This window comes from Diprion similis, chromosome 14 (genome assembly GCF_021155765.1).
Source record: "Diprion similis isolate iyDipSimi1 chromosome 14, iyDipSimi1.1, whole genome shotgun sequence".
NCBI classification, from domain to species: Eukaryota; Metazoa; Arthropoda; class Insecta; order Hymenoptera; family Diprionidae; genus Diprion; species Diprion similis.
In genome coordinates, this window is record NC_060118.1 from 10,267,390 (window position 1) to 10,339,478 (window position 72,089).

The 72,089-nt window shown below is 38.3% G+C and overlaps 4 protein-coding genes across 5 annotated transcripts; all 4 read left to right on the forward strand.

Moving 5' to 3' along the window:
- Positions 1 to 2,022: 2,022 nt before the first annotated feature.
- On the forward strand, positions 2,023 to 5,467 carry LOC124414555 (pro-resilin-like). Its single transcript, XM_046895519.1, has 4 exons — positions 2,023 to 2,062; positions 2,756 to 3,088; positions 4,167 to 4,458; positions 5,109 to 5,467. Exons 1-4 carry the CDS (start codon positions 2,048 to 2,050, stop codon positions 5,198 to 5,200), a joined length of 732 nt encoding a protein of 243 aa, XP_046751475.1. The 5' UTR covers positions 2,023 to 2,047; the 3' UTR covers positions 5,201 to 5,467.
- Positions 5,468 to 11,852: 6,385 nt separating this feature from the next.
- Positions 11,853 to 14,756, forward strand: LOC124414554 (esterase E4-like). Its single transcript, XM_046895518.1, has 7 exons — positions 11,853 to 12,067; positions 12,318 to 12,456; positions 12,568 to 12,913; positions 13,071 to 13,433; positions 13,878 to 14,038; positions 14,111 to 14,421; positions 14,506 to 14,756. The coding sequence occupies exons 1-7, from the start codon at positions 11,853 to 11,855 to the stop codon at positions 14,678 to 14,680; spliced, it is 1,710 nt and encodes a 569-aa protein (XP_046751474.1). The 3' UTR covers positions 14,681 to 14,756.
- A 1,380-nt stretch (positions 14,757 to 16,136) lies between these two features.
- Positions 16,137 to 18,975, forward strand: LOC124414620 (juvenile hormone esterase-like). The gene is made up of 7 exons (XM_046895619.1): positions 16,137 to 16,351; positions 16,593 to 16,731; positions 16,843 to 17,188; positions 17,345 to 17,707; positions 18,153 to 18,313; positions 18,386 to 18,696; positions 18,781 to 18,975. The coding sequence occupies exons 1-7, from the start codon at positions 16,137 to 16,139 to the stop codon at positions 18,953 to 18,955; spliced, it is 1,710 nt and encodes a 569-aa protein (XP_046751575.1). The 3' UTR covers positions 18,956 to 18,975.
- A 7,283-nt stretch (positions 18,976 to 26,258) lies between these two features.
- LOC124414827 lies at positions 26,259 to 59,321 on the forward strand. 2 transcript variants are annotated; one of them, XM_046895912.1, is made up of 4 exons: positions 26,259 to 26,276; positions 54,258 to 54,302; positions 56,785 to 57,120; positions 58,566 to 59,321. In XM_046895912.1, the coding sequence occupies exons 2-4, from the start codon at positions 54,285 to 54,287 to the stop codon at positions 58,854 to 58,856; spliced, it is 645 nt and encodes a 214-aa protein (XP_046751868.1). In that variant the 5' UTR covers positions 26,259 to 26,276; positions 54,258 to 54,284; the 3' UTR covers positions 58,857 to 59,321. The 2 variants fall into 2 exon arrangements, with proteins under 2 accessions (XP_046751868.1, XP_046751867.1); XM_046895911.1 differs by lacking the exon at positions 26,259 to 26,276 and having other exon boundaries at positions 54,113 to 54,302.
- The last annotated feature ends 12,768 nt before the right edge of the window (positions 59,322 to 72,089 follow it).

Sequence of the window (72,089 nt, forward strand, 5' to 3'; positions counted from 1 at the left end):
AATTTTGAGTCTGGGTTCTAGATGATAGATGTTGATTTCTTCAGTGTAGCTAATAAAATAAAAAACAATTTTATCAGACAAAGTTTGATTTTGTAGAAGCCAAAACTATATTTCAAATTTCAAAAAAAATTATCAATCTTCTCAGACATTTATTGTAAATAAGAATTAAACAAATTTCGGTTTTTGCATTCAAATAACTCTTGTTCAAAAACTTGAATGTGAAACTAAAGTTCTCTTCTTAAAATCCAAAATATCGTGCTAGTTTCTACAAAAGCAAACTACATATAATAAAACTGTTTTTTCTTCCATAATTTACCTGAAGGAAATCGAAAACTCGAGATCTAGAGTCGAGGCTAAAAATTCTCGTTGACCTGTGTGATGCAAATGACGTAATTGTCAATATTAAAAACTGAAATTGGAGGTATCCTATGTCGCAAAATTCGCTCTCCAAATCAGGTGTCCAATCCCGAGATACCCGGCTCGATCCATAAGGCGCATAATTTTTTGCAGCAGCGTTTGCATCCATATTCGGTATTTCGAGTGGGCGAATTATTTCGGTGCATATAATAAAGTTTAACATGCGGAGCGTGACGATGTTATTCCCATCCCAAGACAACTCGTTGAAGTTGAAACAAACGTTTTGCGCTCAGAAGCGCTGCCCACTTTCGCAATGCGCTACATATTCCGCCGGACCCATACACACGCGCGCACTTTTCCACATACGAGTGGAAAGTACCTACGACTGACCTACGTGATCAGAGAGTTCTCTGAAAAGGAACGAGTGCAGGAGTAACGTAATAATCATTTCAAATCGCGCACGATGCGCTCGATTATGCACGTTTCATCTCGTCGGAGAAGATGATCGATCGATCGATCGATCGATCCCGCCGGTGGATCAACGCGGAGTTCATCTTCCAGGTAACGAACCTCGAGCACCGCAGAATCGATTTTGGTCGTCACTTTTCCGGGTTAATTGAGAGCGACGTAATTGACACCGTCAGGACCTTCCGGTCGTGTACCTCGAGGATGAGGATCCACCAACCAGCGGGGTGAATTTCGGTTTATAAGTCGTTCCGAGAGGAGGTGAAACTTTCTCAAGTTCTATACTCAGCGAACCTCCGCAACGACCGTAAATTGATTTGTAATCCCTCCTCAAACATTCGGCTAAGAGGATATTCTGCTTTTCCGGATGGCAGATGTCTCGAGGACTTCCTTTCGCCTGGGAAGCAAAAACAAAAAAAAACGAAAAAAAAAAATCGACCAAGCCAAGTAGAAGTCGCTGTTTTGTGAGGGAAGAATAAACAAACACGTTCGATTCGATGCTTGCTGTTGAAAAAGAAAAGGAATTGAATGAAAATCCTGCTACTCTTGTCTGCAAATTGAAGTTTCATGTTTACAGGAATTTTTCACTGCCGTTAAACGGACCATAGATCAGAAATTGTTTCGTTTTTTCAAATAATGTACCGATATCGTGATAAGACAGCCTCTTTTCAAAGTTCTGACTGTTGAATCATAACAGCTAGCATCCTTTTCGGGACAACTAAGTATCAAAATCTTGAATGACATCGAACGCATTGGGCATAATGGTTTGATTTTGAATCGATCCTTTAAACATCCTCGAGAGCGTTTCCTTCCTTCGGCAGATACGTAACGCGCCGTTTTGCAAAGGCACGCGTCACGTGATGAAGGTAACCATTTTGCGGATATGCATTAAGAGGATGATGGTGGCGGTTAAAATCGGAGTATGATGAATAGGCAATCGAGCAATAATGTAGCTAAACGAGTAAATTGGTTAATCGCAGTGTCGAGCATGAGAGAGATGAACTAAGACATGAACTCGGTGCATGATGGAGCTGCAGAGCAAACCTGCAGTTTTCTACAGTCGTATAGTGAAGGGGCAAAAGAACCGCTGAAGCTCCCCGGTCCCTCCACCTGAAGCCACGTGCATCATCGCTAAACTGTAACAAAGAATCAGGCAGGTATATAAGCTCGTCGGCAGATCATCTTTCCAGTTCGCCTGGACTCTTCGTTCACAAAGCATAATATCATGAAACGTCTTCAGGTGAGTATAGTAATCCTAACGTTGGAGTGATTTTATCTGGTCAAGTCAGCGAAATGGAATACCTTTTCACCCTCGAACAGTGAAAGCGGAATAAGAAACTGCATTAGCTTTGAGGAATAGTGGAAGAAGTCTTTGTTCTTCGGTACCTTTTCTACCTTCTTCTTCTACTTATTCGTCCTTCATCAACACACGATCATCCTGTGGATTATAGCTTGTGAACAATACCTCGAGACGAATCGCTAAGTAGCGTATAAATCACGTGACTGATTGGTACTTTCTGCACTCGATGTATTCTTTCATGAAATGGATACCAATTTCAACTTCAGTCGTGTAAACGTTGTTGGAAATGGATATTGAGTTCACTTTTGGATTGAAAAGTTTCTTCCAGCATGAAATGACACAGGTCCATTGTTTTTCTCTTTGGACTCTAAACATCAGGCTTAGAACCAAGACAAAGACTCTCTTCTCATGCCTCCGTAAGAACCACAATTTCTTTATCCTCTCTTATCTCTCTTTCTTCATGAAAAGACCAGCGACAAAGATCAACTTGATCAGTTTATTTTTCTCTTCTTCGAGCGCGAAAAAACCGATCCATGGATGTTCCTTTCAAAGTGCGAGAAGTCCGCTGAAACCAAGCCCACCTATTTCGCTTCTCTTATCGTCCTTACCCTCTTCTCTTCTCTTCTTCTTCAGAACACAGGGTTTCTCATGGTGCTGGTGTGTATGGGAGGGACGGCATTCGGCGGTCTTTTGCCAGGTGGTGGAGGTGGTTACCAATACAACAGGCCTGGAGGACCCGGAGGACCAGGTACCAATGGACCGTTTGGAGGCGGAGGCCCCAGGCCATCGGGATCCTACGGAGCTCCTGGGTTTCCCAGAGGATTCGGGAATCCAGGAACTGTATTCGGCGGGGGACCAACCATAACCGGAACTGGATTCGGTCCCGAATTTCAGGGCGTTCCATTCGGAGGCCAGAGACCTTTGAACGATGGTGGCGGGTACAATTACAACGATAACAACGGCAGGGTGAGTAAATTGAAAGGTTTAATCAAGATGCTGTAATTGACTAATCGGTAGAGAATCGATACCTAATCCTAAAATCGAAATTGATGTCCTGAAAATTTCGAGAAGAATAGAAAGTCCGAATTTGTGAGGCTGTGGCTGAAATGCAGGCAATTGTTGTTTGATTGTTGGTTTAATTTTCTCCCGTGAAAGAGATGAAGATTATTTGAGTATGTATATATGTTGCTCGGTATTCTACTGTGGTAAGCCGTGAAAAAATTCTTTCCACTTGACTCGAGGAATTTTGCCTCATTTCGAGTGATGAACAAGTCGCGTTTCGTCTCGACCTGGGTGATAAGCGTCGAGGTGAAGAGTCGCGAGCTGTTCTCACCCCTCGAGTATCTCGCGAAAAAGGGTAATTCACGTCGAGCTTTCGGCGGGCGCGTGATGCAAATTTCAAAATTACCATTTTTCAAACCTTCATCCTCCCCACACACACTCGACCTGCACGCGGCCACACGAATGGTGCTCGAATTTAATTATCCAACAATCAAGTTCGCCATGGCTCACCATGCTAATCGAACAAAAATCAGCCCCGGAAAATCTGGAATTCTTTACGCAGAGTGAAAAGAGCAAAACGATTTTCCAGTTCACTAAAAAAACTATTTTCTTTCAATTGCTTCTCGTCGAGAGAGATGGAGCACGTTTTTCGCTCATAAGTCAGTCGGAGTTAGCTGCCGGAGGCACCGTCGAACCCGGAAGTTAATATCGGGAATAATTCATTCCCCCATAGCTATAAGTGATCGTTTGAGCAGGTAGTCTGCAAACGATACCAATAAATCACCAGTGGCCGCAGAGAAATCGGATCGGTTTTTAGACACCGCCTTCGCAATTAGCCAAGCTCCGGCATTTCTCATCTGCAGACTGCAGTCAACTAGAACTTGTCTGTAATGCCAATACATATATCTGCAAGTATAGGCGTGTGTTTGACGTTAAATAAATCCCCGATTAATTTAAATTTAAATAAATTGCGTAAGTATGGAGGTTAAGGCAACGAAAAAAAAAAACAAACAATAAATAAATCAAAAATTCGTGCTTTCAGCCGAAGCCCTACAGCTTTCAATACGAAGTGAGAGATCCACCGACCGGAAATGACTTCGGCCAACAGGAGAGCAGCGACGGAAACACGGTTCGTGGTGAGTACAGAGTCCTGCTGCCGGACTCCAGGACCCAAATAGTCAGATACACAGCCGACGATGCGAGTGGTTACAACGCAGACGTCCAGTACGAGGGTCAAGCTCAGTTTCCTCAGTTTGTTGGAGTCCCCGGATTTGCGGGGGGCCCCAATTACCAGGGAGGATTTGGCGCCGGTGGTGGTGGTGGCCATCGTGGAGGTAAGGGAAAAAAAAAAGAACAAAAAACAAAGACAGAAAGGAAGAGGAGAAGCGATTCACCCTTAGCTCAAAATCCCTCATCCAAACGAAACCTCCGCGTGGAAAAGAAAAAGATGAAATTCGATAATTTCTCAGGATTTCCGTTCATATGAAACAGAGTAGATTTGAAACTGTTTTTGCTGTTTTTAAAAACTCCGGTTAAAAAGAAAAAAAAAAATTTACGCTACTTTTACATTACGAGAAAAATTTTTAGTTTAATGATTGGTTCCCACTCTCAGACAAAAATAAAAAACGAACGAAGAAACGGATACGCTGATACAGAATTAATCTCTTAATCGAAATACTGTGTAGAAAGAAGAAAGAAATAATTGTCCTTTTCGGAGAGCTTTTGCAAGGTCCTTTTTTAATGAAATCTTTTAGAAAGGCTTGAATGTATCGTTCGGAAAATAAGTTTTTTTTTTTTTTCTTTTTTGGTTCTTTTACCCTGCCGATAAGAGATAAGTTGCGTTTAATAAACGAACGAAGTAATTTCCGTGATTGAATACGTGTTTATGGGATAAAGTTGGCCGTAATTACGGTTACAATGGATATCCTAGAGAGTATATTAGGTGTGTTTTATCGAGGTTGTAAAATACTTGGTTTGGTCGCAGGTGGTTTCGGGGGTGGAAACGGAAGCGGATTCGGCAACGGCGGGACTCCGAACAACCAATATTTGCCACCGGGTGCTGATTATGGCAAATAATTATCGCTGAGAATATACCTCTTGATATCCTAGACCGAAAACATTATACGCCGTGAGACCCCAATCGCAACATTATTATTGCGAACTATAATTATCCACACTCTCTTAATTTTTTTTGTATCCTTATGTCTTTCCTCGATGTTCTTACGTGCATAACCCGTTCGTATATGTCCCAAGTACTTGATCTTTCTGATCCTCTTTAAATCCAATTCAATTCCTAATCGAGACTTGGCCAGTTCATACGCAGTTTTATGAATACTCTTATACTTATGCACCATAACGTATTCACAACGTCATTAATTCGTTTTATTATTTTATTCTTTACTTAATACGTGATTATCGTAACTTTGTGTCAAATACATAAACGAAGAAATATTTTACTATACAAGCATGTATGATTTGTAATGAAATGTAAAATGAAAATATTCGCAATAACTTAATAATGTATATCGTCTACTATTTTTTATAACCTTTACAATAATGAGTGGATAAAAATATACGTGATTGTTTATAAATACTATATAAATATATCAAGAAAGTATATTTAAAACATCGTTTTATAAGGTATTAATAAAGGAATCAACCGGCTTGCAATAAATTTCTTGAAACGAGTTTATTGTGTGAACGTGCAGTTCGGAAGGCGCTAAAGGATTATTCGACGCTTTTCTTGTAGCTCGATTCCTCGCTGCTTCTGCACCCTTCACTTCGACCCTTGAGTCGGGTGCTTCCGGTTCCCCTCAACGCATATCCGCATCCGTGAACAAGCAATTGTTTTCATATCGGGGTATTTCCCTGGAGCCGGAAATTGCCACGAGCTATTTCATTTCCTTCGTTTCAACTCGGTTTTCTCCAGATCATCACTTTTGTCTTCCATCGCGTTGATACTGGAGATCCATAATAAATATCAGGATTACGATAAAGATGAAACGTGAATAATAATTCGACTCTTGGAAGGTCTCACCTTCAACCGGAAGTGACACCGTTGATACACACATGTGGCGACCCCGTCCGCCGGCATTACTACCGGATTAGGGTAGTGCGATAAGGGTATAAAGAGGGAGTTTCGGAAAGCTTATATCCGCTAATGAAATACTTTCTGGCGTTTTAAGTACACTTTTAGCTCGGCGGATGCCTCGCGTTTACGGTGTCCAATCGGCTTCCCAAACACGTTACACTAATTCCAATTTATCGATGACAGCTATGAGATTCGGAAATCTGATTTTACGCTTCAGACGCAATTAGAATCCACCGAGTTTAATTAGAAAAGCGTCAACTGTACAGTTGGGACTAAAAAAAAAGCGCGCGGAGAAGGAAGAATTAAATTCCAGCTGATTTTCGTCTTCAACTAATGATCGTAAATAAGAATCCCGCTACTTGTAAATTTTTCTCACAAATATCCAGAGGAAATGACGTAAGTTGACTGAAATTGAAACCGTACCTATTATTAATAGACCAAATTATTATAGAGTCTTTTATTTTCGTCTAATTTTGCTTAGCACGAAATTGCAAAAAAAAAAAAAAAAAAAAGCGAGATAAAGAATGCTGTAGAAAAATTCTCTCCCAAATTTTCTAACTACAAGTTGTTCTTCAGGGTCGAATAATTCCTGCACGAAGCTGCAGATGGGTGTGAGTGTTCACCCAACAGGATCGCATGGATCACGTCCATTACGTACCTACAAAGCCAGCCGTAATCATTCTGCAGACTCGAGGGATTTTCGTTCGAGATCAACCGCAGTACTGCAGATCGGCGTAGTTTGAGAATAGAAAAAAACTTTGAAACAAGGTAACAAATGAAGTCGGTGAGCGTAACGTTACGAAGTCGAGGGGAAGACATCCCTCGGGAATAAATAACGAGCTAGCTGCGATACAAAGGTGCAGCGATGCATCGGAGTCTCAAAAAAGCGAGCGGGATAATCGATCGAGTAAATTTAAAAAATGCATTCTCGCTGTTTTTCCGCACTAGTGAAAAATTTCTTCCCGTTATGACCGATCGAGTATATTTAAAAAACGCATTCTCGCTGTTTTTTCGCACTAGTGAAAAATTTCTTGCCGTTATGACCGATCGAGTAACACGGAGCAAACGAAGGGCAGCAATCTACTCGCCATGAGACACGTATAACGACACGGTGTATCAAATGTTCCTAATTTGTCAGAAACGTGAGAGATAAGGGAAGAACTTCTTGCCGAGTGGCTGTACAGCAGGGCGTAACACTCGGTGTCCCGTTCCTCGTGAATTTATGTGTACGTGATGGAGCGAGGGACCACGAAATACACGCAGATATTGCTAGAGCATGCCGGTGCAAAATAGAGACCCCGAATGTGTGCGCAGGCCGCTGTTATACCGGGAGAGCTTTTGCCTTGTATCAGCTTCCGGCGGACGCCCGGGAACGAAACGGTTTTGTCCATTACCGAATTACCTCGTAGAGAGAGAGAGAGAGGGAGATGAAGAGAGATAAATAGAGATAGAGAGGGAGAGAGAGAGAGTGAATAGATTGAGCTGGCTTCAGGTCGAAGTTGGAAGCCCGGCTAGATTCACATCGCCCAGCCAGCTCCATGATTCAACCGAGCTCAATTATGATCGGCAGAGATTGAGCTGTGCATCTAGCCGCAATTAAATTTGCTCAGGTTGGATCAGAGTCCGGAAGTGAAGTCTTTCCAAAGCAGCCAACAAGGGGAATTCTGCATCCGTTACTTAACCCTTTGAAGCATAAGTTTTTCCTGGTAGTCAAATTCCTTGAAACTGGTTATATGAGGGCTCTCGAGATCGCTGATTTAGAAATTGGACTCATATCTGTGAAATTTTCAAAATTCGATATGAGGAATCCAATATAAGAGATGAGGATCAATTTTTATATTTTTAGTTCACCATATTAGATCTGCTATCTTGAAATTTGAAATTCTGACGTCAGATTCATGTCCGCCATATTGGATCTGTTATTTTTAATCTTGGAATTTCGACGATAGATTCGGTTTTTGCGATCCCAAGAGCCCAAGTTTACCGAGTTCCACTTTGCTGGTCGCTATAACCTTTCCAAAATTACATTTATTCTGCAGAAACCGGCACTTTCAACACTTTGTTTATTTATAGCGCTGACTATACTCGCAAAATCATCATAATCTCTCTCAAAACATCAGCATCAACATCTCAGAAGTCCAATTATGAAAAAAAAAAAATGACAGCAATATTAAAGTTAAATATAAATCTTGAACAACCGATTCAAAAAAGGTGTCTCATGTATGATATTTGCAGTGCCGCAAAGGATTAAGAGAATGCTGTAGTCCATCTTTACCGACCGCGGTAAATGTCACGGCAGTACGTATAGGCTTCTATAGTAGTACAAAAGCGTGACATTTTACTCTGTCGGTAAACACTGACTGTAGTGACCTCTTAATCTTGCTTCCAACGGCGTGGTCAAATGGTGATTTCTGTCTTTGGCAGTCGAACACCGAAACTCGAGGAAACCAGACGTGTGTAGGATGTGAACACGAAGGAACCACTAATCGGTGGAAGAGTGAAGAGAACAGCCGGCCGGATTCTCGTACAAATAGATGCCGATCAAATGGCGTCGATCCGTCACTCTTTCAGTACGAGTCACGGATGCTCGGATCAGCTTCGAAAGTGACGATGTGCGTCGTCGATAATTGCTGTTAGTGTGATCGGCGCACGTATAAGAGACGCCAATGTCTTGCACGCCCGGTTTCCCTCGACTTCGGCCCACATTGAACCGACCCGGAGGACAAAACACACCCCCGAGGAAGTTCGCCACCACCCCCCCCGTAAATTTGTCAATGACATTAGATCGTCGGGGGTGATGCAGGTATTATATTCCCGACGCCCTCGGGCCGATTTTGCCATTGTTATAGCCACCCTATCGCGGAAACACCTCGGGTGAGCTATGCCCTGCAAATTAGCCACCCCTTTTACCTCCCTTCATCCTTCTCGTCTGCCCTTCGATCTTCAACCCCCGATAGAGACACCCGTGACTAAGGACACCGAGTCGTGACTCCGGGCGACTTCCGACAGCTGCTTCAACTCCAAGGACGATGTCTCTGGAAAGGATATGGTGAGTTACTACATCTTAGTAGCTCTCTTGTACTAGTTAACTGTTTTCTAAGTAAGCTCTAACAGTAAGCGTCAGAATTGCAATTTCTTTCCGAAAAACGTAAGCCAATAATGAACTAATGCGAACCAAACACTTGAGATGTTCCTTACCGATTTTATTCAAACTGCGATGTGTTATCGTACATCAAGGATTACTATTGGAGATGGATTTTTCACGTGCCACTTCGGCCATTTTAGGAGTAAAAATGACCTTTAAAGTTAGCCCCTGTAATAGATTCCGTAAGATTCTTCGTCAATGATGCGAAATTTTTCTCGGAAAAATCGAACATCGTTCACAATCAACGGATGGTAATATCGTGAACGTTTTTTCACCCTCAGATTACGCATCCTTCACTTTTCAGGGGTAAACTTCAGGGTTGGTTTTTAACATATTACAATAAATTTGGGTGGAAATTCAGGATAAATTTTGTGATCCAACTACTGTTGTTCAGTCGGACCCCTAGTGCATGGTGTTCCGTAACTGGTTGAAAAGTGACCGTATATGCAGAGGGGTTGTATCGGGGGGGGGGTGGTGACTTCGAATTGGGGCTGCGCGTTTTGGGGTCTGAATCGATAGACGTTAGGGAAACCGTTCAGTGTTTCCCATGGTAATTGGTTGCTGTCTGGCTGTTTGCTGACAGGTAAATTGGGTATGAATAGGCCGGTTTCGTCGACGAGCAATTATTGAAAACTAACCAAACTCTAATTACGTTGTGGCACGCAAATATTACCGGGTTCCACGTCGGCTTGGCGAGGAGGGGAGCAGGATCGAGAAAAACTCTTTCTCTATGCCAAAGTTTCTGACGTTGATAATTTAGCCGACTGGCTAACCGACCATCACGCACACCACTCGACTTCCAGGCATGCTCGTGTACGTAATTATGCACCCCTAAACCGAGCAGCTTTGGGATGTATGAACAAACACAAACACGAACATACAATCGAGATCGTAAATCGCTTCGCAAACTTCCTCGTCAATTTTCTGACGTCCACTGTCGGCTGACGATGGCGAGGAAAAACAGGTACAAAGAAATAACGATGTCCTTTCATTATTCATGTCTCGAGAGTGAAGCCTCCAATCATCCACCGATTACTTTTCGTTACTGTTATATACCATCGGTTAAGCATCCATTGAGAAGAGGACAAGTTGACGTAACGAAAATATCGTGTCAAATCAATGTTTGGACAGTTGAACTGTGGCTTACTTGAGGCGGATTTTAGCTCTACTTGACGTTGGTTAAAGGTGAAGTTGATTAAAAAGAGAATCGTGTGGTTGAAACGTGGAGAAATTTCATTTGTATTCGAGTTTTTTGATGTCACCTTAACGTCCCTTTTTTAATGTTCTATTTTTCTGCTTTCAAAGAAATAACGAGATTATTGTAACAGATTCTGAATTAAAATGTCAAATTTTCACTAGATCTCGACCTTTTCATGTTTGGGGAACCACCTACAATCATTTTCTGGTGGACATCTGTGTGCCTGTGTGTGCGTACGTACGTATGTGATCAATTTTTTTTATCTGACGATATCTCAAAACGAGTTATCGGATTTCAGTGATTTCGGTTTTTACCGACGCGGCTTTTTCATACTTAGAACTGATTCGATTTCGGCTTGAATCGGTTGAGCACTTTTCCAATTATTGAAATAACAGGATTTCGAAAAATCAAATAATGTTGATGATATTTTTGGGTTGCATGAATGGATGTGAATGAATATCACAAGCGTGAGGTTTTTTGGTTTGTTATACATAAATCTAGGGTCAAATTTGAAGAATTTTAATTCAACGTATTCAATAAGCTTAAAAGAAAATAGAAACTGTTGGATTTTCATGGAAACTGTTACTCGACGGTTTCTTGGGTGGCTAATCACGATTCTGAAGTCAGATTGCAAAATACAAAGCAGAGATAAAATATAGTGTGAAAAAATCTGAAAATATTTCGATTTTGATGGGAATTGACGATTAAAGGTTTTTTGGGTCTCCGATAACGAATCAGGGGTCAATTTTCGAAAATTTTAAACAGTGGGTCTATTATAGCGATTCTAAATTTGGAAAAAAACTGGCATACTTTCATACAATATGGTATCCAAGGGCTTTAGAATCGGTCATGACACTTTGATTTTATAGTTCAAAATTCGAATTGAATATTATTCTTTGTTTTTCTCTAAAAACTTAGGACCCGCAGTGTGAGAACGGGAAGTCGAAGGCCTGGCTCATGGCCAGTTTGAAGCGACTCGTTGATACTAAGACATAGTAGTGTTATGTAAAAAGTATTCTGTGATTAATTGCATAATATGATGATTGCAATTACCATCTGTAAAGTTGATTCGATTATACTGTATCAACAGATCAGGCTACGTCAGACAATCTAACAAGGCATCTACGACAAATCAAACGCTGCTGGACACACACGGATGTAAGGAACAGGTTTTCGTACGAAAATGTAAATTTCACCAAGCTGAAACGATTTAGGAGGCTGAGACTTCAGTCGATAACCGTGAACCATACACCAAACACGTTACAAGTGCCTTTCCATTCCGGGACGAAACGCTATGGTTTCGTGCTTCTCAATCAAATGCCTTTTCTTGGCATTGGTGCTGAAAAATCACGTATACGTAGGTTGCACCGAAGAAATAGATACCGATGAACCCCAGGTGGACATCCCCCAAGGAAAACTGCAGGGTACGACACGGAGGACACGCAATAATCGGAGTATATCAGCTTTCTTGGGAATTCCTTATGCTCAGCCACCGATTGGGAATCTTCGGTTTGTAGAATATGTGAAATAAAAAACGACACATCTCTGAATTCGACCAGACAATATGATATTACAAGTTGAGATTTTGTTTATTGGATTTTGTACTCCTACGAGGCTGATGGCCAAATGTTATTAGCAGAGAAATACTACAGTGGTGGTTAACTCACTGAGCGTGGTTAAGATTCATCTGTATTCCGTAAAATGCAATTTATTTGGAGCAGGTTACATCGAATTCTTGATGCGTCCTCTTACATTGTAGATTCGCAAATCCAGTGGCAGCTGATGGTTGGAACGGAACTCGAAACGCTACTGTCGATTCAAATAAATGCCCTCAGATTTTTCACGGCGAAATAGTGGGGGATGAGGATTGCCTGTATCTTGACGTGTACACGCCGGAGGTAAATATTGATTGAAAATGATGTAACGGAGTCCTTCGGGCGATTTAAATATCGTATGAATAAACTCGCTGCATGAGTTGGGTTAGTATAATTAGATGATTGTGCGTTTAGCTTTCCGAAGAGACAACGTCACGCCTACTTCCGGTGATGGTGTTCATTTACGGCGGAGGATTCAAGGTCGGAAGTGATTTTTCATTGGCTTACGGCCCGGAATACCTCCTCGATAAAGATGTGATCCTCGTTACCTTCAATTATCGTCTGGGACCATTAGGATATTTGAGCACCGGTGACAAGGTGGCATCGGGAAATTGGGGCGTAAAAGACCAAGTCCTAGCCCTGAAGTGGGTACAGAGTAACGTCAAGTACTTTGGAGGCGATCCTGATCAAGTGACGCTGTTTGGACAAAGTGCAGGCGCAGCTTTGGTTCATCTTCTGACAATGTCGAATGCCACGATTGGTAAGATCAAGTTCAGTCGACATTCGAATACTAGAAGTGCTTCTGATAAGGTTTCGTTTTTGTGTAACCAGTCTTCAGGCAACAATTCCGGCTTACGTATTTTGAAGTGTCTCACATTGTGACTGATGTTGAACGACTTTTTTTTCTGTTTCTGCAGGGCTCTTCCACAGGTACATAACGCAAAGTGGATCGGCCCTTGCAACATGGGCTTACAGACCGAGTGGCCCCTATGCTGACCGAGCATTTGACCTTGGCGAATATGTTGGCTGTTCCAATACATCAACGGATTCTCTAATCAAATGTTTGCGGACAGTCGATATTTCGGACATTGTGAATTCATATCCGAAATTCAGTGTGTCGCGATCAGTCCCAGGAGTTGCGTGGGGCCCAACTGATGAGCCAAATATTGATGGTGCCGTTCTCACTGATAGCCCCCAGAATTTAATTCTCGCTGGGCTGGCTCACGATTTGCCTGGGATTTCAGGTGTTTGTCAAGATGACGGAATAGTCGACACTGTATGTAAGTACACTTACAATTAGCTACCAAGTAATCGTTGGGATTCCATAGCTGTGAGTGGAAACTTTCAATATCTGAATTTGACCACCAACGGATGAAATATTGGATCTTGTTTAACTTTATCCAAACGAATTGTTTCAATTCACCAAAAACATTTCAAACTGTATTTGCAACGATTTGTTACCTGCTGCTGAAAACCCCTGTCGATTGTCAAGTCTCATACAACGTTCATCTGAGAATCGAACTTGATTTCTCGTACCGTGTGTATAGAAGCTTGAGGTTTTTTTTTCTGCGTTTCGTTTGGTGATAAAGCAACAAATTGCATCAGGTATTCATGACACGCTTCCAGCTATTCTAACTTTTATATGCAATAAGGAGTGAGTATGTAGTCTGCTTAGTGCTTCGTTTTTGAACCTGTCATCAAACTTGTTTTCACATTACCATCAGATATGTATCAAAATGAGACATGGCTTGCTGAGATTTTGGCAAACTTTGACGACATCATACCTTCTATGTTGAATTGGAACTATTTACCGGGTTCGGGAGCTGCTTGGATTGAACCAATCAAGTCATACTACTTTAAAGATTTCAAAGCCGATAAGAACGTGGTAGGTTGCATGAATGTCTTAATTGCAGCATAGTTTTAAACAGCAGCAAATTGTAATCCAGTTATTCGGCAGATACTTGCAAACCTGACAGCCCTTCTGAGTGACGCTGCCTTTTTTTACCCGCTTTACAACGCAATCAGACAGCAGTCCGTGAAGACGGTGAACCCACAATATCTTTACAACTTCGATTACCGTGGTACATTACACTGGTCGTTCGAGTATGGTGGCACTACGGTGGACTATGGAGTGACGCACGGTGATGATCTAGTATACCTGTTTCCAAGTTCGGCAACGTTCGATATGTATAACAAAACTCGAAGCGAGAAAGATTTCAAAATGGTGGACATCATGATAGAATTGTGGACGTCTTTCGCTATCAAGGGGTAAGCTGATTTGGCCATAAAACATTAGAGTGGGCTCGTTGGTAGCGATCATTTCGACATCTCTAGTTGAAAACAAAATTCCAGGAAACCCAGGACTGAAGCCTTTAGCAACAACATGGAGTGGGAACCGTTCTCAATCACGAAGAACAACAGCCTTCGGATCGGAAATCAATCCGATCTCGCACTCACCGCTGAATATTCCTATTTCAAAGAACGTCTGCAGTTTTGGGATGACTTGATAGCGAATGTGCCGTTATGATCAATGAGCTGCTTTTCTCCGGTCCAGCAATTTTTCGCAGAATTTTCGGAATGCACATCCAGTATTTTGCCCCACGTTGGCAAATTTTTTGTAGTTTGTTTGATTTTCAAGGGATGTGAATCACTTTGATGCAATTCATGCTGAGGATACATGTTATGATCTTTGTAATGATTCGATACAAAACGCTTGCACAATATTGTTTGGTAATCAAGCAGAAAAACGGGTTCATTTATGCCTTCCCCCTCCTGAGCCCGACAATTTTTTCAGTCATTCCAATCATCAATCGTCAATACATAGGTATGAAGAATCTTAAACGAAACAACAAGGACACGCTGCATAATGTACTGCTTACCTCGACCACACCTATTTTAGACTCGCGCGAGCGGCTCGCCCTTTGGTAATTGTGCATCTTGAACAAAAAACTGTTGATTTTTACAACAGCATACCTTTCACTATCATTTAACAATGCCGTGTTATTCAACACATTCAAGGGCGTATACGGACCCTTAGGAGCCACGCTACACTTACCCGATTGTTTTTCAATGGATCTTTGCATCACGAAATATGCCATACATTATGCTGTACTGCTCATTAAATTGAATCAAAATGATGTCTCAAGAATGGATGAATGGATTTGGATAAAAATTGGCACCGTGAGTTTTTTTGGGTGGCTGATCACTAACAATACGGTTAGAGTAGCAGAATTTTGATTTGACCTACTCAATAAGCTCAAGAAACTGCAAACATATGAATTGTCATTAAAATTGGGACTGGGCGATTTATTGGATAGCTGATGATGAATCTGGAGTCAGATTTCGAAATTTAATTGCAATTCGGTATCGTGAAAAGAATCTGAAAATATAACGTTTTGGTGGAAATTGGGAGGCCCACGTTTTTTTTTGTGTTACCGATAACGAATTCAAGGTCAGTTTTCCAAGATTTATAATGGTGGATTCGTTATAGCGATTCGAAATGAAAAAATCAGTATTCTTTCACGCAATACGGTATCCGAGCTTCAGAACTGCTTATCATAAATTTACATTTGAAGTTGAAAATTCAAATTGGATATTATTCATCATTCTTTTCTACAAATTTGGAACCTGATGTGTAAAAACACGAAGTTCGAGGGCTGGATCATGGCAAGTCTCAGTGTTATGCAAAAAATATAATGTGGTTGAACGCATAGTAAACTGCATGCCTTTTTTGAATTGACGGCCTTGGAGTTGATTTGCGTATACTGTATCAACAGTTCAGGCTACGCCAGACAATCTAACAAGGCATCTACGGTGAATTCACCGGCAGCTGGACACACACGGAAGTAAGAAACAGGTTTTCGTACAAATATGTAAATTTCATCAAGCTGAAACGATTTGAAAGGCTAAGACTGTAGTCGATAAGCGTGAACTGTACAACAAAAATACGTTACAAGAGCGTTTCTACTCCGGGACGAAACGCTATGGTTTCGTGCTTCTCAATCAAATGCCTTTTCGTGGCATTGGTGCTGAAAAATCACGTATGCGTAGGTTGGGCCGAAGAAATAGATACTGATGAACTCCAGGTTGACATCCCTCAAGGAAAACTGCAGGGTACGACACGGACGACACGCAATAATCGGAGCATATCAGCTTTCTTGGGAATTCCTTATGCTCAGCCACCGATTGGAAATCTCCGGTATGTGAAATGAAAAACGACACATCTCTCAATTTGACCGGTCAATATCATATCTCAAGTTGGGATTTTGTTTATTGGAATTTGTACTCCTGCGAGGCTGATGGCCAAATGTTATTAGCGGAGAAATACTACAGTGGTGGTTAACTCACTGAGCGTGGTTAAGATTCATCTGTATTCCGTAAAATGCAAGTTATTTGGAGCAGATTACATTGAATTCTTGATGCGTCCTCTTACATCGTAGGTTCGCAAATCCAGTGGCAGCTGATGGTTGGAACAGGACTCGAAACGCTACTGTAGATTCAAATAAATGCCCTCAGATCTCTAACGGCGAAGTAGTGGGGGATGAGGATTGCCTGTATCTTAACGTGTACACGCCGGAGGTGAATATTGATTGAAAATGATGTAACGGAGTCCTTCGGGCGATTTAAATATCGTATGAATAAACTCGCTGCATGAGTTGGGTTAGTATAATTAGATGATTGTGCGTTTAGCTTTCCGAAGAGACAACGTCACGCCTACTTCCGGTGATGGTGTTCATTTACGGCGGAGGATTCAAGGTCGGAAGTGATTTTTCATTGGTTTACGGCCCGGAATACCTCCTCGATAAAGATGTGATTCTCGTTACCTTCAACTATCGTCTGGGACCATTAGGATATTTGAGCACCGGTGACAAGGTGGCGTCGGGAAATTGGGGCGTAAAGGACCAAGTCCTCGCCCTGAAGTGGGTACAGAGTAACGTCAAGTACTTTGGAGGCGATCCTGATCAGGTGACGCTATTTGGACAAAGTGCAGGCGCAGCTTTGATTCATCTTCTGACAATGTCGAATGCCACGATTGGTAAGATCAAGTTCAGTCGACATTCGAATACTAGAAGTGCTTCTGATAAGGTTTCGTTTTTGTGTAACCAGTCTTCAGGCAACAATTCCGGCTTACGTATTTTGAAGTGTCTCACATTGTGACTGATGTTGAACGACTTTTTTTCTGTTTCTGCAGGGCTGTTCCACAGGTACATAACGCAAAGTGGATCGGCCCTTACGAAATGGGCTTACAGACCGAGTGGCCCCTATGCTGACCAAGCATTTGACCTTGGAGAATATGTTGGCTGTTCCAATACATCAACGGATTCTCTGATTGAATGTTTGCGGACAGTCGATGTTTTGGACATTGTGAGTTCATATCCGAAATTCAGTGTGTCGCGATCAGTCCCAGGAGTTGCGTGGGGCCCAACTGATGAGCCAAATATTGATGGTGCCGTTCTCACTGATAGCCCCCAGAATTTAATTCTCGCTGGGCTGGCTCACGATTTGCCTGGGATTTCAGGTGTTTGTCAAGATGACGGAATAGTCGACACTGTATGTAAGTACACTTACAATTAGCTACCAAGTAATCGTTGGGATTCCATAGCTGTGAGTGGAAACTTTCAATATCTGAATTTGACCACCAACGGATGAAATATTGGATCTTGTTTAACTTTATCCAAACGAATTGTTTCAATTCACCAAAAACATTTCAAACTGTATTTGCAACGATTTGTTACCTGCTGCTGAAAACCCCTGTCGATTGTCAAGTCTCATGCAACGTTCATCTGAGAATTGAACTCGATTTCTCGTACCGTGTGTATAGAAGCTTGACGGTTTTTTTTTCTGCGTTTCGTTTGGTAATAAAGCAACAAATTGCATCAGGTATTCACGACACGCTTCCAGCTATTCTAACTTTTATATTCAATAAGGAGTGAGTATGTAGTCTGCTTAGTGCTTCGTTTTTGAACCTGTCATCAAACTTGTTTTCACATTGCCGTCAGATATGTATCAAAATGAGACATGGCTTGCTGAGATTTTGGCAAACTTTGACGACATCATACCTTCTATGTTGAATTGGAACTATTTACCGGGTTCGGGAGCTGCTTGGATTGAACCAATCAAATCATACTACTTTAAAGATTTCAAAGCCGATAAGAACGTGGTAGGTTGCATGAATGTTTTAATTGCAGCATAGTTTTGAACAGCAGCAAATTGTAATCCAGTTATTCGGCAGATACTTGCAAACCTGACAGCCCTTCTGAGTGACGCTGCCTTTTTTTACCCGCTTTACAACGCAATCAGACAGCAGTCCGTGAAGACGGTGAACCCACAATATCTTTACAACTTCGATTACCGTGGTACATTACACTGGTCGTTTGAGTATGGTGGCACTACGGTGGACTATGGAGTGACGCACGGTGATGATCTAGTATACCTGTTTCCAAGTTCGGCAACGTTCGATATGTATAACAGAACTCGAAGCGAGAAAGATTTCAAAATGGTGGACATCATGATAGAATTGTGGACGTCTTTCGCTATCAAGGGGTAAGCTGATTTGGCCATAAAACATTAGAGTGGGCTCGTTGGTAGCGATCATTTCGACATCTCTAGTTGAAAACAAAATTCCAGGAAACCTACGACTGAAACCTTCGGCAACAACATGGAGTGGGAACCGTTCTCAATCACGAAGAACAACAGCCTTCGGATCGGAAATCAATCCGATCTCGCACTCACCGCTGAATATTCCTATTTCCAAGAACGTCTGCAGTTTTGGGATGACTTGATAGCCAATGTGCCGTTATAATCAATCAGCTGCTTTTCTCCGGTCCAGCACTTTGTTACAGAATTCACGGAATGCACATCCAGTACTTTGCCCCACGTTGGCAAATTTGCTGTAGTATGGTTGATTTTTAAGGGATGTAAATCACTTTATTGCAATTCATGCTAAGGATACATGTTACGATCTTAGCAATATCTCGATAAAAACCGCTCGCACAATATTGTTTGGTAATCAAGCAGAGAAATGAGTTCATTTATCCTTTTTTCCTTCTGAGCCCGACAATTTTTTCAGTCATTGCAATCAATAATCGTCAATATATAAGTATGAAGAATCTTAAATGTGTTGTAATCGGGATCCTGAGATCCTTCTGACAACTAACAATTTATTTAGGTAGTTCGTTTGCCGATTGAATGGTTAAAACTTAGTCGTATAAAAAGTTAACTTTATTATGTTACAATGAAATGAATTTGGTTATAACGAGCTCACAGAAGCTTTTACTTATAATCAGGCTAAATCTTTAAATAACGCGTCTAGCTTTGGTCTCGATGTTCTGACGCTGGTCTCATCGTCTGCCTGCTTTTTATGAACTATTTAGGAAGTCAGTGCTGCGTCTGTGCATTCATATGTATTTCGCCACATGAGAGAGGTGTTTCTCTGCTTTGTCGCGTTAGCGCATTTCTGGATATTGCCACATCTCGATATTCAATATGGTGAAAATTGGAGTTGCAATATGGTGAAAATAATCTCAAAACATTTCCATTTTGAGAGAAATTGATAATTGCAGATTTTTTGGTTCACCACTAACAAATCCAAGGTTAGATTTAAAAAATTTGTGCTTATGGCTCCATCACAGTGGTTCAAAATCAACTAAATCGTCATCATTTCATGTAAATTATTATCCGGGGGCTGCAATATGGTTAATCAAAAATCTGAATTTGTAGTCCGAAATTCGAATTGGATATTATTCTTTTCTCTTCTCTGTAAACTGGAAGCTGTAGTGTGAGAACGGGAAGTTAAAAGTCTGGCTCACGGCCAGTCTAGAGCCGCTTCTTCACCATGGCAAAACCTAAATCCACCCCCGATTGGCGAAGGATCTTAAATGGGGATGAAATCGATACGTAATAAGAGGGTGACGTGTGTGCAGACGCACGTGTGCACAGGGTATCTCATAAACATCGTCGTGACGTTTGAGAATTATACCCATTTTCGAGAGAGAGAAGAAAGGACCAATTATCCGTCTCTATTTGCAACGATCCATTACCAAAGGACATTACAGGAATTTGGCGAGTCCGTATATCCGAGTCGCTGCAGCATCGTCATCGTCGTCGTCGTGCCTGTCATGTCACGTCGCGTGTTCTGCCTTCCACCAACGCCGGTTGTTATTTACCTCACGAAACTACGAACTGACGAATAAATCAATACACGACCCACCCCATCGGGGAGTTATTGCCCAAACGTTATGTATGGATATTCCTCCCAGAGAAAACGAATACGTGTCGCTATTTTCTCACTTTCTGAACACCGACTGAAACTTTTCTCTTGTCAATAAGCATACGTGCTGGTTTTCCTGCGCTCGAAACACTTTTCTGAAACGTGTTTTTCGTCAGAAAACTCTATACGTGTACCATTTTCTGTTGAAAGAAAAAGAAGGATGATAAAAATAAGGAAAAAGAAAAAAAAAAAAAAAAAACCGGCCATCTTTGTCGATACATTCCAAGAACCTTGGTACTAAATGAAATTCTTATTTTCAACGAATTCCAAAACGACGGAATTTTTTTTTCATTTCTCTACGTTGATTTGGAGACAATTGATGAAGTTCTCAGAAATTGCTCTGAAATTTTCAAAAAGTATAGCAATTTCTTTATAAACTTTGAAATAAAACGGCAGAGATTTTCTCACGTTTTTTGCAGATGAATTCTTGCGCCTACAGGGTGACGTTTTTTTTTTTTTTTTTTTTTCAATAGAGGCTCGACGATTTTTATTTTAAGGTTTATCCCGATCGGAACGTTCACTTTCTAACGCCTGCTAGTCGCGACTAGACAGACGCAAATGCAACTCGCGTTGCCTGCTTGCTAGGATTGAATGTTGTTAACAATAATAATGATGTGTCGAAAGTGAATATTTCGGTTTCCTAAAAAATTTGCCGAAATTGTATCAATTAATTAGTTGAAAAATATTATAGGATGTGGAAAAGTTCGGTATCAAAATATTTCAAAGCAATTTAACGAAGACGAAGAATTTTAACGATAATACATAGGCATAAAATAACGCGTTTCTGAATAATTCCGGAAAACATACAAAATTTTGAATCTCGTATTCATAACCGTAACTTGATCGTTCATTTTTCCAGATTTACTTTATTCGTTGGGGCAAAAAAAAATCAGTAAAACTTGCAAAGTAGGTTTTGCTTTTCTTCTCTAAATCGAGAAGAGAATATATCGTAAGAGATAATAAAAAAGCGTTCAATTATTCGTCTGTTCCCATTAAAAAAAAAAAAAAAACGGGAATCTCTCTGTGCCATTATCCGAATCGAACAAGTGCCAGCGGTTTCCGTTGCAGGTATTAAGTACATGATAATGCGGAAGAGGGAATTTGATACCCAACGCGATATTGGTAATGGGAGAAAATATCGGTCGCATAGATCTAAGTGTTGATTTTCGGGTATTATCTTTTTCACAGACACGCGATATCTCGCGGTGTTTGATACCGATATTGACGAAGGCGAACGTAGTTATCGATGGGATCTATCAGAGATGAAATTTAGTGCAGAGATCGTGCAGAATGGATGCGGAATGAATAGAAACGAAGTGAAATACTTGAATGGGAATCAAAACGACGTCTGTAATGTAAGTACATTATACCGATTCTTCGGGAGTAAGATTATGAAAAAATGACGACTCGAAGGCAGATGTTGAGATCGAGTCGACGATACAAATGTAAATTTACAAACTGGCATCGTTTACGCATGGCAGAATGCGGATTTGGCAATAGAGCTGCGACGGCCATGAATATTAAATATCAATTGTTAGCGAGAGTATTTTTTTATTGCACACGACGGAAGGTAAATGATCGTTGATAGACCCGCTGTGTATTATTATATTCGTATTTGTAAGAAACACAATCTTCACTCACACATCTATAGCGAGATTGAGGGATTATGTTATGCCCATATTCGACTCTGGATGTGTAAATGGGACGCGGTCCTAATACCCCGTAACCTTCGAGCATTCCACCGTAACGCAATCAACATCCGCCCACGGCGATCACGATATCGATTCGTATTTTATTCGATCGATATTTTCCGATCCTCGTCGAAAGAGTCTCGAATTATTTGAAGGAACACTTTTCAGTTCAGAGGGTATTCTGGTATGGAAATTCGAAAAAATCGATTTTTTTTTCCACATTTTCAAAGTTTAGATCTTTAAGAATAAGTCACTAAAAGGATTTTTTGAAATTCGAATCATTCAAGAAGTTACAGTTATTTTTCTGAAGCGTTAACTAAACCGGTCCAGCCAGACAGGAAATGATCTTGAACGATAAAAAAATCATTGAAAACCGGTGTGAGTCACTTGGTGAACCAGAAACGAACGAAAAAATAAAAATGAGTCAAATATTATTGAATCGAAATCATTCGTTTTTCAGTTTTGATGACTTCTTAGCAACCATCTTCTGATAGTATCAAGTGATCCGCAATGATTTCGTTTATCAGGGTCGATTCCGTGTCAAATTGAGAGAAAAAAATCACTTCGCTTGCTTCTCGATTCTATTTCCACCTGCAAAATTTACTTTTAATAATTTGATAAATAAAAATTACAAAACACGTCTAAAGGAGGTTATTAAACGATCTTCTTCTCAAATAAGGAGAACACTTCGAAGTTACTGGAGGACCGGGAGTTGCGTAATCAACTGCAAATTCGGCGTCCTAATTCACCTCGCGTGCGAAGCGTTTCGGCCCTGCAGGTTCAGAAAAGGGGTCACTGGATCACCCCGTTCGAAAGATGAGAAGGGTCAGGGAGTCCGGGCTGCCCGATTCTCCGAAGGGATTCGAAAGTTTCAAGTTTCGGAGGTCACAATGCTCCGCAACGCGATTCGCCTCTGCAGCTCGGTCTTGCCGGGATTCTCCCAAATTCGTGCCCCAATTAATAAATTTACTTCCGTCCATCCGGATAGGGTAGGTACAAAATTTCAAAAGAGCAAAAATTAGACCGGACGAAGTCTCGAAAGTCAAATTATCGATGGTTGAAGACGTGGGAAATACGCTTTCGCATGGCATCAAAGGGTTTTCGGTTGAATGAACTTTCGGGAAAACAAAATCCAAATTTCGATACACTCGTCATTTGTATCTCGAAAATTTCGGCTCTTCGACTTTTTTATCTTTCGAGATTTTGATTCCAACACTTAAGAAACAAAAATATTGTCTTCAATCTGTGTATTGACGAAAAAAATTACACCGCAAAGTTTTTTCCGAAACTATAATCCATTTAGCTGATGCAAAAACTTTTAAAAAAATCTTGATTTTTTTAGTATTCGGATAATTGTCGTTTGAATTTTTGTTTTCTAATTTATTTATTTATTTATATTTTTTTTCTCGTTTTTCCGCCATCTTTTAGATTTTTTTCCTCCGTGAAAAAGCACAGCAAAGTTGGCCGAGCACACAGAGTTTACGGGAGATCGTCTGATCATAGCTGCACGTCTTTCATGTTTTTCAAACGCCACATTTTTCTATTTATCTATCTTAATTTAAGTTTTTGTACAATTTTTTTCCCCGTTTCTGCCTCGCTTCCTCAAGCCATGACGTAGTCGGAATACCTACGTGTAATATAAAGCTGCTTGGAATACTTTCTCTTTAATTTTGCGTGAAGCTTTATATGCACCTAATTAGCGAGTGCAGTGCAACGTGCAAAACACGTCAAAGGAAGCAAATTCAAATATCGTAGTTTCATCCAAGCGAAGAAACAGATGATAACAAATAGAGCTAAAACGGAGATGAAGTGAGTAGGATTTGCAACCAATCGTTTGACGATCGCTCTGGGAATTTCGTGTCAGATTCGAATTCCTCACGCATCCTTCATACCTTCAGCTCTTTTCAGACCTTCGATTTCTGCAGAGTGAAATCATTTCTACACACATATATATACAGAGTCCTTGATTGAGAATAATTACTTTTTGCGTAGGACATTAAATCGGTGTAATATGGGTGGAAAGAATGAAGTAAAAAGAAACGAGGATAATAAATAAATAAACAGACAAGTAAATAAATAAAGAGCGTTTGAGCGGTAATTGATAGTCAATAAAAAATTTATCGTCGAACGTTCCCGTGACTTTTACGACCATGCTGTACACCCTGAACCTTTGAATCACCTTAATTTTGCAAGATCCTATTCCTGTAACGACGCAATGCTATTCAGTTCATGCATGCATCATAATCTTCCGTGAAAAAAAAATTCAAGGCGTACAGCCTCCGTTAGATATGATCAAATAAATAACTCAGCTGTGACTAATCGCCAAATTACAAGACGGAAATAAATGTCGAATCAAAAAATATATCCGTTCTCTGGATCATATTTCGGATTAAAATGTTTAAAAAAAAAAAGTGGTCAAGACTTTCGGAGAAACTAAATATTCATGGAATATTGACCTTCGATAGAAGGAGAAAAAATATGAAAAAACTGTTTCCGGTATGAGAAAAACATAAAAAATTTAGCCAATTCGCAAAATACTTAAAAGAGAAAAAATGGCGCGAAAAAGTTTGAAATCTGATTATATATATATACACGAATGATACAAAAATGTAATTTTACCGCGGAAAAATTATAATTGTGCAAAACGGAACGTGATATTTTTGGCAAAAAAAAATTAGTCTTCAAAAATAGATAAATAAAACTCCAAATAAAATAGATTTAACCGTAGCACCAATGATTTTTCCAAAATAACTGTATCGCCTTAGTTGTGCGAATGAAAAATAAAAGAAAAAAAAATATCGAAGAAATTTGCGAAAATCAGAAGATCTTTTTACCCCAAAGAAAAAAATTGTGTGTATATATGTGAAGATATTGGCTATAATCGCAGATTATACAGACTAACAGAAGTAGGTTTGAGAAACGTAGTTCGAGATTCTGACTCTATTATGAGAAGCTTAATTAGTGCTTTCACATCCGTCCATCGAGGCTGGAAATTGTGTGCCACTCGGGAAGCTCGCGTCTCCTGGTCCCCGTCACAAGGAATTTTGCAATGCAATAGTTTCAGTTTCAGGTAAATCTGGGCGAGCTGAGATCCCCTTTGTAATAACGAGAAATTTAACCCCCGCGTTTACGTCAGAGGTATTGCACATCCCTGAGCGACGGCTGCAAAATTCCATTCGTGCAGACCTGCAGCTACCTCTGATCCACTGTCAAGATATGCTTTCATATCCAGTTCCGTAACGGATCTTCCCAAATCCTAGTTTCCATCGTCGGGTCACTTAGGATAATTAATTTAGCTCCACTGCAACGGGAGAATGCAGAATTCCGGCGAAATTCGCGTTTTGCATATATATTACTCAGCGATGTTGTGCGATATTGATACACTTGTTTGCGAATTTTTAACATCGAATAACGGAAACTTCAATTCTGTTACAAAATTTTTTTCATTTATAGAGGAATGAAATATTTATCTTGCAAGAATTTGCAATATTTTATTTTTTCTTCGTTCGGACTCTTCGATTCTTGTATACGAAGAACTGCAGCGGGGTGCAAAATTGCGAAAAACATTTGCTACATTAAAAATTATTCAAGCGAGTCAACGTCATAATAACAATTGAAATGAACAGGTGGTGAATTGCCATTGAAAATTCGTTACCCACGTACTTTACATTATTTTTTTTTTTTTTTTTTTTTTTTTTTGTTTGTTTGTTTTTCTTATAAATTTTCACGAAAAGAATGTAGCAGAATATAAAATATCTGGCTGGCAGTTGTGTAACAAAAATGACGATATTGCTGAATTTTGAAATTGAAATTTGTTTTTTCACTCTGAAATGAGATTTTTCAAAAATATTTCAAAGTTAATTTGAATTAGTTTGGATTCGTGCCGAAATTATCTGTTTACAGAGAAAAAATAAATAGAGCAAATGAGGAAAAAAGTTATGTTAAATTTAAGAACGATTATTTTGAATTAACAGGAAATATAAAAGAATGAAATGAAATTTTTTGGAACTCACTTGAATTAGAATAAATTATTGAGAGTTATGTAGAATAAAATTGAAAATATTGTATTCAAACAAACGAAGTTGAATGGAAGAAATTAATTAAAAAAAAAAAACAAAAAAAATAAAAAAATAAAAAAAAAAAAAAAAAAAACGTTAATTTCCGTAAATTAATTTAACTCAATAAGGAATTTAAAAAAGTTTATTTCTTTCTCGTTTCTCGTAAATATGAAGGAATTAGAAAATAGTTTAGGTCGTAGATCGAAAACGAACGAATGAAAAAATTTTTTCAAATATTTTGGCGATTCCGATTTCTTGCAGCCTGATATTCTCAGAGATCAAAGATGGCGGGGTGGTATGTATTTGAATTCCGAAACTACGAAGGCAGCGAGGAAATTCGTCGACGTTGGTTAATCGCTAAAATTATTGACTGCGGGGGCGATGCGGGGTTTTAAGGGGTTGACATTTTGGAGTGAGGCGAGGGACGCGCCTACGGCTTAACGGTAATGGCAGCGGCCGATATCAACGTGAATTATAATAATTGAGCTTAATTCGGTTAATTTTGGAGGAGATGAAAGCCCGGACGGGACGGGCCTCCAGTTTCTCGACGCCGCCGCCACGCCGCCGTGGAAGCAGCGAGACTCCTTAACGTTCTTTGGCCGTGCCGTGGCTATAAGGCCTCTTAAACTCTCGATTTATGAGGATGCTTACGCCGGCTAATGACGTACCTCCGTTTCGGCTACTACCGATATACCGATGCAGTGTGTACCTTATACCGCGGGAACAGTAATAAATAATTTACGAGTATATACGCTTCGCGTGATAGAACCGATATCACCAATTACACGGAAACTCTACTTGCCTGCATAATGATATCGATATGATCGCATTTACTCTGCCGCCGTCGCTATATCATGGAAATCAAGATTTCGATTTCAAGACTGGTCAACAGAGGTTTTGGTACCTTTGAAAGATTTCATGTCAACGATCTTAAAAGTATTTGCAGTTTTTTGAAATTGGTTTTAGTTTTTTATTTCATTCACATTTTCAGATGTGACTAAGAAGAGTTATTCTTGAATTAATAATTCGATTTCTTCTTTTAATATCTAAAGTTTAGCAGAAAAATAGTATCGATTGCTTTAATATACTTAGAAACTTAATTTGTTTAGTTAAAAAAGTAACGTACATATAATACTTTGTTGTTTGCGATATGAAAAAGAGTCATCATGGATTTTGTGAAAAAGGGGTATTAGGGTGTTCCAAATTTTTTTTTTTTTTTCAAACGCAGATAGAAATTCTGGTGAAGCTTCTCAAATAGGAACGTCTCAGCCAAATTTGAGTTTTTAATATTGATTTTTTCCATTTTCCATTCAAATAACAGGTAAAATAAATTTTTGGATTCTTTTTCTCCTTAACGGTTTGATTTATTTATAAACTGTCTAAATATAGAATTGAGTCAAATGTTTGGAAGCAAAAGAAGAGTTGTCAGTTTAATAAAAATATTCTGACACTCCTTCCTCGGATTGGACTTAGATTACGAAAATTTATTACATTCGTTGACTCATCATCAAAATTCGTATTCGTTTTGTAGAAATCTTCAAAATTTAGAGTTTATTTATTCACCGAATTCTGATTTGTTTTTTTTTTTTTACCGATTTTGAAATTATTGAGAAACAGTTTATTAAAAATTTGTTAACGTGATGAAAAAAGTGAAAATTTTGCAACACGAATATCAAATATTTTTATTTTATTCTCTAGTTCAATTTTATTCGTTAATTAATGCTACTCGCTCGATGAAAAGTTTCTTTTACTTCAATTGAACGAAGCCACCGCGTTTGAATTAGTTTCCAATATGGATGTTCACTTGATACACATTTAACATACAGTGACTCGACATGGAGAGCAGATATCGGTCTATATGAACTATATTTATTGAATTGGAATAAAAAATTTTCTCCCTTCTGTGTGCTGTTTCGATTTATTCTTTCCATTTTCTGTTGTTCCTCTTTCGTGAAATTCGTTGGAATATCTAACGATCAACCGATTTTTGCTATTGAAACGACGCGGTAAATAACTTGTTTGGAAATTTGATTCGTATTAAAAAAAATTACGCGATCGTACCGCAAGCGTTTCTAATTGTTTTGAATTAAGAGGAAGGATTCAAATATACATGCATAAGGATGTAATTAAAATATTGCGGTATAGTATAATGGATATTAAACAGGAAGGAAAGTTGCACGAATTATTTAATGGGAGGAAAGAACGCAATTAACTTTACGTTCAATTATTTCATCTCGTCTTATTACACCCACTCGGAATTTCTTTCATTCTCATTATAATATACGACTTGAGTAATTTGCGACAAATCAGGAATCAACCGTGCATATTTTCACTTCGTTGAGATCTTGAATATTGTGAAAAAAAAAAAATCTTTTTTTTTCAAATATCTAGTACAGAATTAGGTAAAAATAAGCGAAAATATTATATTAAATATATTCTGAGTAGCACAATTTTTGCTATTTTCAACGATTTTTTATGGAAATTGTTGCATCCCTTACGACTAAATAAAACACTTTGAACACAAATTCGTTTTTGGACAATTGATAGTGGACTCGGTGTATAATCAAGTCCCAAGTCGGCAGATTGATGCTGTTGTATCTAAGCTGTTATGTAAAACAGTTACAAGATTTGATCTTCGTAGAGTTCCGAGTTCGAGTTCCAGGCGACTACGAATCGCTCTTGACTTTGAGTCTGCATGTTTTGCCTTAGAAATTGCGATTGGGATTGTATTCACATCGCGTTTCCATTTTTCCTTATTTCCTCAATTTCACTCGATTTATATCTGCTTGAGAAAACCAAAATATCAAATGTCGCCGTCTCATATTTGTTTGTTTATTTATTTATTTATTCATTATTTATTTATTAATAACGGGTTTCATCTTCAATATGCATTATTATAACTTAAGCGAAAGTTATTCAGCGGATCATAGATCCCGACTCTTTAACATCACTGACGTTACGAAATCCTAAAAGTTATTCAACTAAGTCCAAATCACCTATAATTAAACAAATTACGTGTACAGGAAAATAAAACTTTAATTCTTACATCTTGGGACTCGCGTAATTCTCGTCCCGTTTATATAATCATATTTGGAGTCAAAGTTGAAAATTTTTTAATCATATCGATTAATGGAAATGAAATTTTTTTTTTTATTTATTCAAAAATTGGAGAACGGGAGATCAAAGTTTTGTTTCAAAGATAAATAAATACACGCAGCACGTATTATTGCAAAGTGCGTAGATCGCAATGAAAAGTTACAAAGTCAAAACGGTGAATACTGAAAGATTTTTATTCACCATTTTGAAGAATCGAACATTCAGCTTTCAGAAGAAATCTTTCAACTTCTTTAAAGTAGAATAAATGATTTTTTTCCTCTCGTATTCTTGCTTTGATAAGATTGTTAGATTTATAATTATATGAAAAAAAAAAAAATAATCGGCATAATATATTATAATAAAAAATATGAAACGAGAAAAAAAATCTAATTATCTTAATATCGAATAAATCAGTGAAAAGTAAGAAAATTGGATCGTGATTTTTACCTTCTAGTAAGCGAATAAAAATAATGAATAAATAAATAAATAATCACTTGTTTAAAATTCATTATCTAATCGAAAAAAACAAAACAAAACAAAATATATATAAACATGTTCCAATCATTTATGTTGTTTCGGGTAAATAATTTGCTTTCAAAAATTCGTCATGCAAAGAGCCAATTAGCTTGCAGCACGATTTTCAGGCGTAGGTATCGCTAACCGAAACGGTGAATCTGAACTCCGAGCTTTAATCCCGAAACGGGTTCATCGATCGGCCGAGTTCAGACCAAAGACAATGACTGCGCGATTTAACAATGTTGCGGTAATCGAGTGAACTCTGTGCTCACCGCTTCATTACCGCTCCATGCAAATACTTTAATAGGCTCTCACAAGTGCAGAGCAGAGCAGTGCACGATATTCCTCTGCCTGCAGCTTTGTTCTCGAGGGATGTATAATCGTTATAAATTTTTGCCGATTTGCGAGAGTCGCTTTCACTTCCTTCTTGTTTGTTTGTTTTTTATTTTTTTTATTTTTTTACGATTTTGTTTTTTTAAATTGGGAATATTTTCCAACCCTCGTTGTCGATTTATTATAATTACACAGTTCGGAAATTTTTTTTTTTTTTTTTTCGAAAAATCGATAAATGAATAAATTAATCGATTTTCGACGTATTTTAGTACCTTGAATGACATTTTTGACCAAAATTCCACTTTTTGGCTCGTATGAAAGATATTTACGTCATGTGTTATGATCTGTGAATTGAAATACTATTTTTCGACAATTTTTAACAAGTCTGCAAGTGCTCCCTGAGAAGTATTTTTGACTAAAAAAATTTCATATTTTTTACGTTTGTCAAGATATCCGTATTCTTTTCCTCACTTTTAAACTTTTCATCCGAGATAATTACAATGTGACAAGAGTATCCTTATTTCACTGAGAGAGCAGCTTATGTGGGGTACTTTCATGTAAAAAATCCAAACTTTCAACCCCTAAGATTATTGTTGTAATAGGTAAGCATGCTATTATTACACAATATAAAGTGTACATTTTTTTTGTTTTTTTTTCGAAAAATTGCATGTCATTGTATAGACCACAACACTTAACATAATTTTTTAATCCTTACCTTACGAAGCGGTTTGATAATAGATAAAATGAGTAAAAGGGTGGAATTTTTGTAAGAAATGGAATTTTCGATCAAAATAATTGCCATCGTATTTCGTTCAGCAGTTTTTTGAAAGAATTTTGCAGATCTGTAAATTACGACACTTCTATTATCAATCCTCTTCGCTGTTTTCCTTCCAACTCTCACTGAGGACCGAACAAATTCGCGAATCTGTGGATCCAGTATACGAGGTCTAAAAAACAATAACACCTAGTCTCTCGATAACAGTATCGTAACATTGCAGCCGCGGTAAAATTCAATCCGAACCAAATTCGCAGAGGCTGACAATTTCCACTGGTGTCGAGTTTTCGCTCGCTGCAAACACGGCAGCCGGCTTATATAAAGCATCGGTCGAGTTCCATTAGTGCTGGAACGGCACTCGATACATACTCGGTTTGCCGAATGCAGCCGCTGCTGATTGACTCCAATTAATTTATCGGGGATTTCCATTTCGGGAAATCGATCAACAGCTGTGAAACAGCGGAGGAAATCATGGTGGAAAAATTTTGTATACGTTTTTTTGTATTTTTAGAGAACTGGAAAGATATTATTTGGCAGTTTTTTCCTATTTTTGATAGTATCCCAATATCCTTTCAATACTCGAGAGTAATTATTGCGATGTAATATAAATTATTATTGTTAGAAACAAATTGATTGAAACAAATCGTGAAAATTGAGGGAATAATTCGTTTTCGAGAAAGCTAACCCTTTGCACGAATATATTGGTAGATTTTTTTACATAAATTATAAGTTTTTCGGGTCATTGATTACGAATCTGAAATCGGATTTCAAAAATTCAAGATGGCGGAATTTTTTTTACCGTATTCGAACAAATTCGGAATTTTCCTCCACCATTTTAAATTTTCGAAATCTTATTTCAGATTCGTAATCAGCGATTTCTTGGAAAAAATAATACCTACAGTCTTTTTTAAATTTCCTCCTCAAACATAAAACAGGGTAAAAAAAAAAAAACAAACTTGAACTCTGTCGTCAAATTTACTACATTATAAGAGCGAAGGGCGAGGCGAGATGCCTGACGCAGGTCAGATTCCCTCGGGATCACCCGCTGGACCCGAATCCTCTCTATGCTTAAATTTCTTGCGGTCATTTATCACCCCTGATCTTCCCCACCCAGATGTACATCCCATCGCATCGATCCTAGCCCTTTGCGTCCTCCGATGAACCAAAAGAAGTCGCGAGAAATTAAGGGTCAACCATATGTGAGGCGTATCATGTGCCTGGATTATAAATTTGACCCAAGAAATTTTTGTACATCTAGAATAGAAAGAAAAACGTGAGGACAATATATAATATACATATTTATTCAATGATCAGAATTTTTGGTCGCCAATCTAAAAAAATCCAGCTTATTGTATGAAAGTGAGTTGAAAGAAAAATTCGCGAGTTGCAGAGCTCAATTCAATTTTTGTTTCTAAAAACAGTAACAATATTCTCAATTTTTTATAAACCGAGACGAGAATTTTTTCGGCTTTCTTTTTGACGACAGATCTCATTTAAACATATATATATGTATTGTGTTATGTATCTAGTATTTTTATTTAGTACTTTTATGTAATTCGATTGAAATTTATTTCACGTAGTCAATGAATTTCATTTTAGTTAATGTAAATTTTCCACCAGGTTCCTATAATTCGAATTTCGAAGCGTCATCAGTCAATTTTAACGGGTAGAAGTAAAAAGCTAGAATTACACATTCCAAAAAGGACCAGAATATCAAGTTTTCATAAGAAATATACGAAAAATATATTCGTAGAATTTGAAAAGTATGGAAAGTTAAAGTACAGAAAATTAAAAACATGGTAAGTCTAAATACAGAAACACAAAGTATCAAAAAATCAAACCACGGAACAGAAAAATCGAGAATCCTATTCCTATTCTCTAACTTCTCTATACTTCGACTTTTGAGATGTTTAGATTCTTTATTAAGTTTTCGCTTTTTTCAAAAATTCGATCTTCTGGTCCTTCGATTTTTCATCTTCCTATATTCAATCAAAAGGCCCAAAATCCCAACTGAAACGGAAAAACCGCGCATTCCGGGCGTCGGAATCGGCTCAGACGGCTTCCCGTTCGATTTTGGAAACGCCGCTGGCGCCATCTGGACTCAAGCCAATCGCGATTCGAAGTAGTTCACGTCAGTCTTATTCAGACGCGAGACTCGTCTAGTCTCGGAGAGCCGCGAAGCATTGCGGGACTTTGTATCATCGATAATGACTGTGTGATTAATTAAACAACCATAGATTTTACGTCAATTCTGATAACTATATTACTAATTACACCAATAATCGGATGTTGAACAAATTATAAAAATTTTTATTAATCGATATTAAGATTTGAACAAAACTGTTGTAGGTCTCACTATAAATCGTTACAGCTTATAGTGCAAAATATTTCTGCCACAATTATGCTTTTCATTCTTTTCTTTCAGATCAAGTTATTTATTTATTTATTTATTTATTTATTTAACCAGTAAAATTTACTCTTTGGTACAAAATTCCAAAATACAGACTTACGTAATAAATTCTTGAGACAGTTAAAAATTCTAACAAGGTATAATTTTACTCTAGTTACAAACAATTTTTTTTTTTTTCTTTGAATGCACAAACTTTGATTAACTATCTTTTCGATTATCCAACCAATTTCTTCTAGCGACTCACCGATTTTTTCGAATTGATCCATGATTCAGTCCGTTAATCATGTCAGTCACCCTTTTTTCGATGGATTTTCGGGTCGCTGATTACGGATCTGAAATCCGAATTTTATAATTTCAAAATCCGAGACGATAGATCCAATATGGCGGATATGAAATTGAGAAAACTTTAAAAATTGGATGATTCCGGCTAAATTTGATTCTATTTTACTACTAGAACTGAATTACAAATCGAATGATCCAACGATCATCATTCAATGATCCAATGTATCAGGAATACTTGGCGTAACGTAATAATTTAATAGGTCATTACCCCAGGATGTGGCGGTTCAAATTCGCGGGGTTTTGCAAGCTCGCATTAACAATTCCGCACGTCAACGTCAACGTTAGCGTCAACGACCCCGCCTTTCTCTTCGTGACCACCATTCCGCTCAAAATCCACATCCACAGATCCTAAGCATCGGATTCACAATATTGGGATATCGCGCGAGCTTTACCGGATCCTGAATTTACACGCACGCAGAAATTCCCGGGGGATTAGGACTCCCGGTAATAATCAGCTCTCGCGTCCCGTTTCCACCCGCTTTAACATCCGAATTCAATCTTCAAACCTGTTTCGTTTCTGCTCAAAACTTCGCTGCAGTTCTCATCTCGTCGACGACTTTCTACAGTCCTCGAAATTTTCGTCCCGCTTGAGTATATTTGCAAAAGCGTTAAAACCGTCCTTCCTTAATTGTAGAAATGAAATATCGAAGTCAATCTTTGCTTTTCCTTGATAATTTTCGTTTCGTTGATTGGAGTTCATAGTTTTTTTTTTGTTTTTTTTTTGTCCGCGTATTCCATGAAAAACTTATTTTTTCAAAAATTCTTTCAGGAAGTGTGATGCTTAAGCGGAAAATTTAATTCTGAAACTATTTAGATTCATATTTTATTGAAAAATTAAAAACTTTTTTAAGAAAGACACACGTTCTTATTTTTTCACCAGTATATCTAAATTCCAATTTCTTCCGATAACCTTTTTCCAACGCGATTGAAGACGTTTTAAAAACCCTCTTTCGTAATTTTGAATACTCAGAATTTTCAAAATAGGTACCTGATTTATGTCAAAAATTCTAAACGTTATATACAAATTTATGCTATCAATTACGAAAATGGTGACCTGTTAAAATTTTTTTTCCTCCTTGGACGTTGATAAATTGTCTTTTTTTTGACCATTTGGAACGATGAAAAATAAAAATGCTAGATAAAAATTAAATCAAATCTGCCCGTTCGAATTAAATTTCTCAAAATATGCATCAGAGGCATTGATCGATTAATCAAATTCCCTTAAAAAAAAAAAAAACACAAGAATGTCTTAAAACAGTTTAAAAATCTTCCTGATTTCTCTGTCAATTACACTATAATCCGTTAGCAAAAATCGTTATGATATTCCGATCAAGATCGCGGTTCGATTTATACCGAGGGCAATAATTTGTTCTTTACTTTTCTAATTCCCCCTTGATATTGTTGCGCAAACGTGAAGGCGTATCGCCTTTTGCGGTTTGGATTCGTAACGCAAGACGCGGTTCGATCGGGTGACCCGATAGTTGGCTTAAGGCTTTACGACCACAAAACGTGACCCAGGCATGAGGTGTATGTATAATTACTAAAATAATAACCCTTATTTTATACAATTTATACGTCCAGAATTTTATTAATAAATAAAACCACCACCCGCTCCTTCCAACGTGTTGATAATTGCTATATTAGCGGAATTTTTTTACATCCACAAAAAAAAATTTCTTATCTCTTATTATGTCCAACCCCCCCCCCCCCCCTCCCCCAAAAAAAAAAAATTGCCCGCGTATCGTACACTTTACACGATTCTGCCACGTGATGATAACGTTTCGACGACGGAATATCGGGTCCAACGTATAACGAAACATGAAATTAAACGGCTAAATGCGCATAACGCTTTGTATACGTATACATGGTTAATTGAGAAACTTTCACAAAAATTTTTTGTTCTCATTCTTCCTTTCTTTTCTTTATTTTTTTCCTTCCCTCCCCCCTTCCCTCTCAACAACGTTGTAATTGCCTTTCGACACGCGATCGAAATTAAACAGAAATAAGTGGAAAAAGTATGTGACAATCCTTGCTTTGAACATAATACTCAATTGAATCTTTCGATTAGGTGTTCTTTGGATTGAAATTTTGTAACACAAGGTAATCTGTAATTATAACCATTGAGCAAAAATTCATTAATATGTAATTACACGAATGCCGGGATTAGATAGATATCGATGCTGTTTGACCCGAGGTGTATAATACTGCGCAACAACGTATCCGTAAAATTATTTTCAAATTTCACACACTCGTTGAAACTGGCTTCAATGATAATTTTTTTCATCCTCCTTTCCAAGCAGCTGCGAAACACAAGCTATGAAATGTCCAGGCATTAGGATAATTTTTCGGTGAATGTCAAATTTAAATTCACACCTTTACATCGTGCTGTAATAATAAGGCATGGCAGCTCAGCTCACTGGTATTATAACGAGATCGTGACTTTCGCAATTTTATATACCTACTATACGTAAGAGGAAGACGCAGCGTTAAAGGAAGAAACTGCTGTAACGGTTACGTTACGATCTGTGAGATAGTTGGAAGAAAAAAAAAAAAAAAACAAGAACTGGAAACGATAAATAAATGCGATGTAAATTTTTTTTCCTACTTCATTCTTAGGTACAAAAAAAATGAAATGAAAAACAGAAAAAAAAAAAAAAAAAAAAAACCAACAAGTAACAATGAGAATTAAGCCGAGAATTAAACGAAATTTGGCCAACAAAGCCAAGTGTTACATACAAGAGAAAAGAGTGACGATAAAAAATGTACGCAAAAGTTGAGAAAGGAACTGGCCAAGCCTCTCTTACGTTACTTGTTACATATCATGTGTATAAACTCGTGAGAATAAAAACTTAGAACCCAACGACCTGCGAGGAAACTGGTTGCTGCCAAGATTCTGTGCAATGAGTAGAAAAAAATTGAGAAATTAATGCGTAGATACGAGGAAAAAATGTAAGCACATTGTGATAATGTGGTTACGTAACCCAGTTTCACTCTTTATATACTCAGGCAAAAATTCTAAATGCAGGACTAATTTTGGGTAATTTACTGTATATATGTATATATTAGAGTGGGAGAAAAAAAAATATTATTTTCAAAAACATTCTCTTAGAGTTTGAGCTCTTAATATTATTCCATTTTCGATTTTCGGTGTAAATAACGAAGGATTTTTTTTTTTTTTTTTCTTTTTTTGGAATTTTATTACTCAACAACCGATTGGCGTATCGTAAAAAACAATATATATTTCTGTAAGAAATTAAACGATCTACAATAAAGGTCTCTTGCTATGAATTATAACGATTTTCAAAGATATTTCTTATTGGACGAAAAATTGTGAAAAAAACTTGATTTAAAGTAATTTTGAAATTTCGTGAATCGTGTTCAAAGTATTGCAGGTTAAAGACAAGATTTTTCGAAAAATTTAACATGAATACTAAATAGTAATAGTATAAAGAAAAAAAAAAAAAAAAAAAAAAGTTTACGAAACTCGATTAAACTATTGTTCGAAAATGAATTTCGATCCAACAATTGATGAACATAAATGAAAAAAAATTAAACAAATATAATCGTTGGAGTGTTGAGTGAAGACATAACATTGCAGTGTGAAAATTTGTGCCAGTGGAAGGCACAACTAACTTCAGATTGATTCGTGGATTTGATAAACGAGGAGTGAATACGAAATATCTAAGGTTGCGTAATCGACCCGGGTGTTAATAAGGATTGAGTGAACTGATCCTGCGTCGAAATGCCTGATCGACGCAATCGTGTCCTGACCTTTGGAAAGAGATCATATATGGGATCTGAGCCGCAGTGGAACTCAAGGTAGGACCTCAGGATGTTTTCTATGGATCCAAAGGACCGATCAGGCATCCGTCGGTTATTATGAATTCAATTCAAGGACGCCGGAGATTCAATTATCAGGTAATAATACATTTCACCGGTAGTAAATCAAGACACTTTGATTATTATTATTATTATCTAAGGTCACATCGTTCACCTGTAACCTTTTTGCCGATGTGCCTACTGCTTCGTTATTAGCTCTGTACACGTTTTGCATGTACCTTATACCCTACCTGAGATAAATCAAATGACCGTCGTGATATTATGTTTGAATTATATATGTTACTCGACTGGCAAACAGCATCTTCGTTGTTAGATACGCATGCAAATGCAATCGTTTTACTAACCGATATATCGCACTACGTCTTAATTTTTTCACTCAAATTCTCGAGTCGATGTTTCAGTTCAAATAGAATAGAATTTGTAGGATTTATTTGAGAAACTTGAAGTATCAAAGCGAGGTTCCATGCTTTAGTTTTAAAATTCTCTGCTTCTCTGAATGAAAAAAAAAGCTGTTTTTGATCCGACAAAAATGTGAGACTAATAAAACTTGTTCCATTTAATTGAATTTTGAAAAAGATTCTCCTGAAACAGAAAAAAATTCTTTCTGATATCGTTGAAATTTTTATTCAAACATGGGAAAGAAGTTCGTGATTCTTTCTTCGAAAAATTGTGAGAAAATTAGTTGCTTTAAAAGCTGAGAATTGAAGAAGGTTTTAGACAAGTTTATTCAACTTTTAGTGAAATTTTTTTTTTTTTTTCTAATAACACAAGAGGCTTTCATAAAATGATTACTGTGAAATGATTCCGATAATTTGGGTTGACTGTATTTCCATTCTTTCCGACGATTCTCTCCTTCAGCTTAATTTTTACACTTCGTGGCTCTAATTTTTACATTTTGACTAGATTCTCTATTCCGTCTATTCAGGTATCGAGCACCAAATTGCGAATTTTTTGGAAACGAAACTTGAAGTAAAGAAATCAAATTTTGATAAAACATCAAAGATTCGAAAGTGTGCAACTCCGACAAGTCAAGATTCCGGAAGTTCGAAAATGAGTAAATTTGAAAATTTGAAATATCCAAGTTCCGAATGATTGGAGATTTTCGGTTTAGTGAATTTCCAGTCTCTTGAAATTTCGCCACTTTGATCTTTCTTTATTTTGGATTTTCGATATTTTCGGAATCCTAGTCACCCCGATTTTCGGTTTTTCTCATTTTTCACACCCACTCATCGAGTAAACGACGCTAGGCGAGTACATTTCAACCTTCCAAATTTCCCCCCATCAAAACCGTACTTTTTAAAATTTACTCACGCGTAACTCGAATTCCCTTAAATCTCGCATTTCGACCATCCAAACCTCTGTTATCCCGCAAAACTTTGACTTCCTTACTTCAAGTGCCACCAGTCCAAAACAATCCAAAATCAAGCTTTTCCAGAACGTCCCAAATTCGGAACTTCACAGAAAAACCAGAAAATCATACTTCATTCTTCAACCTTAGACAAGTTATCTCGAGTAGATATATGCGGAGATCAGCCTCTCGTAAAATGGCGGTGCACGTAATCCGGGTGACAAAACGGGGCGAAGTCATATAAGGCAGAGAAAGTACTTTGGTCTGAACTCACGTACCCTCGTAAGATATTATAAAAACGTTGGTCCCCAGTCCGCGTTGCTTATACCGATACGAGGGCAGAAATTCGGGGCCCCATCATTCGGGTGATCGTTTAAGCGCGTGCTTGACGATAAACGACACGTTTTCCCCGCTCGCTCTCGTCACGCACGTTATAACGTCTCACATGCGACATTTCTGGATCCTCTTCTTGGGCAAGTTGAAATAGAAAATGCGCGTGAAGAGGCGGCTGTACCGAATGTGCCCACTTTTTTCTTTTTTCCTCGCCCCGATTTTATCTCCGTCACCTTCGACCCGCGGAACTTCAACCCCCGAATCCCCTGCCGTATACATTTTACGATCTGATATAGCTAACCCCGAATTTATTGCTATAATTTCGAAATTAATGACTGGTTCTTAAAGTTGTTGCTCTTTTTATTCCCCTCCCCCCCCCCCTCCCCCTTTTCTTTTTTATGTCCCATTTTTCCTTCACTTTTTATTAACGCCACCATCGATGGTGTTGTTGTCGTTGTCGTTTCTTCTAAATTTTGTCACTCTCTCAAGCTTCGGTAATTCGATTATCATCCTTAACGTCAAGGCGTTAAAACTTTGGTAAAATACTATCGCATCGTGTTTTTCTCGAGCTTAATTTTTCAACTGGCTGAAGAAGTTAATGAATTTTTTTCAACGTTTCAAAACTTATAATAATAAAAAACTATTTCGAATTATTCGTCAAATTTTACGATTTCTAAACTGTATACGTACCTTGAATCCATTTTATATTAAAAAAGAATATCAAATTGTTTGATATCGTTGCACTGCTCGCACTATTTTCACTCCCAAGTTACGTTTACGCGACTCGACAATTCTCCATACCTGAAGCAGATATCAAGATTTTTCAGTGATTAACGGCGAGATAAAAAACCAACATTTGTTACGCAATATTAACCGTATAAACTAGTCGTTTATATTCACAGAGTAAAGTAAACGCTTTTTATTCTCGCAGATATCAAGTTTCTCTCTCAATTTTCGTCATATTTAACAATTCAATTTTTTCTTTGCCACTCAGTCACTCACGTTCGTCTCTATAAAGTTATCTCGCGATCGATACTGAGAAATTGAAAAACTCGGTAAAAAAAAAAAAAAAACGTGCAATTTTGTTTTCTCCTTGATCGATGAAAAGAAGAAAAAGAAGAAAATGAAAAATTGAAATATACTTTCCGCGACTCGAGAAAAAAATCTCGTAAATATTGCGTATAAATTTTACACATTCCTCGGGCACAAATGACGCCTTCAGAGTCAGCGTTTCGCTCTGAATCAAGCTCGAGCCTAGCTGCTGGGTAGGTGTGCAAGTGATTGCTGAAATTTAAACTCTTCTTCTCGCCCGCGCATTACCCGGGAAATGTTTGCCACACTCCTTTGTTGTTGACGCCCAGAAAAAGAAAACAAGAAGAAGAAAAGAAAAAAAAAAAAACGGCGACGAACTTAATTGAGCAATAAATTGTGAACACTCTTCATTTTAAAACTAAAATTGAATTCAAGTTTTTTATTATTTTCTTTTTTTTTTTGTTCTTCTTTTGCCAAGTTCTCACCCGATTGTCGCAATATTTCACTAACGTTCGCACACAAACTGTAATTAATAAGAAGTAATACGAATTAACGAGAAGAGGCATGCAGACATGGATCATTAAGGATATATGAGAAATAAATAATATCGCTTGTGAAATAACCGAGTTTTTTAATTACCAAGAAGAATTTTTTTACCGATAAGAAATCGAATATGAATTGCCGAGTGTAAATTCGATCGAGATGCGATAATATGATGTCTGAGGAGCAAAAGTGCGAAGCTGTAAATTTTAATAGAGTCTATAATAAATCACCTCTCAAGTTAAAGAATACACGTCGTAAAAATTACGCTTCTTTTATTTCTATACATCCACAGCTTCAATTATATAATATACGATGCCATTCAGACAAATTGAGAAATCAGACTCGCTCCACTTACCGGTTTGGAACGAGGACGAGTGGCATAATTGACGAAAAAGAGAATATGAATAGAGGAAAATAGTAAAAATTTATTAAATACTGACTTAAAAATCAATAGCGAAGGAACTATTTATCCACGGTTTTGAATGCAAATTGAATACAGTCAATACTTTTGTCAAGAATTTTGAAAGAAATGGAAATTAGAAAATCAACAAATTTCTAATAAAGTGTTTTCGCAGCGTTTGAAGAAGAAAATTTCATCTCGAGTGGTTGCGTTGCGCGGAAAACGGTCAGAAATTTTTTCAAAAAAATCTCCGGTCATTTTCCCAAGCCTGAGAGTCAACTCTTTGAAATTCTAATATCCGAAGCAAACTCGCGAAGGCGATTTGCACGGATAGTTCACGCAAGCAGGACAGTCATATGCCTACCAAGACGCGATGAATGAGTATCTGTATAATGTAAAGTCAGTAAGGTAAGTCAGTCGGGAGCAGGGTGTGGATATATAGGATGCCCTCGACCTGGTTATGGCTGACATCTCTCTCCCACACTTGTTATTATTATATAAAATATGCACGCGTGTAGGTATATAGATGCCGGAGCTGTAACGCGTATTGCCATGCTGCTACGAGTTCTTATGTTACACGATTTTGCACTGCGTTGGCGATGCTTCTAATCGCTGTCTGGGTTTTCACAGAGCAGATAATCTTCTTTAGCACAAATACGCGATGCTTCCTGATCACTTACTACATCGAGTAAAGAAGGGAAAAACAAAAAACAAAACAAAAAAAAAATTGCTAATCGGTGAAAAGCTACTCAATGAGTCCAAACATTTTTTTTTTTTCTGTTCTCAATGGGCACCGGAGGACATTGTTTGCTTTCAAAACTGAACAATGAATCACATTCACAAGATTTGAATATTAGTAGCACAAATTTTTTACTCTGACCATGGCAAGACTCCGGAACGAATGTCTGCGTTGACTCAGATTTGACAGGATGTTATGACGAGTGATGAGCGGATATTCAGTCCTTGACTTATGATTTCGTTCGAATACGTCTCAAAGGATCTCCAGAGAATGGAGGTAATATCAAGTACGTGAACTGGCATAACCGTGAGAACATTATGGATTCCATTTATGAGCAATACTCAAACGATCATCTGGTTCTTCTTCTTTTTTGATCTGATCACTAAACCATTTATCGTGTAACCTTGATCAGGATTTTTTCACCTGACAATATCTGCAGGGAAGTAGAAGTAGAAATAGACTGACGAAAAAATTCTGGTTTCCATTGACACGAAGTCACTTTTGAGGGTAACTCTTCTACGAATTGTAGACCTTGAACTCCGGTCGATCTGAGTTCACCTGGCGTTGTATTGTGGGCATGAATGCACAGGCTGTAACCGACAAAGGACATTCTTCCCATCGTCTGATGGCGCGCCTTTCCACACCTTTACCGAGGACGCTTACCTCGAGAAACAATGCCGTTTGGGCGTGGACGACGAGCGAGGAGTTGAGAATCCTCTGCACCCGGACACTGATTAGTGTAATAACGAATGCTGTGCCGCAATTTGCATTGGATTTCATGGAGGACGATGGAATAAGACATTCGGTCGAAAAGTGCGCGAGCTTATCCGAAAGTTGAAGTTTTGCAGCGGGACGTTTGAAGAGGAGGAAAAAGTTCTGCTCGGAGAGATAATAAAGGAGTGCTAGTACAGGAACAGAAAGGAATCTTCGTCTCATCCGAACTGCAACCCTCAGGAATTTCTCCGACTCTCTCATCCTTTCCGGCTCCGAAACGGGTCACTGATTCGTTCTCTTCGAAGGCGAAATTTTCAACCTTGATGAGATGTAAATCTAAGGGCACCTAAGCTTTGGGGCTTAATTTTTGATAGACTTTAAACTTGAATCATAATTCATGAAGCTTGGAACGAAGCAGAAATTGCGGACTTGAAGAAGTGCTGCTCAAAAGTCTTAAGGATCCTTACTCGAGTTCACTGTCCTGTAGAATCTGTTCTTGCATAGAACGAGTCCACACTCAGAAAGTTTCAAAATTCCAAACGGTCAAAATTTTGGGGTGAGTCGTACGCTGTATGAAAAATGTGTTGCGGGCTTAAAGTGCTTATAAAGAAGCGTTGTACACCTCGAAAACGCGGGGAAGCAAAACTCCTATACCGCTCAAGCGATTAGAGTGAAACTTGGGCAATTAATGCCTTATTTTGGCAAAAAGTGGAGCGTCTTTTAACTTTTTCAAAAGTTGGAATAAACATTTACAGATTGGTTACCACCCACAGAAATTGGCCAAATTTTCTCAGTTGCACTGGATGGATCGAACTGTCTGGTATGATGCCACTCGGCGGTGATGAAGCACACATTTTGAGCCCAGTCCCATGAGATTTGATGGTGCAATGACAAAATGGCAGCTGATCTGGTTTTCGATTACAAAGTACACCGAAATCTCATTTTGGCGACATTTGTTACCGACCTTTCATGCATGCCGGTAATTTTTTACCGACATTACACGCATACATTACCGGCACGCGCGTAATGTCGGTAACAAATGTCGCCAAAATGAGATTTTGGTGTACTTTGTAATCGAAAACCAGATCAGCTACCATTTTGTCATTTCACCATCAAATCTCATGGGACTGGGCTCAAAATGTGTGTTTTATCACCGCCGAGTGGCATCATACCGGATAGATCGATACATTCAGTGCAACTGTGAAAATTTGGCCAATTTCTATGAGTGGTAATCAATCTGTACCATTTTTTGCAAAATTTAAAAAAAATAAAAAGACGCTCCACTTTTTGCCAAAATAAGGCATTAACTGCCCAAGTTTCACTCTGATCGCTTGAGCGGTATAGGAGTTTTGCATCCCGCGTTTTCGAGGTGTTCAACGGGTCTTTATAAGCACTAAAGCCATTTGATATCAACTCAACACTATCTCAGTTTGGTTAATTCCGACATCACCAGTTTCATTATAACTACTCCGAATCTCCCACGGAATTCCTAAGAGGAAATTACGAACAAGGATGAATCTGAATCACGAACCATTATGACAGCAAAACGTGAAGGTGAAGATTATCCATATTCCGGCGTCTCCTTGGGGGTGATTCGAAAAGTTGTTATTAAGGTTAGCCAACGAAGCGTAGAAGACCCAGCTTCGTCGCATTACACGGGGTGGAATTCGTTGGGGTTCGCGGGTGATCTGGCCTTCGGAGCAAGAAGTGTCTAAGTTGGTGAGGCACATCGAGGGAGTGAAAAGTTTTAATGTGATACACGTGGGCAGACCTGGTACCTGAATAGGAGGTCTTCTCTCCTACATCGAGGCGTCGAAAAGTGTAAAGTTTCGGGGCGCGTCTCCTTTGCCCGAGCCGTTCTCTTTGTACCCCCAGGGAATCGAGCCAGCCTTTATCCGTCACTTTTCCAGATCCCAGCTTGGTTCGATGGTCACGCAACCCGATAATGATGAACCGCTATGGTGCTGCAGATGGTCTCCGTCCTCTTAATTACCTTGATTCGCCTCCAGGCACTGGTCGTCGGTTAAATTAATCAGCATACGCGTGCTCAATCCATCAACCGACCTTACGAGTCCTTGAGGAGGTTGCAGAGTAGCTCGTACGGTGAAAAGAGTACACCAAAAGTCATCATGATATGTTATGACACAGTGTAATACGGTTGTGACAACAACTGCAACCGATGTTGACCATAAGTCCGTCTTTCACTGTACCCCTTATATGTCAACGTCCAGTTGGTGAACACTTTTATTCGTTCTTCTTGCGCCACTTTTTGACATTACAGTGGATGTAGAAACGGATTGTGAAATCGCAGTGAGCAACACTGTGGGGTTGTGACAACCTTCCGGTGCTGGCGTCGAAAACAACCCCGTTTCACCCTTCATCGCGTCGCAGAAATTAGCTGAAGCTCACTTGGAGAATACTGCAGCCCCTTAGAGCTGGCAACTTTGGTCTGACGCCATTACTGGAAGTGGTAAAGTTAGCCAACGCCTATCTCTGTTACTCACCGTGATATCGTGGTCAAAAGCTCAGCTCAAGATTTTCCCGTAAGTTTCCCAGACGCTACCGTCTTGGCGAAACACTTTACGTAATTCCCGTCACTTCGTCCTCAACTTAACTAACTACATATGTCTGACCGCAAATGAAGAGACAAAGAGAGAAATATGGAGAAAGAAGCTGATCGTGAATCATACCCGATGATTTACTCCTCGAGATTCAAGATCGGATACTGGATGGTGCTTATTATTTATACTATTGAGAAATTCCAAGCGATATGTACTTCCGCTGGTCGTTCATTCCCCTCATGACGTCACTTACTTCTCTCTCTCTTTCTTTCTCTTTGATTCTCTTAAGTTAACTCCGCAGGAACTCTACTCGCAACTTTTCCATCACCGGTTTCTTCTCGACTTTCGACTCGCTATCTCACCACGCTAGAAGCTAGACGAAATTATTTTAAACCCACGGGTGAAGTTTCGACGACGGTTTTTTTTTCCACAGCTCACCGATTCTCGAAGTGCCACAAATTGGTTGTTGGATTTTTATCCTCTTTTATAGAACCAGATTCATCTAGAACTAAGGATCGTTGTTACGATATAAAGAAGTGAAAAAATGAGTTCATTCTTTTACTCGCACACACCTGGCCTTCGTTATAGAAAATATTACGGGCGTAATTGGTAAGTAGTTAGATGATTACCCTCGTGAGTTAGTAACTCTAAGACCAGACGAGAAATATCAGCGTGTTCTCATAGAGGCAAGATCGGTTCTTCTTCACTTCGGTATTAACATCGTGATGAGGAAATCGTATCGCCGGCCGATTAAATCGTCTAACAAAGAAGAAGAGTAACAAGCACCCTCGAGTTACGAAACTTGCGGTCATTTAGGCGGCAGATATATTCGCGATTGTGTCGGTTTATTATTTTGCCGAGGATGATACGTCCGCGGGTTTGCGAAATCTACGCGCTTCACCGATTCCATGCCCGCGATAATCTGCAACCCGTGGCCATGACAGCTGTGGGTTCCGCAAACCACGAGGACTGCACCAACACCAAAACACCATTCCAGGAGTGCTCTGCCGATGATTTATATCGGCTCTCCCTCTCTCTATATCTCTCTTACTCTCTCTCTCTCTCTCTCGACTTCGAGCAATTAAAAACCACTAAGGTCCCATCAATTATATAAACCGAACGAAAGGTTGAAAATCTCGAGTTAATCGACCGCTTGGCAAACGAACTTTACAACATATTAATCATAAGTGTACTAATGCTGCTGCTGCTGCTGCTGCTTTTGCTGCTGTTACTGAAGTCCGTTCTCTTTTCCACGACGACAAGATGCACGCGTTGCATAGCCAAGGATGCATCTGTGACACAGTGTCGATTATATTATATGATGTATTCCATCAAGTTTATAAAAATGGTTTCAACCAACTTCTCTCAAGTCATTAACCACGTTGACGTACCCCTTAACGAGTTCCCTTAAACGTGTTTCGAAATCTGATCAAATATTGAATTCACTGAAGGATCAGATGATCCGAATCCAAAAAAAAAAAAATCACGACGAGGTCTCCATTAAACTGAACGTCTGCTGGGTCTTTAAGAACGTTAAGCAAAAGTGGTCAAAAGTTCATGCCCGGTGTTAGTGGATGCCGTATTTCTGAACGGATATTTGTGCCTGAAATCAATTCTGTCGGCACGAATTGGGTCTGCTTGTGTGTGTGTGTGTGTGCATGCTGCAGTTAATCACGATTAATTGAACTTTATGGTCTGGCCATATTGAGACGTAGCCTGAAGCGGATGAATAATCTTGAATACATCTTCACGGTTTTGAACGTCTGGCGCCCGATTTTCAGTGTAGTAATAACGTCGAGGAGAATTATCGGGAATTATTCTATTCAGCAGTATTTTCAAGATGCACCGTTTTGTCCACTTATCAGGCCAATCGACAGCTACACGATGTTTACATCGAACGCTTACTTGGCACAGGCCCCAATCACATTCGAGTGATTGACGTTCCAACGAAGTGTAGGTACCGTCAATCGATGCTTCTCATAATCGGAAATCGCGATCTTAGAACGCAGCAACACCATAGCATGGATTAGTTCACTTGACTTCGTCGTAAGACGTGCTCTCAATTTTTCTATCCAACAGTTGTTTAGTACCAATTTCCAACCTTCTACCCGGCTTTCTATTCTTAATCCTTCTTCTTTCCGTACCTACTCAATCATTGTCAAACTTTTACCTGATGCATTTCATTCTTTAGTAGCACGCGATTGCACATTGTAAAACTTGAATGTAAAGTTCGAGTCGTGATTGAAGGTGTTACACACGGTCTTACCTTCACCCAACGCGAACAAGATTGGTGGACTTGATTATAACTGTTGATCCAAAACGGACGAATTCAATACCCAAGAAAATTCATCATGACTTAAGGACCAAATCACGATGTAGTTCGAAAATAAAAAAAAAGTTATACGTATATATATATATATATGTAATGACTTCTGATCGATTTCAATGTCAAAAATACGTCCACCACCAAATTGATCTTATATTCTCCTGATTTATTCTCTGGTTAAGTCAGGATCCGAGTTTTTTGACTAGCAGTCAAGTCGATTTCATAAACCAAGCGGTAATTCGATTGGAAAGAAAGCGATAAAGGAGAAGAAGAAACAGGAGAATAAGAGGAAAGGTTGTGCAAAGAGGTGGTCTGACGCCTACACGCATTCTCGCATTGTTTGCAACAAACGATCTTCGATCTAAGGCTATAGATTTCAAGCGGTATACATGTTTCGCTAATTTATTCACGCACTCTCAAGTGCCTGCTCCTCCTTACTAGCGATAACAATAGTTCGTTTCGTTGTGTTGTTCGCAGGGCGAGTGAGCGATGACGAAACGATTGAGCAATATGATCGATGGCCGATTCAGTTCCCTCGATTCCCATTATCCCATTCTTAGATTTATTCTTCGTTCTTTCTGTACTTTATTCTTTATATTGACCTTCTTTATTCGACGCGGAAATGTGATACTGTATAACGATACAGGCTCCGTCAATTTGACGTGTGAATCGAAAACTGACACACTATAATCCAACGAGCTCCTCACGCTGTTAATAATCGGTTACCGATTTCTCGCGTGGCTTGCGCATCTGGCCATTCAATTGATGGCAGATTAATTCAAAAACATCGATTCAAAATAGACAAAAAGCACTCGTTTGCTTCTTGACACGCAATTGAAACGCTCTTACGACATTAAATTTTACCGGTCACAAAGTTTTACCTAACCATACTTGCAGTTAACGATTAGTTAAAATTGCAAATGAGATTCTCTTTTATTCGATTGCAAATTTCTCGCATGTATACGTCTAGTTTTCTCTTATATTGTGCGAAGATTGGCTTTACAAAAAAAAAAAAAAAAAAAATCTTCACAACGCTGAGAATCGATCATCATTGCATGCAGTTTGTAACGAAATCGGCAAGACATCGAATACCGATTTCTTTCTCTACTTGTGTTCTTGATTTCTTTTTCGAGCGTGAAAAAAGAGCAAGGTCTTACCAATAATCTCTAATTACACGAGAATCGGTTAAATTCGATCGGCACAAATCGGGAACGATCAGTTATCCAAAAAATGACCTCAGAAGCTGAGCCGAATGTAATTATAGCCAGGCCAAATGTTGAATACGCTAAATTGGTCAGGTTAATTAATAACGAGGCATCGGTGAAGAAATCGAAAAAAATCGTTTCCAAAATCACACTATATATATATATATATATATATATATATATATATTACACATACACAAGAGGTTATAGATTCACATCCTGTCCGACAAAGTACGTAATTTATTCATTCTGCCGGAGGAAATTCCTGCGGGGCAAAACTGCACGAGGTAGCAGTGCAGCCAACTTTGTAGGACTTGAGGCTGCTGGTATGCGGTATTACCGATGTCTTACTCAAGTCTATGCAGCGGCGCACAGCCCGTATAAACTTACGGCGTATATGGCGCGACCCAGTACCCGTAACCTTCCATTGAATTCTTGGATGATCGCGGGAGCGTCGCGTCCATCGTTCCACGCTCTGTTCCACGCGGTTCCATTCGGTTACATAGGTCAGCAACGCAATTCGCGCCAGAATCAAATATCCGATAACGTCGTTCAAGAAAAAATATTTTTAATTCTCTGCCTCGGTTGAGTTGATTATTTTTTTATTTTTTATGCATAAAAATAATGAAAAATTTCGTTAGCACATTTCTACGAAGAAATTTTCTGCCTGGGATTTTTGTACGTGATTATTATGTATATTAAGTGATATTAAACAGATGAAAATTACTATCTTTCGAAAGTCAAGTTTGATTTTGAAGTCAGGAGAGTAACATTTCAAAATTGAAGAAAATCTGTAACTTCAATTTAATTATTCAGCTTGTAAAAAACCGAAACAATATTATATTTGAATAATAGTGATTTAAATGAGAAACTGAAGTTTGTTTAATTGTTATTATTCACAATAAATGTTTGAGAAAATATACAATTTTTCTAAAAATCATTTTAATTTTATTTTTACGGAACAGTCGAGTTTTACAAGTTTTTTCAAATACCGAAGATGAAAGAAATCCTGAAATGGTGTTAAAACTCTGCGGATTCGGACTTGTTTTGTTCACATCACTGAATTCTGTGCTGAAACAGATTGAAAAAAAACGATGTTGAACTTCCTAGAGCGAAAAATTTGGAAAAATTTTCCGAATTGAGAATTCTTTCCACAATTTTTTCAAAAACAAACAGTTGAACTTCTTCGCGATAAAAAATTTGGAAAAATTGTCTGAATTGAGAATTCTTTCCACAATTTTTCCAAAATCATAAAATTTAACGTCCCTCGAGGGTTTCTTTGACCTCGGTAATCGCGGTTGAAAAACAGAAATATGACGATTTTGAAAACGTCTGAATAAATATCAGTAAATATATTTAAAATTTTCAAAGAAGCTTATCTTTTCCCTGGATTCTGAAGTTGTTGAAAGAAACCAGCACGACGAAGTTATGCGTGGCAAGGAATCGTTGGCACGATCTGACGCGTTGACTGGTAGATAGATACAAGAGATTTTAAGGTTGATCAGGAAATGTCAAGAACGAAGGGGGGCGAGCGGATGGATGGATGGATGGATGGATGGATGGATGGATGGATGGATGGGTGCCGAGAAGGAATCGCAGAAAGGTCGCGAGGCTCCGCGATGTGCGATTTCATCTATCACGCGCGTTACATTATAGAAGGGGGTCGAATTAATTTCTTTTTGAGCGCAGCGCTCAGCGAAGATGAGCTAATGTCACGGGATCCGTGAAATCGCTAATTCGGCTACTAAATTTTTATTCATTCTCGTTCGTTTTTTCACCTCTTCCGTGCCCCGAAACTAGAGAGGCGTTTTTCTCCAAGCTGAGACTGCACGAAGCGCCGTTGGCACAATTATTTACCTGTTAAAGTCACGCCGTTTTACCACGGTTGTGTAACAATCGCTTAAAACCCCCTTGCAACCCATTGTCTTGGGCGTTGGGACGCCCTGCAAACGATCTTAACGTAAATATCGTCTTCCGCACGAGATACCATTTCGCAATTATGTATTTTCAACGCCAGGAATTTTCCTACAACGAATTATCACGACCGATAAATTTTCTGTGCCAAAAATTATCTGCGAAAAACTTTACCTTAGAAATAAAGAAAAAATAAAAAATTACAAATACATGTATTATCATTAACATTATCCGTAAAAAATCAACTAATTGTGATATAAAAGTTTTCCAAGTTTTCCGATCATTTCTTTTTTTTCCCTTTAATTTCATCCGAATCTCAACTCTCGGTTGAAAAAAATATTCTTTGTTAAATCTAATTTATTCGGACGGGAATTTTCAAATTAGCAAAGTTAGTTTTGTAGCTGAGAAAATTCGCGAAGGAGAATCGCACGATATTTTTTTATACAGTTTCGAAGGAATTTTCTTCCAGGCAAATTCAGACTGGCATAAATTTAAATTCTTAGATGATTGATGAAAAAATTCTCATTTTCATCTTGCTTGTCATGTTTTTTGTCAGAAAGATCTTAACATTACATGCATGTCACCAAGAATTTTATCAGCATTTCATACATTCAACGCAACGCAGTTTTGATATTAACGAAATAACAATTATTTTAATATCGTCACGGCGGTTTCAAGTTAAATATTACATTATAATACTCAGATGTTTCGTCAGAGAAACGATTTTTTTCTTTCTTTCTTTCTTTCTATTTTTTTCCCCCATTACCTGTTTGGTGACATTTCGTGAGGTTTTTGTGTGTACCTAGGATTAATAATGCTAATTAAGAAAAAAGAACCATCACAGCAACAAGAATAAGGACAAACGTTTATTGCCCGGGTGCCACGCAGAGCGGACACCGGTCGTAATTGCGAATGTAACTTACTGCACACCATGTGCATTTATAAAATTAGCAATCAAGCGAATCGTAAAACGGGAGACGTCTTTGACGATTAATTATTTTTTGTTTTCAATTTTTTTTCATCGTTTTTTTCATTTATTTATTTTTCGAGCGTTTCTCTCTCTCTCTTCTTTTCTACTACAATTATCTCCTTGCAATCGCAAGTTTGATTCTACGAAGAAGATTGGAAATAAAAAATGAAATTTTCATTTTTAACAATATTCTACTCATATTTTTGCAATTCGGTGTTAAATTTTTCTTTTTATTTACCAGTTTTTAGGTTTAAACCGTACAACCGTAAAAGAAAGTTTAAAAAAATTTCGAGGGTATAAGTTGAACACACTTTTGTAGAGGCGAGCGACCTGCAGGACGGCTTTGAAACATTTATTATGACATTAATATTAAATGAAGCTGCAGAGAATAGAAGAAGAGAAAATAATGAAACTTTGAGACTGCAGCAGCATCTAGAGACTGCGGAACTTTCAATGCTCTCTGCACTTTAACCCGCGTTGTTCCACGAGTTTATATTGCCCGAAATGAATTATTCACCCGTTTACCAGGGTGACGGATACTTCCGGGTCGAAATGGCGGTTGAAACATCTCAGGGTTTGAATTATTTACTTGAAATTTTTACCTCATTTTTATCTTTTCAGAGAGAAAACTATTCTTTCTCAATTCAATTCGCCCGATTGTGGATGTGATTTTTTCCGGCTCTTTCCTTTTAACGTCACGAAAAAAACAACTTTCTCTCGCTGCTGTAAAAAGTATATTTTTCCCTTCTCTATTCCTACTTCATTTTCCTCCTCTTTTCTTCTCATAGGTAGTCTCTGTATCAGCTTTGAAAGAGGGATGAATTTCGGCATGCTACCGCTTTTATTCCCTACCGAAGTAAAAGAATACAGTATGAAAGGAGCTTAACAGTCGTTGACGGAAGTAAAGACCTGCATTTAGGCCCCCGGCGATCAATGGCTAATGTAACGGGGAACGAGCTTTCGTAATTGCGGTATAAGCCGAGGGCCGGGTTTCGTGTTTAGACGCTACCGTTTTTTTTTTTTTTTTTTTTTTTTCTTTTTATTCTTCTTATTCCTCTATTTCTTTTTCTTACTTTTTCCATCTCCTTCTCACTCTCTTTTCTCTCTCCCTCTCTCTCTCTCTCACTCTGTGCGTTATACTTTTTACGAAACGAGAACATTTTCCGCACAAAACGATTCCAAAGCCACACAATGTCAAACTGCCCGTGTTACCCATAATTTCTCTATCATATTCACGGTATTCAAATCACACATGTGTTCATGCATTCACTTATTTTTTATCAACAAGGTCTCATCAACTGGCGAAAATCATATTGAAATGTAATTTTTGAAAAAGTAATCAATTCAAACGATACTTTTGTTTCCAAATTTCCAGGGACTATTAAATCATTGTCATTTTTCATAGCGATCATCGCTCAGAAATTGTATAGATTCGCTTGAAGTCGTTCAAAGTTATTTGAAATTCATTTGAACCGTTTGAAACTTGTGAAATTAATTTGAAATTCCTTGGTATAGTTTCGAGATTGCGTGAAGCTGCCTAAAATCAGCTTGAAGTCGTTTGAAACCGCTTGGGACTGGTTCAGAACAGTTTGTAATTATTCTCGAATCGCTTGAAACCTGTTGAAACAGTTTTTAATTGTTTGAAACTCCTTAAAATTAGTTTGAAACCGCTTGTAATGGTTTTCAAATAGCTTGAAGCTACTTAAAATCAGCTTGAAGTCGTTCGAAACTCCTTGGGATCGGTTCAAAACAGTTTGTGATTATTCTAAGATCGCTTGAAACCTGTTGAAACAGTTTTAAGTTGTTTGAAACTCCTTAAAATTAGTTTGAAACCGCTTGTAATGATTTCGAAATAGCTTGAAGCTGTTTGAAATCAGTTCGAAGTTGTTTGAAACTACTTGGGATTTGTCCGAAAGTGTTTCTAATGTAAATAAAATCGGTCAAGACCGTATAAAATCAGTTTTGAGTCGCTTGAAACTCCTTATAATTATTTGAAATCCTTTATCACTAATTGATTTTCTCGCGAATGGTTCTCAGAAAAATTCAAATTCTAGATAACACAGATTTGTGTTCCACACAAGCCTTCCTTGTCAATATTTTTCCCCTGAAAAACTGAGTAGGTATAAATCCCACATTTGATTCCTCAAGAATTTTTCAGAAGAATTGTTACAGCCACTGGGCTTGACGTGGAAGAGATCATCTCTCAGGCAATTCACATGCGCGTATAATTTTCGCTCAAGCATCGTTCGAGCGGCACGATGAGAAGGACCTTGGGGTTCCCCGGGCCCCTCAAAGGGAGGCTGATGCGAGTCGACGTGGTTGGATTTAGCCGAGGGGCCCCCTTCTAGCGGTCCCTTGCCTCCAACAACCTCCGCAAAATGGTGGAAGGTAAGCGCTCTTCCTTGAGAGCGAGGCAAAGGATCCTCGGATGGTCGGAGGTGCCTGTGGAGCCTGGTGGCCCAGACTATATAAACAAGGAGAGTCGGTCGTGGTGAACAGTCACTTCTCACACTCAGCTGGTGGCCGAGCAACAAAGTGAATACAGAAAACAATCGGTTATTTTTTTTGTTTGTTTATATCGCTCCGTTACGGGTATATATTTTTTACTTTTGTGCCAGACGACGAGCGTCCAAGTGACCCGGAAACCGTGCGCATACCGGAAGGAGCACCAGACGGAAAATTAAAAGAGCATCCATCTTGCCGGAAATCCTTCGCCATGATCAACCTCGTACAGGTATGTCAGTCACGACGCAGCATACCGCGATTCGATTTTCTCACCCCAGCGAAATTCACCCCCACCCCCCCCCCCCCCCCCCCCCCCCCCCCCCACCCTCACACTCACCACCGTCTTCGTTAGTCCCGATTGTGCAAATCTCACTGCACATGCTCCTCGTTTCATATTCCCAACGAGACTTCAATTCGCAACGTCCGCGAATATCTTATTTCATCGATTTAAATGGCATTTCCGGATCCGTCTTGCGTCGTGCGAAAGAAACAGAGATAAGCTAGTATCGATTATTTTCCCATTTTTGCTATTCAGGGTGGCATTTATTTTTTGCTTTTGTTTTTGCGAATCAATATGCTTCCCATCTTTTGCATTCTGAGCTTAAAAATTACGTTTACGAATATTCAACCGTCAATGAATTTGAAAATTTTTAAATTCTGAGCTTCAAACGGATCCTGAGCAAATATATTCAGCCCCATTTCCATGAATTCTCTGCAATATCGGTCGGTGATATTAACACAAATATAATAACTATCAGATAATTAAACAGTAATTAATACGCGTGTATCATATCTACGATAGATCGCTAATAAATGTAATAACTCCAGAGTTTTAATTATTATGCGTATCCGGAATTATTAATCAACCAGTGTAACGAATTCGCAGTCGTTTGATCATCTTCTGTTATTCCAATGGTGAAAGGAAAAGGCTGAATATTTGTATTACTACGCGAGTAATAATTAGCCAATTAGCAATGTTCTAATTCTTTGCGATCTCCTTCTCTTCCCTCGATTCAAATAATTCAAATACGTTCAAAACTCCGCGGTCCCTCGATGCTAGCACGTGGTGTTAAACGGGCTTGCGAGGATCCTTTCAAAGTTGAAGGTGTATATTCTCGGGATAATTAGGGCCGGCCTAATTGATCGGTTGGATCGTTTAAGCCTACCTCACGGCTGCCGAGTAATTACGCCGCGTCTTTTGGACCATCGCTAAGTATCGCGTTATTATTTCCACCGCGAGGGTCAGTTTCGCTTTCGATTATTATTATTATTATTATCATTGAACTCACGTGAAAGCGCGTCTTCATTTTCTATTCGTAAAATGTGCAAAATACTCGGCCCAATCGCATATTTATCGAACAAATAATTGACCGAATTATAACATAGCAAAGCAATCGTGATAGTCCACCTCAATAACTTACGTCTGACGCGGATTGTTCATTTTCATTAGTTATTACACAATTTTGTACAACGATGTGGAAAAATAGGAACAAGAATTGCAGGGAAACATATACGAAGAACAAAGTTGTAGAGTCAAAAGTTTTTCCGGACAAGTTAGAAAATCGTAACGAAGTGGAGTTTATTATGGCTCTGGAGAAAAGTGGAGATACGAACAAGTTTAATGAGGACGAATTATGTATAAATGAATATGTTAATATTTTCTGACGGACTTAGAAGACTGATAATAATGTACTTCGCGAGGAGAAACGAGAAGTTCCAACTTTATCAAATATCGAAGAACGTATGTTTAATGCAGAATTGAAAATACTATATGTTACAGTCCCACAGCAGCCTTTCCTATATATATATATGTATATATATATTACACAATGAGATCATTAACCGCACGATAAAGTGTATAACATTCGTCCTAGATCGAAGGTATCGATTCACTGTATAATATGGATGCAATTGCTTGTGCTGGAATAGTGAGAAGAAGAAAAATAATGACACTAAAAAATTTCAATCTATGGTAGATAAACTTACACCGTCTGTCACGCAACCGTCTGTCTCGAATTAATTTCACTCTTTCGTGTGTCGAATAAGCTGTGGAAAGGAAACAGTGAATAAACAATGAGAGAAAGGACACGAGTTTGAGAAGAAAAATTTTTACGGAGAGAAGGAATTAAATTCGATATATTGCAAAAAAAATTTTTGCCAGAGTTTTATTTTTAATGTAGGAACGACGCTCGTTGGTGGCGTCGAGATTAAGATCTCTTCAATCTCACGATCTCCGCAAACTTAATTTACTTCAATTGAACTTCGTCGTAACGCGTGGGAGATAAAAATATCTCATATAACAAACAGCGTTCGGTTACCCTCGACGTCTTGAGACCAAGGTGAAAAATAATATAAAAATAACAAAGAATAAGTTAAGAAAAAGAAAGTTTCGCAACTCGTGTTATGCATACGTGTAAAATATAAATAATATACGCCAAAAATGAAGTCAAATTAATTCGAATTCAGCGGTATATCGTACAAGAGCAACAATTAAAAAAGAGAATTAAAAAAAGCTTTAAAAGGTACCTGCAACCAATAATTGAAAAAAAAAAAGAAAATGGAAAAAAATAGTCTCATTTTTAATTCTTCTCTTCAATTGTTGATAACAATTACAGAGATTTCTTTAATTCCTTGTCTCCCAGCTCGATCCCACAATTTTCTTAATTGCTTTCTCCCGTTTTTTCACCCGCTTTTGATCGTTTCTATTCGAGGTCGCCCTGCTCGGCGTGGCAGCAACTCTGGTCGCCGGTGACCTGCCCCCAGGAAGCAACAGATACTTGCCCCCCGACCCAACAACCAAGGGGTACAACTACAACAAGCCGCCGATCCAGTTCCCGACGGTGACAAGACCCACCCCCTCGTTTCCGGTGACCAGTCGACCAACCACCGGCTTTCCGTCAGTGACCACAACCAGGCCCAGCATCCCGAACTTCTCACCTGGGCCCAGGCCCACTCCGTTCCCTGGAAACCTGGTCAGGCCCACGCCGGGACTGCCTGATTATAATGGACAGCCATCCGGGCACAATGGAAATGCATTGACGCCGAATGTGAGTCTAGGAATAGATAAAGAGAGAGAGAGAGATAGAGAGAGAGACATGCGTTCTGTGAAGAGGCTGGTTTAATTGCTACGATTGAATTTCGTAAGCGTTGAACGGTGCTGGAAATTCCTCTGCTTGTGGTATAATTGCCGGATTTCTTAACCTCGAAGACCGCTGATCATCCTCTTGTCTCGATTTGGCCTATTTTGGTACTTCTTCGTGCTGGTTTAATCGGTTTTTTACGTTACGTTATGGCGTTTATTGTTCTCGCGACAAAGGTTTTAAAGGCTGTCGTGAAGATGGGATGATACTCGATTATTGCGATGTCGTGATTACGGTAATGATGGTGTTTGGTTTGTATGTTTACATTTTGTAATCGCGATTCTGGAGGATTTTAATGCCTGTCGTAATCGTAGATTTTACTGAATGCAATTCGGTTGGAATTGTTATTTCCCTGTTGGTGGGTACCGGGATAGTCGAATGGATGAGACGGTTTTTGAAATTATTGGGAGGTTGAAAACACTCGGGGAATAGCCTGGATCGTGAATTTATTTAATGAAATACCTTAGCTCGATTCGTGAAGTGATTTCCCAGCTCATCCAGTAAAATTCGGTGAATACGGTTTGTTGTGAAGAAAATATGAAAAACGTGCGACTTCGTTTGAACGAAATTTTGTAAATGACTATAATTCCCAGAATACGGGCTGATGTAGCACCGTTCAAAAATGGCGAGAATCTCACTGAACTTGTAAAAATTGATAGGCACTTTACATTTCATACTAAAATGAAGTATACGGATGTCTTTAAGCTCAAACAGAGTCATCGAAAATTTCTCAAATGAACTTCTCATCGGCATAATGACGAAGGTGTATAGAAAGGTTGAAAGAAAAATCCCCTTAAACTTCTTGGGATTTGTTTGAAACCATTTGTAATGGTTATTAAACAGATTAAAACCGCCTGAAATGAATTTAGAATCGTTTGATACTTTTTGGAATTAGTTTGAAAGCGCTTGCAATGGTTTCGAATGGCTTGAAGCTGTTGGAAATCAGTTTGAAGTGGTTTGAAACTCCTTGGGACGGGTTCGAAACCGTTTCTGATGATTACCAGATCGGTTGAAACCGCCTAAAATCAGTTTTGGTTTATTTGAAATTTCTTGAAATTAGTTCGAAACTGTTTGTGATGTTCTCAAACGGCTTGAAGCTATTTGAAATCAGTTTAAAGTGGTCTAAAACTCCTTGGTACTGGTTCAAACCCGTTTCTGCTGATTATTAGATCGCTTGAAATCGCCTAAAATCAATTTTGAATCATTTGAAACTTCTTGGAATTGGTTTGAAACCGTTTACAACCGGTTTCGAATCGCTTGAAGCTGCTTGAAATCAGTTTAAAGTCATTTGAAACTCCTTCGGACTGATCAGTTGAATGAAAAAATGCATCGATTTCTTTTTTCCTTCGCAGCAGGAGCACCACGACCACGGTGACCACCACCATCACCATCACGAGCCAGGAATGCCGTTCGACTTCAACTACGCCGTGAAGGACGATTCCTACGGTAACGACTACTCCCACAACGCGATAAGCGACGGCGACGTCGTGCGTGGAGAATATCGCGTCCAGCTGCCCGACGGACGTCTGCAAATAGTTCAATACACGGCCGACTGGCAGCACGGTTTCAACGCTCAGGTCAGCTACGAAGGAACCCCGAGATACGACGTCCCCCGGCCAACCGGTACCTTCAAGGGTTATTAATCGGGCCCAATCCGGGCGTCCCAAGGATGTCCTGACCGATCTAACGAACAGCCGCAGCCGTCGTCCACTGGACAAGCCTTAAAAATTGTAAAACGCGTCGTACTGGACGAAAAAACGGTTTTCCTAATGATTTTTTCATTCTTCTCTCTGTTCGGGAATTATCGGGGCATCCTGCTCAAAAGTAGGTTGAACCAAATCGCTAGTTTCTATTTCCGGTACGGGAATCGAACGATCCGAAAGTACGATTATTACACGTTTTGATGTTCACAGCGAAATGATCGGTGCGACGAATGAAACAGTTTGAAAAATGTATCATTTTTTTAGTTTAATTTGCTTTCCTTTTTTCATTTAATTCTTCATTTAATTTCTAAATCGTCTGAACGAAATTCCGTACGTAATGTAACCTGTAATGAAATGTATAAATACAAGCACGTGGTGAGGTCAATAAATTTGATACAACGATTATACACATATGACTCTGTTACGACGTGACTGTGGATATTACTATAATTATAATATTACTCCGACGGTAAAATACAACAGGCAGTTTATGTACATACACACGGTGTGGAATTACACGCAATTCAAACTGAAATTATTATACTCCCCGGAGGCCAATTGCGTGTCTTCTACAAAATATTATTACCGTTTTCGATTCTAAACTCGTATAGAGAAAAAGCGAAAATTACCAGTCCGCTGTTCGTTCGTAACTGAATTTTTTAACGACCATCACGTACGTAACCTCCGATTATCCTCCGTTGTATACTTTTTTTTATCTCTGTATACTCTGGAAGAAATTTTTATTATCGCGTTATATAATACGGCATCGCGTTGACCGATGTGTCAACCGTTTTTTATACATCAAACTTAAACTTTAGCGATAGAACGTGGTAGGGTTGAAATTCGAAATTTGAAAAGTTCAAAAAGCGCTGAATTCAACATTATTTCCTGGCAAAACTTGAATTAAGGAAATCACGCTTTGCCGAATCATCGAAATTCCGAATGATCAAAAAATTTCAGTTCTGTGAATTCCTGTCTAATATCTGTCCTCCAATTTTCACCATAAAATAATTCGGAATTAAGCGTTTTCGGAATATTTCAAATTTGGAACCTCAACCGCGCCCCAATAGAACGCAAACGAAGGAGAAAAAAAAAAAAAAAAAAGTTCACCCAAAAGGAAATGCAGATCCATTAAATTAGTCAACTTCGAACTTGGTTTCCTAGAAACTCAAGTATGTGATGATCCATAATATATGGTTTTGAGCAAACCTGCTGGGTATTTGGGCCAAAATTAGACGTAGACGTATAGTAGGTACAGTAGAATCGTTCATCGAAATCGAAATCTCTACGCGGTGCAGAACCGTATTTGCTTCGGTTAAACACGATATGTGTGGTTCTATGTGACATGTGTGTGTGTGTGTGTGGGAGGGGGTAAAGGAGGGGGTGAAGGCATGGCACACATGCTTCAATGGGTATAACACGCGGATCCTTCGATGTGTACAAACGCCGGGAGGCTCTTCCGCGTCGATCTTCAAACACCCAGAGCCACAAATAGAGAGAATGATGGAGAGAGAAAGAGAGAGAGAGAGAGGGATGGAGGGAGAACGGGAACTTGCAATTGCAATTTCGTTTATCGTCAATGTTTGACCAGATACGAAGTGAGCATGACTTCGGTGATTCATAAACGAGAAATACTCGAGCCATTATCAGGTTTGATAAAGTTTTTTTTTTTTACTCTTTTTGAGCTTTCTTGGAGCTTAACACTAGAACTATTGAAGTAAAGTGTAATGGGGAGCAAGAATTTTAAAATGAAATTGTAAAACTAGTCTAATGAAAGAAAAAACAAATTCATTGTGTCATTACTCTTTTAGTTATCGTTGCAGAAGTCATTACATCATTTCGGGAAAAAAGTGTAACATGAAGTAGGAATTTCAAAATGAAATTGTAAAACTAGTCATTCTGACTGGTCTTGTATTTCTAGTGTTAATCGAATTCCAAATGGTTTCAATGGTTACGCTGATCATGCTTTCGTGTTTTTTGCATTCCGTGAGACGCAGGAAAAGTATAGGAGAAGAATAATGACATGTAATTTCACGTTGGCTTAAAGCAACGAGGAAATTAAAGAATCGACGATTTATATGCTTCTGAAGAAATTTCAGAGGGAAATTTCCGAAACTAAGATGCTCCGGACATTTCTCAGGCACGTCAATAACGAGTTCTACCTTTCAAAAGGCTTTCTTAGTCTTGGTGCAAGACGTGAAGTCAGCGGCACACCGCGTGCCGTACTTTCACTGCTCTGTGGGAAGATCAAATCAAAGATCGTCTCCATTAAAGCGGTTCTCATCGCGAGATCTATTCTCTTAAATAGACTGTGAAAAATCAAAGTTGGAAGAATAATCATGAAAAATAAAAAAATACCTGTTTATTTTTACAAATGAATTTTCGAATACCCAAAACGCAAAAGTAGGTTACAAATTGCAAAAAAAAACAAACCAAAAAAAAAACTTCATAACATACAGAATTATCATCATTTTGCGAAATTTTGATCTTTTTGTTATCAGTTTCAGATTCGATGACTTGGGATTTTTAGCCTGTAAAATACATGAATTGAACGAATGAAAATTTCTAATATAAATTTTGAGAAGCTTCGATGATAGTTAACCTCATAAAATTATATTTGATTTGTAATTTTTTATAAATTCACAGACATTTGAACGATATCACGCGTCTTTTACCCCCGTTTTTTCAACAGCATTAATCAGTTTCAGAAGTCTCTGCATGAATTATATTCAGTGCAAGCTTTTACAGGCCATTCTCGCAGAGTGAGAGTGTAATAATTATGCGCATTGTTGCCCAGGGCGCCGAGAAGAGCTTTCACCCCTCTCTCAGCTCGAGAATCGCGGTGTCTTAAGGGTGGCTCTCGGGGGAAGGAAAGGCCGACAATGGGTGGCGAGGAATAATCCTGGCCCAAAGGGATGCTTTATGCGGCTCGCGTTTCCACCCCGGGATCCGAAGGAGCCGCCTTAACCTGCGGAGTAGTTCCTTGTAGCGAAACCAGGCGTGCGGTGCTGGGATTACAACAAACGACAAGGCTAATTAATAATTATGACACTTGTAGTTTCGCCCTGTTTCGACGACTCCCCCCCTCCCCACTCGTCGTCGTCATCGTCTTGGAGGGGTGAGAGGAGCATTCGTGTCTAAATGTGTATGATCCACGCTTTCCCTGTTTCTTGACTCGGAGACGGCCATGGACGATGGATTATGGACGCCAGGCACACCCACGAGAGTTGCACTTAACGCTGCCGTTGGAGTGTTTTAATCGCTTCTCACGATTTGCGCAATTCGGTGCAACATCCTGACACACATAACGGGGTGATGGTTATTCGACGCTTTGCGTAATCACTGCTTAGCGCAATTGCAGTGCGAAAAATATGCCTGATTTTAGCGGATGAAAATTTGGTGGAAAAAACGGTGGGAAGTTTAATGACGATGTGTGGAAAAGTTGACGCGTTTAACGGTCCAAGTACAGAGATAAGAAATATGTAAAATTGCATGAATTTGTAAGGATGAGGAAAATTCTTATGATTATGTTGATCAGAATTTTTAAAATTTTTAAATTCTTTAAGCATATATTTTCACGTTTTTGATAAATCACTTTCTAGTTTTTCCACATTTTTACCTCCACTTGAAAAACATGTCTTTGTCTAAACCAGCAGACGCAATTTTTGGAATAATCTCGTTGAATGAATTAATCAATATCGTAAAAGGCTTACAACATTCGAAAATTTTATTACATCGTAGTTTTTTATCAAAATTCAAAAGCTTACAAGTAAAGTCAAAAACTTTTAGAATCTAGTGCTCTGATTTTATTCGTTATCACAGGGTGAGTTGATGTTTTTTTTTTTTTATGAAAATGTCTTCTGAAAATCTTTTGACCTAAAATATTTGAAATTACAGAAAATATCTAAAATGCAATAAAAGTTATTTTGAAAAGATTTTTCGAAAACTTTGAAAGATTTTCTCGCTACGGTTGCAATTTCCAAAAAAAAAAAAGAAAGAAATAAAGAAAAAAACCTTATATCGATGAAATATTAGCGAAAAAGAAATATTCTCCTGATAATCACTGATTTGAAAAATGATTCTTAACAATCGTTCGACTCGCTATCTATACGTAAAATCAGAAAATGAATTCCAGTAACAAAGATGAGGGAGAAAAAACAAGCAAAAAGAATAAGAAAAGAGAGAGAAGAAGATAAATACGATCCATCACTCACCCCGAACTCCTCGTATTTACAATATTTCATCAAACCAGCTATCAGCTGCAAGTGATTGTACCTGGGCATTAAACATTCTTTCCTCGACGGTGTGCGTCCATATTGTTATATGCATAAAGAGGGAGAAAAGAGCGACAAAAGAACGCGTGGCGTACGTCTTTAGCGAAATGAAGTCTTCGTGATATAAAAGTTTTTAAGGTCGTTTGTCAACAGGGCCTAATGACCCTTTGATTGATGAAGCGCTTCCACCTGATTACCTCCATCCCCCTGCGAGGAAGCTTCGAGCCAATCACGTTCCTACCTCAGGCGAATTCCTGCTGCATACACGCAAATGGAATATTGTGAGAATCAATTTGTTATATTTGAGACAATTACGATTAAGGAGCTTACACAAATCATAAATTAATTAAGGGGTGAAATGGGGTAACCTTAAAATTTTTATAAAGAATTTTATTCTTTCAACAAGTTTTTTAAATAGTAAAAAATGACTCTTATAAACATTTTTAATCATTGTGTTTTCCATTTCTTTTATTCTCTGTGACATATGAAAATCATTTTCATTTTCTTTGGTTACAATGAAAAAAAAAAAAGGCCTCGTAAAATGCTGGATCAGAATGAAAAGAACAACCCATAAAAAAAAACAAAAAAAAAACACGTAGATATATTTTATTTGAGGGAAAGCCACACGAGATATATTTTAATTTTTTTATTTCATAACTCATTCACATTTCAACACTAACATTTTGAAATGAACGATTTTTTTGTTCAGAAAATTTAGAACTTTTGTTTCGATTCGGTTAATATTAAATACACCGATAATTGGAACGAGAAATTCAATAATCAATGATATCAAGCAGCTCATCCGTTGTTACGAATTTGGCATCAGCCCTCGAAGATTTGACAGCCAGTCAGTTGATGTTCAGGTTTAAAAAATACTCGGACTCGAATTTTTATTTTTAGATTCTTCCTTCCACCTTCCTGACACTTGACTGGTGCCTTGTGGCTGCCGTTTCTCATGTCGATTCAATATTCTCTGAATCTTTGAAGAATACGTGACCCCAATTTTACCCAATATATACCACCACTCTGCTTGATGCTTTTGCGAAATCGAAATGATGCATGCGAATTATGCATTGTCTGGCACTCAACTGTGCGAGGGCACTCCATCAGCTTTAAACTATTTATCGAAGCTTCTTCCTCGAGATTTCCTCAATTCGCGATTCCTGGCAATTTTTTCTTATTTATTTGTTGTATTTTTTTATTTTTTCTACTTCATCTCTTTTTTCATAAAACAATCTTCGTGGAGAAACCTTGAAGAGCGATTGAAACGATTAAAAAAATTTGGTTTTCACATCGAGTCGCATTTTTATTCAAATATTTTACTAACGATTTTCATCAGCTTTTCCTTTTTAATCATTCTTTTTTCGACACGGTATTAAATCGTATCAGAATAAACTTTTCACCAGATTTTTGAAGCTACCTTTGCACGAAACGCGGAGTCTTTTCAATCTGCGCGAGGCTTCTGTAACTTTTCTGTTACTCTTCAGGGATCAGAGGAAACTCCCACTTCGCATTAAAGCCGAACTGTTCTAATGCTTTGTTATTTCCTTAACGTTTTTTAGAAGCAGAGAAAAGAAAATAAGGCGACTGGAAGACCTACGGGAATATCGTTCGACCCTTCAGCGTGTTTTTCGCTGCCACGATTTGTCCGTCTTATCGAATCTACATCTCAAGTTCTACAGTGTAGATTTTTTTTGCACAGGATATTTGCGAAATTTCGCAAAATATTTTAATTGTCACGGTTTCCGATCAATCCGTACCAAAGAGGCTGAAACTTTCTTCTTTCTCTTTCTTACACGCTCATCGAGAACTTCAGGCACCAAATTTTTGCCAGCGGAAATGAAATGATTTACATTTCTTATTTCTCATTGATTAAATTATTTTGCCTAGCTTATACCACAATTTTTCCGTACCTTGTTAGGTTAGGTTAGGTTACTTTCAAAAATATTTATTGGAGACCGTTTTAAATTCTACAAGTTTAATAATAATTCCCCGAAATAAAATTATTACGCATGTCTGTTTGGGGAATTTAAGATTTTCAAAAATTGGCTGTTTAGTTAAGAAATTATAATCGGTAAATTTTTTACACTTTTCAAATCTGCGTGCGAACAGTAAAAATATTTATAAAATTCATACTCACCGAGAATGACGTTAAGTTCATCCTGAAAATTCGCGGACAAATTAGCGATGTTTAAGACAAAGAAGAATAAAAATAAAAGTGGCTTAACTTTGACGCGCTTTCAGATATATATATGAACTTCCGTTCACGCAAATATCCTGTGCGAAAATTCTGACTCTAATTAAAGAGAATCTAATTAAAATCTCATTATACAAGATCAGCGTATAATTATGTATATATATCTTAATCCCTCGTCAAAACCGGGATTTCTTACGTCGCTAATAATATCCAGACTCCCACGAATCAATGTATATATATGTATATAAGGGTGGCGCAAAAAAACCGACAATTTTTTTTTGTGTCTCGTGTGACAAAATGTTATTTTTTTTCTCGTTACGGTATAATTTTATAGACAAAAAAAATAAGTTTCCGAAAGTTTCGGTGCAAAATTTGAATTTTGAAAGGTCGTTCATAATTTTTTTTCAATTGTTTGGTGCATTTCTTTAGATCTTTTCGAGCGACCTTTTAATATTCGTATTAAAATTTCATAAATTTTTTTTCTTTAATTTAGTAAGAAAGAATCGATAACAATACGCCACGACATGAATAAAAAATCAAACAAAATACTGAAAATATAATTTTTTTAATTAAATTTTTTGACGATTTTTGACATTTTTTAAAATTTGGAATGACCTCTTAAAATTTTCTTTTGAGCTGTCCTTTGGAGTGGGCTCTTAAAACATCAAAAACTAATATTTTGTCACACGAGACTCAAAAAAAAAAATTAGTCGGTTTTTTTGCGCCACCCTAATGTATATCTATATACATTTATAACCGATCCTCGCTTCCTTCCGGGGATTCAATTTAATGAATATATATCCTACGTCCGCGGATATACTCAGCTGATAAAGAATAATCCCATCAACCACCCGCGGGGGTTGAAAATATCTCGGAAGGCAGGTCGAACACATCGGCGAATTGATCGGCGTCGCGACGCTCAGCGCCGCAGGCGTTCCTCTTACGCCCCGGAAGTCGGACGGACGTGGAACCGGAAGTACGCAGTTCTAGCCCGAAGGCGAAGGGAGGAGACCTGGAGGTGAGAACTGAGTTATCCACTTCTTCTCGATGCGTGTACAGCTATTTGACTAACGATCACTTCAATCAAACCCACTGATGCGTACAGCTCGCTGCATCCTTCAGGGGAAAATCAAACGGCAATTCGATTCATTTTCAACCCCCCCGAGCTCTTTTGCCGCTGCGAAATATCTCCGGATTACTAAATCGCGTTTCAACCCTTCAATTTCGCTTCCGAGTCTCTTCGGCTGATCAACAGCTGCGAATGAAAAGACGATTCTAATTAATCGAACTCGAAACACTGCGCCAGCGATTTTTGAACCTTTTGTCTGTGAATTAATTTGGATAAACTGTCGAATCCGGGATCAAGATCTTTAAATCTCATCACAATTGATCTGAAAGTTAGATCGGCGCTTCGAGAATCTGAATAATAATTAATTAACTGTTTGTTATTACGATTTTCTCTTTTCAAAAGCTTTCACAATTCAATGTTCAATCACGAATCCTCGCATCGATTTTAATCCACCGTGAGAAAATTATACGATAAAAAATGAATCGGAGTGAAATGAATGAATGAATTATTGCGTTGCGAAAATTATTGAAATCTCCGTTACACGAATTGAATGATCGTTTACGTACCGCGACAGGCGTCAATTCTTCTTCAATCAACGAGACATTTACGAGTCCGTTGAAGTGATTTGGAGTAATAATTGAACGGTGACAAATCGAGCGACATGTTCAATATGTCACACAAAGCTAATGGGGAATCGATGTCGCAGTATTCGTGGATTCAGAGTGTTGAACGAAATAGGAATAACAGCATTGAAAACGAATGAACCATACAGAGAGTAAAAAAAAAAAAATTGATTTCGGTATGCAAATAACAACTCTTTCATAAAAATGTTATTTTCTTTTGTAAATATATTAAGCTGTATCGAAGAAATCGATTTTTTTTTAAATTTTCCAGAATCTTCTAGCTCGACGAAATGAAATTTATCAAATTCATTCGTTCATATTAATAATAATAAACACAGATCGACTTCGAGATTGTTGGTTCGAGTTGGCGCGGAACGCCCCATATGTAGTATACATACTTGGAGAAATAAACGAACGGCTAATGTCACGGATTCTTTGCTCGTTTCACGCGATACTCTCGGCCCCGGTATAATAACTTCAAGTAGATGTGTACCTACGTACATACTCTGTCTTTCTTTCTTTGATTCTTTATTTCTTTCTTTCTTACTTACTTACTTATCCCCATTGTTAACGGGCAAATGCCAACCGAGCAATGCACGAGGGTTAAATGCCTAGGCTACGCTCTGCATCTTATAACCAGCCATGCACCGGGAAATTCCCACGTGGATTAGACTGAGGGTTGATTATCGAGAAAAGTTGTAATTAGGTGAAAAATTTCCTCCCATCTAATCTCATATTGTCGTATATAATTGAAATGTGTATTTGGATTCAATTAGATCTATTCACTTCATCTCTGTCAATTTTTTATTTCTTCAACCCTCTGGATGGGGTTGAAGTTCCGAATTTGAAAGGTTCAGCAAAAAATAAGCAAAAGAAATTGAAAAAATGTAAAGTTTGAAATAATTGAAACGTGTAATTTAGATTGAATTAGATCTATTCAATTCATCCCTATCAATTTTTCATTTTTTCAACCCGTCGGGAAGGGTTGAATTTCCGAATTTGAAAGGTTCAGCAAAAGGTAACCAAAAAAAAAATTGAATAAAAACGTAGATTTTTAGCTTCATGTTTGATTCCGTAACAATTTGCCAACGTTTACTAAAACGAAAGAAAAAAGTTCTGGCTGAAAAATGAAATGATTTTCTCTCGTAACTTTTGCGATATTTTGATGCGTCATTTTTCATAAAAAAAAAAGCTAATCATCTATAACCAAGTAAACAAAAATTATTCAATGTTGCAATAAGGATAAAATTTGTTATCGAAAAGTCTGTGAGACTAAATTATTTCCCATATAACAACCCAAAATTTCTTCCTAATTTCAAAAAAATTCAAACTTTTATTATACAACCATAAAAGACGAATGAAATTTTTCTCACTGTAATCTAGTTTAAAGGTTGTTCCTGGCAGCTCAGCTGCCGCGAATAAGTCAGGTGAAATTTGTAAAATCGTTCGTTACTCGGGTATCCACCTATCCACTAACCCGAGGAGTGGAGGCTAAGGGCGCGACAGAAAGAAGAATGGGATATGTAAAAAAGAGGGAAGAAGGTACAGAATGGTGCGCCCCAAGGCAGAAAGCCGCTCAGGGTTCGCCCGCACTCGCGGTTGAAGCCTTCGCCTGCTCCTTTTAATTATTTACCGTGTGACAAACGCCACCTTCCGCAAAAGCTTCTCGCACGTGTTTTTTTCTGCGGGAAACATGAACGGGAATGAGAATGGAAATGGAAACGGGAATGGGAACGCGATACGCATGTGCCTCGAGGGCAGATGCGTGGGTATAGGTGAATATCTACATATAGGTAGATGTACTTGATACTTATGTATACAGGGCATTCCACGTCAAGTTAACAGTCCATGTACCTCACCCCTTAGATTCTCATGTTTTTTTAGTACGATGTTCTTAGTAATCCAAAAATGGCTGGGAAATTTTTTCAGATTTTCTTTAGCTAGTGATAAAATTTTGTTGACAAAATTTTAGTACGATGTTCCTACATACCAAAAAAGGTCTGGGATTTTTTTTCACATTTTTTTAGCCTCAGGTGAAATTTGAAGAAAAATTAAACCACTTTTGAAAGTCTGAAAAGATCTTGCGATTTGAAATGTAATTTTTAACCACCACACGATAATGGGATCTCAATATTGACTATTTTTTTTTTTTTTTTTTTTTTTTTTTTTGGCAAGTTTTTAGTTTTCACGTATCAAAAAAATAGTACAAAAAAAATAAAAGATCACGTTTCGAATCGTGGAGTCAGTGTGAATTTAAAATTTTTTTTAAAAACGACGTCTTCGTAATTGGTTTTGCAATTTTTAATAAAATCTGAAAAGATTCGCCAGCGCCTATTGGGTCAGTAAGAACATCGTACTGAAAAATCATGAGAATTTAAGGGGTGAGGTAAATGGGCTGATAATTTGACGTGGAATGCCCCATATACATGTAGGTGTATACATATAGCTCGGCTTACCGCCCCGTCGCTTTACTTCATTCTAATGAAAAGTTTAGCATCCTGATGATTTTACTACTCCCTTTGTTACCGCGCGTATATCACGGAGTGAAAATTAGGGGATGGGGTAAATTTTTATTAAATCCACCACAGCCTCCGGGAGGATCTGTAGGGTTGCGAAATTTTATCAAGGTGTATCAGGGTTGAAAGGCATAATGCATAAAGTTATGATAATGCAAGGCTTGTTTGTCCTAATATTGCTTTAATTAATATCCTAATATCTTTAGAACGCGAAAATTAGATTTTTAGAATCTTGGCTGATCAGACATTTTTTGTTTGATAAATCACTATTTCGAAAGTCAGAAGTACGATAGACCTTTAAAAAAAAAAGTGGTAGCTCTAAAGTTACATTTTGAAATGAGAAAACTTTACTAAAGTCGATGAATAATTATTGGAATTTCAAGTGTAGTCTGATTTTGTTTTCTAATTTCAACTATCAAGAAAACAGTAAGAATACAGAGCAAGTTTTCTCGTGTAAGTTTACTTTCTCAACTTTGACTTACTCCATACTTCGACATTGTACATTTTAAAATTCCATTGAATAGACTAAAAGGTTTTCGGAAATTCGATGAAACAACTAATTTTTTTTTTCATTTTCCTAAAATTCTTACCCCGACACCCTCAAAAAGTTTATTCTTTTTCGAAGTCCCCTTTATACCAGCGACGGCCGTTAATTGTCGGCTAAAATTAATCGATGCATCGATTAATCGAGTCCAAAAATTATTAATAATTTCGCACTTTTTTGAAACGGTGCAGTTAAAACCAAAATTTCGTAAATTCAAGTACGTAGTCTTAACAGTGGAAATTCTTTCAGACGATTTATATTATATGATTGAATCACATAAATTCGTATTGCATGACACCGTTCACGTGAGTAAAAAGCAAAAACCGATTGTGAGTAAAAATAATCGAGTTTGAAAAATAACCGACAACCCTCGCGATTAATCGAAAAAAAATAATCGATTATTCTTGGTCATTCTTGTGCAGTTTATACTCTTCGTTTTGCATTACCATCCGTCATTCCGTCTTTAAACCTCTAAAAATTTGGTCTCAACAAAAAGACCTCGAGGTATAAAAAATACGCATGGGTAAGTGGCTAATTTTTCGGGGTGAGTGCAGACGGGCTTTTGCATTATTTAAGGAAGACACGTGCGATCCTCGACTTGTGTGCGAACCGCGTCACGCAAGCCCGCAGTTTCGACATGTAGTACCATGAATACGTTTATATCATGAAGGTGCGTGACGCAGATGCGTACGTACGTAGGGGGTCGTAAAAGGTCAGTTATGGTCGTGCGCATGGGCATTCCGGGCAATTGAAACACACGTCGACTTCTCCCCCTCCCTCCCTCCCTTCATTCGACTCGCCTTTCCTTCTTTACATTCGTCCACGTGCTATACAGCGAGTAATTTCCACAATCTACATTTGTTCATCTTGATGCACTGTGTCTTAATGTCGTTTCACGTATGACCTTACGTTGCACATTATGTACGACAGCTCTTCGCGAAATTTAATGCGAAGCGAACACGCGTTGGCGGAAAACAAGTCCTGTTAAGTAACTCGGTGATAATCAGTTGTTCTCACATTTTTCTCACCTCAATTTTCACAAGTCCTTTTTCAATAATTCAAAACCAAGTTTTTATCAACCCTTCTGACCAGGTACAAAAGACATGAACTTTGATGTTCTTGATCAGGTTATGGTTTTGAGTACAGATACTGTAATTCGGAAACTTTCAATTTTTAACAATCATTCGGAAAGAAAGTGAAAATGCTTTTCTGTATTGGAAAATGTCCTCATGAAGTTAGAGCTTGGTTGCTGGTGCCATTTTATCATCACATAACCTTAGTTATTTTAATTTTAATGGAAGCAAATCGTAATTCTTGGCCTTTCAAATTACTCATGTCACATGAATTGATCAATTATAATCAATGATTTACTTGTTCTATTATTCAAACACAAAAAGACGTTCAACGGTCAGCTGCCAGCCTGGTTACATTAGTTTGATTTTTTTCTACCAGATATCAAATTGCAAAGTGACAATCCAATATTGAATACAGCGAATACATCATGCCTTTTACTTTGAAAATGATCCAGCGAGCATTCTTGATAATGAATATCGTGGTGAACCGTCAGTTTATATTGAGAACACTGGATGAAGTGGGTTCAAGTGGAAATTGATAGGTAGTAAAGCGCAGCTGAGGCCGACCAGAGACGCGTCACGATCCAATTTTCGGTTAATATCGAGGTCGGGCACGTTTTTTGGAGCAATAATAGCATCGGTAGCAACCGCGGGTTTCATGAGTGTTTCATTAAGCGTTGCTTTTGTAACGCAGAAAAGGTCGGCCGAGGTTAGGCTGTGTGGAGGTACGTCTATAAGGGTGAGGCCGATGAAAGAAGGGAGGCAAAGCAGCGTCAACATGCCTTGAGGTGCGAAAATTCGTTCGTTTCAAGGTGAAAAATGTCAGCCAGAAGGGTGTCGTGGCGTGCGTAGAGGACTTTTCTTCTCCCGGTGGCTT

Bases quoted from the DNA above. Each gene is read 5' to 3' on its own strand.
- LOC124414554 (XM_046895518.1), top strand. From the start codon at position 11,853: ATGGTTTCGTGCTTCTCAATCAAATGCCTTTTCTTGGCATTGGTGCTG. The intron at 12,914-13,070 runs GTAAGATCAAGT...CTGTTTCTGCAG, and splicing joins AATGTCGAATGCCACGATTG to GGCTCTTCCACAGGTACATA. The intron at 14,422-14,505 runs GTAAGCTGATTT...ACAAAATTCCAG, and splicing joins ACGTCTTTCGCTATCAAGGG to GAAACCCAGGACTGAAGCCT.
- LOC124414827 (XM_046895912.1), top strand. The intron at 57,121-58,565 runs GTGAGTCTAGGA...TTTCCTTCGCAG, and splicing joins GAAATGCATTGACGCCGAAT to CAGGAGCACCACGACCACGG.
- LOC124414555 (XM_046895519.1), top strand. The intron at 3,089-4,166 runs GTGAGTAAATTG...TCGTGCTTTCAG, and splicing joins ACAACGATAACAACGGCAGG to CCGAAGCCCTACAGCTTTCA. The intron at 4,459-5,108 runs GTAAGGGAAAAA...GTTTGGTCGCAG, and splicing joins TGGTGGTGGCCATCGTGGAG to GTGGTTTCGGGGGTGGAAAC.
- LOC124414620 (XM_046895619.1), top strand. From the start codon at position 16,137: ATGGTTTCGTGCTTCTCAATCAAATGCCTTTTCGTGGCATTGGTGCTG. The intron at 17,189-17,344 runs GTAAGATCAAGT...CTGTTTCTGCAG, and splicing joins AATGTCGAATGCCACGATTG to GGCTGTTCCACAGGTACATA. The intron at 18,697-18,780 runs GTAAGCTGATTT...ACAAAATTCCAG, and splicing joins ACGTCTTTCGCTATCAAGGG to GAAACCTACGACTGAAACCT.